Source organism: Cheilinus undulatus, linkage group 5 (genome assembly GCF_018320785.1).
Source record: "Cheilinus undulatus linkage group 5, ASM1832078v1, whole genome shotgun sequence".
NCBI lineage: Eukaryota > Metazoa > Chordata > Actinopteri > Labriformes > Labridae > Cheilinus > Cheilinus undulatus.
This window is the reverse complement of record NC_054869.1, coordinates 10,073,923-10,146,011: the sequence shown is the minus strand read 5'-3', so window position 1 is coordinate 10,146,011 and position 72,089 is coordinate 10,073,923.

The following is a 72,089-nucleotide window of genomic DNA, read 5'->3' as shown; positions in this document are numbered from 1 at the left end:
GTAGTAAGAGTAAATTTGGCACACAATTTGCCTCGCAGCCAGATGATGTCACTGTTTTAATGCATTGATGTTTCCTGTGATGACTACTCTCTCTAGCCTTTTTTATCTGTATATCAGTATGATCAAACTTGTACTACAAGAATGTGGTTTTTGTACTTTGTGATGTCTGCTAGTGTGATTTGTGGTAAAAAAAAAAAAAAAAAAAAAAAAAAATGACACCTCCTTTGTATAACAAATGATTCTTTTTGCATCAGAGTTCCTAGGAAATTTTAGTGCTGTCATTTCTACCATTGACTCTATTTTCAAATAATCTGGTGAGTCTTATGTTTTATTCTAGTCCTCTCACCCTGAAGAGCACTGGATCCTGGTTACTATAGCCTATTTAAAAAAAAAAAAAAACCTGACCCTGTGTAGGACTCATCCTCGTCTGTCTTCAACTATTACAACCTTGTTTGTAATTCACCTTAAAGACCCTGCAAAGTGAAATCCAAAATTTTTGTCTTAACACTTTAGGTATGTTTGAATATGGTTGCTGTACACATGTGAAAACACTGAGATCTACATGTGACTAAATTTTGGATTGAGACTGTTGGAGAGTTTTTCACCTCTTTCCTGGCCTGGTTTCATGTGGGCGGGGCCAATATGTGGGCTTTCAGCCTGGTACACACTGAAAGACTTTTAAAATCTTTGCTGATTTTTTTTTTTTAAATATTAGAGGCACTGCATGATGACACATAATGACAGATTTAACAACTATAGTGTGTGGCCTCATGTCACCTCCACTGTCTCATCCAGCTGTCCTCCTCTATGGATTAGGCATAAGAAGCCCAAAATAACTCTTAAAAGCAAACAAGAACAAGAACACGATATGTATTTGTATATGATCCAAACATATATACATGAAGTCATTGCCCAGACCCACTTCCCTAATAACAACTTTATCATACAGAACTAAAAACAAAAGCAGCATAGACACTGCTGGCTCCCATGTTATGATTATTTAGCCATGTTGAGCAACATACCAACAAGCAGCAGACTCTTATTTCCTTCTCAGCGTTTTTAAGCACGACACTGTCATTTAGCGGAAGGAAGAGGGAAGTTACGAGCTGAATTCCACCTCTGAGGATGGGTTAAAAATACCAAACACTCCTCCTCACACTGTACTGAACAACACGTGTGCCTCCCACCTGGACGACAAGCTCACTGTAATCAGCATAAGAGCACACACCGTGTTTCAGGGCTCAACCTCTTATTTGGACAGCTATCAGAGGAAGTGGGTTTCAGCTGTACATCTGAGGGATCCTCTGCCTGCTACCTGCTCCAAATGATGCTACCTGGGTGAACCAGATGGCCTCAGGCTACAAAGGCAGCTGCAGGGACGGAGGATGTGTGATGATGAGCGCTGCAGTTTCTGAAGCTGTGGCTCTGAGGAAGATGAGGCAGAGTATTTTTTACAAATGCAGGCAACAAATCTATAAAGTTCTAGGATTTTTTGTTAATCTTTTCAAAATAAATGTCATGAAAAAAACATCAGAAGAACAAATAGAGGGATTTAGCCAATGTGGTTAATATCCAATAATCACTGAAGAAACAAACAAACATAATTTATTTAACTTTGAAGTCATTTTGTAAATAAAGAATCCACACAGGCTAACTTTTGTCTTGTTGAGTGAAAGTGTTTGTGTCATAAAACAATCTTCATATCACATGAATGAAACAGAGGAAACTTGGCTCAGTCAGAGCTGTAAGATGATGCTTGTGGTGACAAAGAGGATGAACTATCTAAACCTTCAGGATTAACTTTGTCCTTGTCTGCTGTTTGTCTACGTGTTTCAGGTTTGACAAATTAACTGACAGGCAGATGGAGCTTTAGGACACACACGCTGATATTATAAGAGAAAGTGGTGCTATAAATAAAGAAAACATGCACAAAAAGCAGCCATAACTGTATTTCTTCTATTGAATATTTTTTTAGCGCTGCTCACTGCTTGATCTTTTACAGAACCTGATTTTTAAAACTGCAGAGAACAGACCTTTGTTATTTTGGTACCCTGGGGAGATTTCCTACCCAAAAGCTGCTACGATGCATTTTTGACTGGAAACAGCTGATCCGTTGCTCAAAGCATGCAAGTATGCAACACAGACCAAGTTAGTAGTGCCATCTTTTTAGAGCTTTTTTCTATCATCTTGTCACAATCATCCATCTTCATGTTATGTAATCGCTTTGCTTGTTAGTCTGAAAACTCCGTATTTTTCCTTTACTTGTATTTCCTTATGTGGCAAACTTGCCTATTCGTAGGAAACAATGAAGAAGGATATAAATCTAAAGGATATAAATCAGAAATCTGTTTTAATTTTTTTTTTGCATGAGGAGTTTTTCTTTTGTATTCAAATCAAAGCTATTTCACTCAAAAACATCTTTACAGATCAAGTGCCATACATAGGAGCTCTTCTTTGATATCACCTTAATGAGTCCCTCATTCATTGAACTTGTGAGTTCATGTTTAGTTTCTGCCTGAATATCCTCTGAGGATGCCAGCATTGCCCTCTTTGCTGCTGATGTTTTGAGGTAAACTGCTGTCCACCCTCATAGAGCTTCCCTTTAAGTATGCACCACAGGTTCTCAATAGGGTTGAGGTCAGGGGTGATAGCAGCCAAGGCCTCAGTTATATTTTTTGCAGCATGGGATGGTGAGTTGTCTTGCATGAAAATGATTTTACATAAGGCATGGTTCTTCTTTTTATACCATGGTAGGAAACAGGCAGTTAGGAACTCCACGTTTTGCTGAAGTCATTTTGACACCTTCAGGTACCTTAAACAAGTCTACTAACTCACTTCCCATGATTACAGCCCAAAACATCCCTCCACCCCCTCTTTGCTGATGTTGCAGCCTTGTTGGGACATGGTGGCCATCCACCAACCATCCAGAGCTCCATCCATCTGGACCATTCAGAGTAGCGTGGTATTCGCCCAGGAATAAAACTGTTTAAAAAAGAAGTTTTCATGTTTTTGTGAGCCCACTGCAATTGTTTCTTCTTGTGGGTATTGGTCAAGGGTGGCTGAAATACAGCTTTACGCACATCAGCGAGCCTCTGGAGCAGGGATGTCAAACTCGATCACAGCAGGGGCCGGATTCTGGATTCAGGTCTAACCTGAGGGCCTAACAGGGTCACTTTTTTAACCATAAACTGTCAACCACATTTCACCAGTAACAAAATATGACATATGACCAAAAAATAAAAAAAACGTAGCACTGGTGATAAACGATTTTGATATTTAAATAGTTAAAGATAAGTTTAAAGCCTCACAATCTGAGAAAAGTGAAATTATTAGTTCAAAAAGGTCAAAACATGAAATTGAAATTTAAAAATAATGTTTTTAAAGGTAAATATATTAGAAAGAAAGTCAAAGTCATGAGTTTAAAAGGTCAAAATATGAAATAAAATGTGTAAACATGAAATAAAAAGTCAAAATATGATTCAAATTTTTAAATTATTAGTCTAAAAGGTCAAACTATGGGAGTATGTAGTCAAAGTTTGTAGTTGAAAATAAGAGGTTAAATACAAAATAATTAGTTTAGAAGGTCAAAAAATCTCTTAGCATTAGAATTATGAATTTTAAAGCTCAAAATATTTTATATGAGAAATCAAAATTATGAGTTAAAATGGTCAAAGTATGGAATAAAGAGTCGAATTCCTAAGTTTGAGTCCTAATTGTGAGATTCAAAATTGAAAATGTGAAGTTTAAACATCCCACAGCCCTGATTTCTTGTCTAAATATTTTTACTCCTTACTTTTTCAGATTTTATAAATTAACAAGGATATTTTAAATCATCAAGGCTAAGTTAACATTTTTATACTTGAGGAAATCTTCAGACCTCGTACTGATGGGCCAGTTGAGATCATTTTGCAGGCCGGATTTAACTGTTCCACGGGCCGGATTTGACCCCAGGGCCTTGAGTTTGACACCTGTGCTCTGGAGGATCCTGCATCCAGAGGTTCTTGGGACTCCAGAGGCACCAGCAGCTTTAAATGAAACAAAACCCACGATTCAGTTCTGTCAATAATCTCAAGGGAAATGATTCACACCTGACATGCATCTTAATCAAATCACATGACGTCCTGCATTAGTGGGCTATTTAAGCTGCCGGTCTCTTCCTCTGCTGCAATCACCTGCTGCCTGGTTCAACACTGCTTGCTTTCAACCCACCTCCCCAGCATCCACCTGTTGGCTCCTACTGGGGGTTTAAGCTGTTATCACTCCTCAGATCCTGTATGTTAAATCTGTGAGGAGTGATTAAGTTGGAGCCTGACGCCAAGCATATTGTGTTGCATAATAAATGCTTAAACAAACTACAATGTGAGATTGTTGGCTGAAATACCTGTTAGCCACTCATCAGTGGATCTTTGACAGCTGCTCTCTTGATTTGATGAATTCACCAAACAGAAACATTTCTTATTACACCTTTATCTGAATGAACCCATCTGCACTCTGAATCACACACAAATCTTTTCACAGTAAGATGATCTCTTCATTTTTCCTGAAATATTCAGTGTGTTCATACCTTTATCAAGATATTGCACTACTTCACACTTTTTCTTTCTCCCCATATTGCATGAAACCTGTGTAACACCTCCTTTAGTAGTTTCCCTTTGATTAGACTCACCTGGCAAACGATCCAACCTGTCTGAGACTGTTAGTGATGAAACTGACAGGAGAAGCAGCACAATTAAAACCTTTACTTTGATAAAACTAAAAATCAAATGTTTGTTTCACTGGAATCATATTTGCGTAATAATTTGTAACGCAGTGTAGAGATGTTAATGGAGCTCCATCTCAATCCAGGTACTTCATTGCACACCATTTAACAGAAGTCTAATCTTTGGAAATGATGGCCAACTCATGCCTTCTGGCCATGACTTATTTGTCCATGTGGTTATAAGAACCTGACAAGCAACTTGAGGGTTAAAAATACCCTGTAAGTAGAGAAACAGCATCTTTTTGCTGCACTTGCATGCAAGTGTCAGCAGACCATAAATAGGGCAAAATCATCATTAATTGATTGCCAGTGGGTCAGGCTTTGTTGGGGACTAACACTACCGGAGATCGTGCAGTTTCTTTCCAAGCCTGTTCAGTCCCATTAACTTTCTTCCTTTTTTCCGCAGGACACTGTATTTACAAGCCAAGTTTAAGCCCAACAGTTTTTTGATAAATAGACCTTTAATGAATAAAGGTTCAAATATTTCTGAGGTGTTTTAATGGCAGAAATATATTCAGATGAGATCATAATGAGTGCAACAAGTACATATGTAAATTGAAAGAGGAAAGTGGAACACACTGGTCCCTTTAATGCAATGTAATCAGATGCAGAAGCACTGCATCTTCATCAGAGTTAATCATTTGACTCAGATGAAGATGCAGTGCACGTCTTTGGAGGGTTGTCAAACAAGGCAGATTCAATAACTTAGGGCAGCTTCATAAGGAGTGGTTGGAGGCTGGAGTCAGTAAATCAAGAGCCACCACACAAACTGGTCCAGGAAATGTTCTGTGGGTGAAGTCACTCCTGAACCACAGACAACATTTTAAGCTTCTCCCCTGGGCTAAGGACACAAAGAACTGGACCGTAAATCAAATGAAATGCTTTCAGATCCAAGTCAGTTTTGAACTGTATTTGGAAATCAAGGTCCCGGAGTCCGGAGACAGATTGAAGAAGCGCAGAATCCAAGATGCTTGAAGTCCAATGTGAATTTTTAAGTCAGTGATGTTTGGGTGAATGCTGTCAGCCGTCTACCGGGAGATTTTAGAAAACTTCATGCTTCCAGCTGAGAAGCTTTATGGAGAAACTGATTTCTTTTGTCAGCAGCACCTGCCCACAGTGAAGCCAAAACTACCAGAAACTGGTTTGCTGATTAAAGTATTACTGTGTTTATTAGCCAGCCAACTGGTCTGACCTGAACCCCATAGAGAATCTCTGGTGAAATGTCAAGAGGAAGATGAGAGACACCAGACTCAACAATACAGAGGAGCTGTATTGGAGGCTTTATAACACCCCAGCAGTGCCACAGACTGGTTGGCCCCATGCCACATCACATACATGCAGAAATTTGTGCTGAAGGAGCGCCAACCAATTACTGAGTGCATAAATGACTATAATTTTCCAGTTAACATTTCTGTATTGTTGTAAGTTATGCTGTAAGTTTATTTGTTTTTCTATCTCTCTGCAAACTGTTCAGCATGAGTCTGCTGTCCTCAAGTTTTCTGCCCATTGAAAGGAACTTTTTCCTCGTCCCTGCAGCTTTGCTAACTATCATTGGTGCCTTACATGATTAATTGATTTGAAGATATTTCCATACCACTTTTTTTATCTCCCCTACTTGCTTTAAGTTTCCATCTTCAAACTCTCAGCCACTGACGCTCCTCACATGTGTTATCAGAGCAGTAATGAGCTCATCATGAGATTACAAGCTGAGTAAGCGATTTGGATGGGCCCCAAAACTAACAAGCGACCCCTAAACCCTGACCCAGTTCATGGGCCCCTGTTGGCATGCCGGGGTGGGGTCCCCGGAGACAAAGTCTGTGTCATTGTTCACCGGCTCTGACGAATCAGGACAGGTGGAGACATTTCTCTGTCTTTGTCACCCCCCCTCGCCTCCACGCCGTCCTGAAACCAGATCTGGGAAGTCGAGTCATGCACCACCATTCTTCATAACTCAATACTACCGTTGCTTGAAGCTCTGTTGCCGGGCAACCAAATGTTTTGGCGCTTTGCTTTTATTTAGGCTTTTTTCAGTCTACCCCCCACACACACCCTGCACACAGACAGTCAAGTATCGAGGGAATTGCACCACTGAGGAGTATTCAGGATCTCATGTGGATCATCACAAGGCCCATAAGGCCTCAAATTTTCTCCCTTTTTTTCTCCTTCATCCATCTGCAGAGATTATCATGGATCCTAATGCACATTCTTGTTTCTTCATCTTATTTTTTTCCTCTGTTTTCCCATTCTTGATCTGCTCTTCAAATCACAGATCACGAGGCGTGCCCAAACCAGCCGTGCGTGTTGACTGACAGGTCTAAGAGCTGCGGCTAACCAATGGTTGTGATGGATCGGAGCGGCTCGGTAATAAATACAAGTTTGTGTGATAAAAAAGCAATTCCTCTGTCTGCATCACGGCAACTCTGAGATGAGTTAAGAGAAGATGAGAGGAGATGAGCTCACCATAAATAGTCTGAGGCCACCTCACAGACAGGGCTTCAAACGTGCGTGCCTGTACTAATGATAAAGACAAATATGAGGGGTAGACCGAGGCATCACTGCTTCGATCCATCACGCCTCGGGAGAAGCGGCGATGGGAGGGCGTGTTGATAGCTCGCCTTGCTTCAGAGAGGAAATCAGAGGAGCCGAGAGAACTTGAAATTCAATTCCAAAGAGCAAACCGCAGCAGCTTCTGTTTACTCGGCGGCAAACACAGGTGGAGAGCTCTGAAGAGAACACGACTCCTTTTTATTCTCCCGCCTTTTCTTTCCCAGCTTTCATAGACACAAGATAAATATGACACACTGATGCACACATCTTTCCAATCAGGCAAAAACCTTCACAGACGTGGATTTGATAGAAGGGAGATTTAAGACACAGTGTCTATAAAAGTTTTCATCCCCTTGGATGTTTGACCTTATTATTGATTTTGGATTTATGATCTGATGTCAAACAGATTTCTACAAAGTGATGTCAAATGAATAAAATATGCGATTTAAAACAAGTGACAGCATAAATTTTACCCCCCTCTTCAAGTCAATATTTAGTAGCTGCAGCTTTGAGCTGTGGATAGGTCTCTGCAATTTTACTCCACTCTTCTTTGCAAAACTGCTCAAGCTCTGCCAAGTTGCACAGGCATCAGGTGTGATCAGCCCTTTTTAAGTCCAGCCACAAACTCTCTTTTGAATTGAGGTCTGGGCTTTGACTCAGCCACTCCAGAACATTCACCTTGTTGTCTCCAAACCATTTCTGTGTAGCTTTCTCTGTGTGCTTTGGCTCATTGGCTTACTAGAAAATAAATCTTCTCCCAAGCTCTAGTTCTCTTGCAGACTGAATCATCCAGGACTTTCCTATATTTTGCTGCATTCATTTTACTCTTTACCTTTACAAGCCTTTCAGGGCTGTCCGCTGAGAAGCGTCCCCACAGCATGATGCTGCCACCACTGGTCTCACAGGATGTGTGATTGTTGTGATGTGGAGTGTTTGGTGTCTGCCAAACATAGCATCTTGTCTGATGACCAAAAATGATGCTCACTTTAAACAAGAACAAACAACTTGACACAAATAATTAAAACTGGTGTAATAATGAGTGACAGAAAAGAGAAAAATAAGATGATCAGATGAGTGTGTATTTCTCTTAATGCTTTTTTATGTCGATAATGTTGATAGTAGTGCAGTGGTAAATGCTGTTTCCTCAAAGCTACAAGGTTCCTTGTTCAAATCTCACTCAGACAGGGCATTTCTGGAGCTTGTATGTTCTCTTTGTTCATAAATGGACTCTGAATACTCTGGCCTCCTCCCACTGTCCAAAAACATGATTGTTGGGTATATACGTGGCTCTGAACTGTCATGAATGTACCTGGTCGTCTGTTTCTTCATTACAGTACCATGATTGACCACCTGTCCAGGGTTTATTGCACCTTTTGCCCAACAGTAGCTGATATCGGCCCACCCCATGATCCATGATAATAAATGACTTTAAAACAAATCAGATCTCTGTGTATATGTAACAAGTGACTTTGTTAGTTTAATTGGGTGATCTTAACAAACCAAACATCGTTTATTTAAGTTAATATGTATGTTTAATGTGAGACAATTAAGTAAACCATTTTGAAAACAATGCTGTGAGTTATAACCTTGAAATTACACTCTATGTTTTAAGCATAATCCTACATAACTCTAAACAGAGTTACAGTGGTAATATTGGAAGGTTTAAGGCAAAAATTTCCAATTATCATTTCTAAATTGCAGTTAAACCCTCAATGTCAGTGTTCATTGAGATTAATCAGAGTTTTAATCATGCTGTTGAAGAAAAAGAAACAATCTGAACTACTTCTGAGTTCCTAAAGTGGGGAACACAGTCAAGAAAGTTTAGAGACCCTGTAAAGTGAAATCCAAAATTTTTGTCTTAACACTCTAGAAATGTTGGAATATGGTTGCTGTAAACATGTGAAAACACTGAGATCTACATGTGCCTGAATTCTGGATTTGGACTGTTAGAAAGTTCTTCACCTCTTTTCTGGCTTGGTTTCATGTGGGCGGGGCCAATATGTGGGCTCATGATGTCACAACCCCACAGTAGGGAATGACCCCGCCCCTCTAACACTACAATATAAAATCACAGAGCAGTTCATCTCAGTACAGTCTGTTGTTAGCTGACAGTCAGTTAAATGCTGTTTTTTTGTTCATTGTGAGGTAAATTTGCCAAATCTATCAGCCACAGTGGTCTATGGATCATTTAAAGCACGGGTGTCAAACTCAAGGCCCAGGGGCAAAATGCGGCCCACGTTGCAGTTTTACCCGGCCCGCAAGATCATATCATATTTTAATTAGAAGTGGCTCACCCGAATGAGGTCTGCAGATTTCCTCCAGTTTAAAAATGTAGATTTAACCTTGAAGATAAAGAAAAAACCTTGTCAAGTCATAAAAATCTGAAAAAGTAGAGAGTAGAGAGAGTCAGGATTGAGGGAAAGAAATTAATTTGTGTTTTAATTTTATATTTTATAATTGGTTAACCTGCCGAGGAAATCCCATTTTTGTGAAGTGCAGGGATTATACTTAATGTATATAGACATTTTCTGATGATAATTGCAGGCTGCGGGTCTATAAAACTTTAATGAACTAACTTTACTCCATTCTCATTGATCCCTCACCGCTATCATTAACTTTCTGCCCCCCATCTGTCTTTCACGCGCAGGATACATTACCTACAGATTATGATCTTGACTTTTGGATTAATTATTCTTGCTGCACTGCTACATCAGTTTGGTCTGAAGACAGCTTTCTCTGTTAAACCCAGTGTTTATAAAGTAGTATGCAGGAGTGCATGTACAAAATGATTCACTGACATGATCAGAGCAGTAGTCTGTTGCACCGGCTATGATTAAGTTCTATCTGAGGTTACTTCCACACAAAAACCAGTGTTGAAACCAGTTGGTTCCACCACGTAGATGTTGTATGTACGTAGTGCATAAACTCCATTGTGAGCACATACATTCAATCTAGGCCATGTTGGAATTCAAAAATAGTTGGTGCAGCCCAGGACATAACTTAAGTTGTAGTGGTTATCACCTTTTTCTTATCAGATATCACTTCAGTTTAACAAATCATATGCCAACTAAAGAAAATAATGTACTTTTATAGAAGTCACTTGAAGACAGTGTAATGATTTATGAATGTGGGCTGTGATGTCCATAAAAAACCTTGATTCCCACTGTAGACCACTCAGTGCCTTAGCAGGACTAAAGAGGGTTATGATTGGATGAAGGGGTATCAGGTTGGAGCAATGCAGGGATGTAATCGTGGAGGGAGAATGAGGTCAGAGGGAAACAGATCCATCCATTAGGGGGTATAATGAGAGGGAGCAGCTGTCTGCTGCTTGGTCAGACAGCACACAGATGTGACGGAGCCTCAGGCCCCGACCGGAGCCCCTGTGCCATGACCTCATTCTCAGAGCCAGGGCTCCCACCAACACCAGCTCTGATCCCAGGCCCTCCACCTACTCAGGACACAGATGCCATCAGCTCACCTGAACACTCCCTAAGTGCTGAGCGTTCAGGGCCATTCTGCTCCTTTGTTGCTTGGTTAAACTCTGGCCGACCTGGAGGGTCACAGAGAGCCAAAGAGTGATCTCAGCATCACAACCACTGCCCGACACAGACTGCACAATCAGATATTCTTATGGCTGGATGGATTTTTTTGAGCTTCAGCAGTGTTAAATGAGGTGCAGAGTACATTAAATCCTCCATGTGAATTTTCTTTCATGTGGAGAGGTCAACAGATGTGATGTGATGGTGTCATTCCCACTTCTTGACATTGTCTCCTGAGGGGGAAAAAAAACTTTGCATGCAGTCTGATTTTAGATCATAACAGGCTTTTAAAATAGGTATCTGTTTGTCAGTGCAGCACTTATGATAGCTCACTGGAGCAGAGCACAGTCCTGTGGGTATTTACCTGTGTGTCTGCAGCCGTCTTGGCTGCTTTTGAACTCAATCTGACCCTTCAGGATCTGGAAGATGATGAGTAGAACATGAAACAAAGTAAATGTTTTCAGGCTCTAAACTCCTCCAGTTTTCTCTTTGGCTGCAGATAAACTTGCGGTTAGAGCTACAATATGTTACATTTTTGCTCTGAAATGTCTACATTAATTTAATAAAATGAATACACCTTTGTTATATGTCTTCTACTTTTGGCTCTCTTTATGGAGCCACCTGACAAAAACAAGTCTAACACCATAACGGGAATAGTGGATGTTATGGAAAAGACTGACATTTTGCAATAGGAATTTCCACCAGAAGCTGCTGTTCTGTTGCTGTATCATCCATGTTTTGTGCTGCTTACATGTACAGGACTATGATTACTCATCAGTTGTGAGTTAGAACATTAAACTCTGACTCTATCTCAGCTGATGTCTGTCCAGCCTCACTTGTTGTGACAGGAAATCGGTCTCTTTTCAGAGATGTGGATCATTTGGCACAGCTCAGTAGAGCTGGTTGTTTGGCTCCAAACTTTTCACAGCCCGTACCCCTTCAGACATTTGACCTCCAGTCATGAACCCCCTACTCTCACACACTTATAGCAGCTAGAAAAAGAAATGTGTCTGTAGGCCTGCCTCCACCCCCACCTCCCACAGTTAGCATGCATAACATACAAATATGTTATGAGGACTACAGATGGAAATTAGCGTTACGCTAAATCTGGTGCAGCCATCTTTTTATTATTATTTTTATTTTAAATAATTAATGACACTACACACTGTCCTGTTAAATAAACTAAACTAAAAATAACATTTTAAAAATCTCTTATAGTGAATTATTTCTCACAAAATATATTTATTTACCAGCATTTTCAGTGAGCAACACCAGTTCACTTTTGAAAAAAGAAATGTACATTTCTAGAACATATTCAGTTATGTACTTGAAACTGTTAAGAACAAACTCACCACAGCTTTAATGAGAGGCTCTAAGAACCTTGGACAATTCAGGATAGATTTCCCTCTCCAAGATGCCTCACAAATCCAGCCTACAGCCTCTCTGCCAAAACTTCAGCCCTTTATCAAAGCTCACAATACAAACATTCGCCAGTTTGAAATTTAACTACTGAAACAACTGGTTGAAACCTGACAGGTATTCAAGGGCCAGCATACATAATAAAAAAAATATACAAATTTAATTTGAAAAAAAATAAATAAAAGTGAATAATTTTTAAACAATTTTCCATTTTTTTTGTTTTCAAATCATGTTTTTATTTTTATTTTTCGGCTCCGTCACTTTGCGTACCCCTGGGGTCACAGTCCTTACTCCGTATGAAATGTTATTACATTAATAATTTGAAAGTTTTTGCAATTAACCCTGAGTTAGATGCATATAAAAGACGCTGTTCTTAGTTGTAATTGAGTCATCGTCTATGTGTCTTTCAGCAAAGCTTATTTTTATCTGAAAAAAGTCACAAAAATGATCATGTTTTTCATGATCACATTCCTCGTTGCAATAATAAAAATAATGTTGATTTCCATCCATCCTTTGTTTAAGGTTATCACTGTGGGTTAATTGTTTTCATCATAACATTAAGCCCACTTTATTAGCTATCTGTTTTATTGGAGTCTTCTCCTCAAAATTAAACTAACATAAATCAGAGGATCTCGCCCCCTCAAACACACCTGCACCCCCTCCTCTTCACTCACACACAGCAGCTCATCTGTTTTGTTTCTCTCTCTTCCTCACTGGTTTTCTTCTTCAGTGTTATCATCAGTAGCGTGTCTTTTATTAAATCACTGTAAAATATACATTGGCTTTATTTGTTTATACCCACAAGCTCATTTAAAAACAGCTGATCTGCACCAGGAAGTTCAACAATAAATTCCTGATCAGAACGAGCGCGGGGACTTCATGACGTTTTATCAAAAATCCCCCCCCCCCCGACGATTATTTCGACACAACGCCGATATGGCCAAGTGAAGGCACGGAGACCCAGTATGAAGAGGTCCCGTTTGAGCCGCGAGAAAATTAGGAAACTCCATTTGAAGAGGACCCATCTGGGTCGCATGAAAATGAGGAGACCCAGTCTGGAGAGGTCCAATTGGAGCCACAAAACAACAATAGCCCACCGGAAGTTGGGGAATGGAAGCCTGGCCAGCACAAGTACCCCTATGAGGACCGGCCCCATCCACAGTACCAGGGACGGCCCCGTCCACGGTACCAGGAGGGTTCACATCCAACGCACTCGGGAGGCCAACGGCCACCATACCAAGGGCCTCCCCCTGCACCATATCATGGACCTCCACGTCCATCATTTCATGGGCCGCATCGTCCACCTTACCATGGACCCAACCATCCACCATCTCATGGGCCCCCTCATCCTTCGCTTCATGGACCCCCTCCTCCTTCATTTCATGGACCCCCTCATCCTCACCACAGACCACCTCATTCATCGCACCAGAGACCCAATCCTCCCTGGGTGCAGAAGCAGCCAGATTTCGAACGCCAACTGAGAGATCTGTCGCTTCAGCTGAAAGAGGAGAAAAGATTAAGAATTGAGGCGGAGAACAAAAATGACATTTATGAAAAAAAGATCTTTGAGCTCCAGCAGAAGGTGAAGGCAAAGAATAAAGATAAGGACAAAGAAAAGGCCAAAAGAATTTCTACCCCTAGAGGACATGAAAGTGAGCCAAAACCTCAGCAAATGGAAGAGCTGTTGGCTATAGTTTCTGCCCAGAATACTCATCTGCAGGCAGAGATGTCCAGGTCTTACTCCCTGCAGGCAGAGGTGGAGGAAGTCAGGGAGACACTGACAGCCGAGATCACGTCCCTCAAGCAGGAGATGTGGAACCGGCAGAAAAAGGCCTCCAGTCAGCTGCAGGAACAGACGGACAGAAACCATGAGCTGGAGTCTCAATTGCAAGCTGAGAGAGAGACTATCAAGGCCCTCAAAATGGAAACCAAAGATGCATGGAACCACATTGCATCCCAGAACGACTATTTGAGGGCTGAAATTTTCAAGGCTGACACTTTCAGAGACGAGCTACAGGAAGTGAAACATCAGCTTTCAGAGGCTGCTGAAAAAAACCTGAGGGTGGAGCAGGAGATGGAGATCCTGCAAAGAGAGGCCTCCAGCAGAGAAATACTTCACCGTGAGCAGCTGGAGAGCCTCAGAAGTGAGCTGGAAGAGAAGACGGCCTGCTGCACGGCTCTGCAGAGTGAGGTGGACCAAGTAAGACAGCAGATGGAGGAAAACATCTCTGCGTGGAGGAAGAGCAAGAAGTTCTTCACTCCATCCTGCTGCCGCCAATATAAGCAGCAGAGGAGGCAGCAGGACCGGCAGAGAGCCTCCCTCCCGCCTCAGAACCCACCAGGGCTGTAGCAGCCTTGGCAGTGCAGTGGGTCGTGAGTCCTGAAAAACAGAAAGTAGTTGCTTTCTGTGTATCAGGATGACTCATGATCCACTGTCTGCATGGGGTTTTCACCGGGTGCTCCGGTTTCTCCCAACAATAAAAAAAAAAAAGGAAAAAAAATCTTTTGCAAAAAAATCCTTTGAGTAAAAATACTTTATAAATTGTATTTACCCCATTGTTTCTGAGTTACAACTCTATAAATTTCAATAAAACCACAGGTAAAATGTCTGCTTATTCTAAACTGGTCTATACTGGTTTGCCAAGTGTGGCTAATGTTAGCATTTTTACACCGCTAGCCTCTGCTACTCCTTACAGTTTAACGCCTGCGTGCCTCACATATTGCTATGGTTGACATGTCAGCTACTGATATGGCCTACTTACAACTTTATCTCCTTTGTCTAAGTCAACGATTAAAAGATATAAGCAGAGAGGTGTTTTCCAGTGAATTCAGTGCTTTGTATTGTAGCTTCTAACTGACTCTATGGGGTTTTATTTCATTTCTGCTGCATTGTATTTCATTGCCATTTCCTGATGTGGCTGTTTCTCAGCCTCCACTGTGCTAACTAGAGCCATACATACAGAGTTGCTCTATGGACGGGTTTTAGTTGGACTGACAGCCGTCTAGCTGCCTTCACTGCTGGAAATGTCTCAGATATAGCTTTAGCGTTGGTCCGTTTTACTACAACAGGACCACGTTTCTGTTTGGCATGAAGAATGAAGCAAACCCAGAAGCTTTTCAGGCTGGGAATGACGCTGACCTGCTTTGGCACAAGTGTGTGACAGTTAAGGGTTGCTTGTGTGAGTACAGAAAACATGTTGTTATCATTACGATCATTATGACGGGCATATCCAGCGCTTGCTAGCCCATTAGCGGTTAGCTCGGATGTCGCTGTAGGAACGCCTCCTCACTGTTCTGCTAACATTACCGCTGTGGTTGGCTAGATGTGTCTGTGTTTGGGCATGTGTTTCTGTGTCGCCAATCACATGCAATGAAAGACAATCAGGAGAGGAGGGGGAGGATGTTGCTCGAGGCTCTGTGTGCCATTCAGTGTCCACAAAGAGAGCGAGGGAGGGAGAGGAGAAAATGTAGCCATATACATTTAAGTAGCCACTAAAAATTACTTACATATTAATAAGGACGATACCTGGTTGTGTGACATAGCTGGTACACAAAACATGTAAAATGTAGTCATCAGTTCAGCTGTATGGCTTATTTATTGTCCCATGCTCCGTTCACAGTTTAATTTATTTGAAAATATTTACAGAGAAAAGGGTTATTTATTTTATTATTATTTTAATGGAAACCACAGAAGACTACTCACATTTTGTTTTATGTTTTTCTGTTAAAAAAAAGGGAAAAAAAGCGTAAGTATTCAACATATTAAAAGTGATGGAACGGTGCTTAGTTGTCTAAAAAATATAGTTTCATATCAAGCATTATGTAAAAATTTTTGCTATTCTGAGAATAAAATGCTGTAGTCCAACAGATATTAGAAGACATGCACTTATTTGATCACGGATGGCACCGACCTCCATAAATAGATATCTTTAGGGTGAATTTGCTAATGTGTGACAGCCAGGTAAAGTTTATGTTGTATAAACATCACCTGGATCATATGTATCATGGAAACACCAGAAAGATGCTCAGCGAGAAAGAGATAAGAAAAACACGCTCAAAATGAGCACACAAGTTGTGTGAGTGCACAAACTACATAAAACTTCAGCATCTGACAGGTTTTATCATGTGATAGAGACGGGAATGAAAGGGAAAACAGAATAAGTCAATGTCAGTATTATGACTATGTTTTCCATTGAAGTAGCGTCTATGATGCAATGCTAATGATTTATGTAGAAGTCTGCTAAAATTTGACTCATGGTGTAAATCAAGAATATGTGCATAAATGGTAAAGTAAGGACACATACAGGAAGCTCACACAAACATCTGTTTTACACACCGACACAGAATCAAGGATGATGACATACATACATGCACGCACACGTATCTCTACAAAAACATCCTGATTTATACCTGTCAGATCTGCTGCTAGAGCTGTATGCTCAGGTGACGACACTCGACTCACACACTCACCTTCAAAAAGGTACGGTGATTCTTGAAGGTGTTGACACACACAGATGTCTGTGAGGCTGACAGTCTACAGTGGGCTGAGTATCAGTGCAGGCCTTTGCAGTCATGATGACATCCAGCTTAGTCACTCAAGTGCTCCTGCTTTGTAACTCATGTCCACTTGTAGCTGCAGATCTCTCCAAACACAACTGGAAGCAGCTCTTTGAGGACTGTTATCAGGTTTACAATAAGGTCCTTCATTGAATTTAGCCACCAGCTAAATGCCATGTTTTTGTTCAGGTTGGGGTCTGTATACATTACGATGGCAGTAGATTAATAAAAGGAGCATAAAAGAGTGATTTGTGATGGAAAACAAAGTAAATTTGATCTCAGACCCAAACCTCTCCTGCTCTTACTCAGACAGGCAGCGTTCTGGCACTGTAATGTTTGTTAACACCAGAAAGGTGGAAGAGAGGTTGGAAGCAGGGCTTTCCTTAGGAAATCAACCATACAACTTCTGCGCACAGTTGGAGTGTCCTCGGCAAAGCTTGGTTGTGGTTACAGGGAAAGATGGTGTGTGGGGAGAAATCCCCATTAGGCCACTGCCCACCCACTAGGAGATGAACTGGGTATGGGGCAAAGCACCAGTGAGTGGTGGCTCCAGCTGACAACCCTGCAGCTGACCAGCGGAGGTGCAGCAAAGATGTAGAGCAGGAAGAACATCTCCTGTCCATCTTTCTAACTTTTAATTCAACAAAGTTAAATGTACAAGAAGCATCCCCACAGCATGATGCTGCCACCACCATGTTTCAAAGTGGGGATGGTGTGTTTGTGGTGATGAGCAGTGTTTGGTGTCCACCAAACCAAACGTTTTGTCTGATGATCAAAAAGGCACCATTTTGGTCTCATCAAGCCAAAGTACTTTCTCCCACTTGACTTTTGGCAAACTCTAACCCAGATTTAATGAGTTTTCTTCAACAGAAGCTTTCTCTGTGAGAGAAAGCTCTGACAGGTGAAGAACCCACACATCAGTTGTTGTATACAGAGTCTTCTCCATCTCAGCTGCTGAAGCTTGTATCTCCCTCAGAGTAGTCATAGGTGTCTTGGTGGCCTCTCTCACAAGTCTCCTGTTTGCACGGTTACTCAGTTTGTGAGGACAGCCTGATCTAAAGATTTATACTGTATGTGCCATATTCCTCCCATTTCTTTGGAGGATGTTCAGCGCCTTGGATTTTTTTGTATCCATCCCCTGACTTCAATAACATTGTCTCTGAGTTGCTTACTTTTGTCTTCATGGTGTAATGGTAGCTAGGAATACTGATTAACCAGTGACTGGACCTTACAGACACAGGCAATGCTATACTACAATCACTTAAGATGCATTCACTGATCCCATTTCACTAACTGTGAGACTACTAGCACCCATTGGCTGGACCTCTGTTGAATTAGGTCAGTCACTTTAAAGGGGGGTGAATATTTTTGCAATCATTTATTTTTAGGGGTGTGACGAGACACTTATCTCACGAGACGAGACAAGACGAGATGAGATGAGATTTTACACTTTTTTTTAATTTTGGAAAAAAAATACATGGGTGGATAATATGTCCTTATACAACTGAAAGTCATAATTGCAATCCATTCAGGTCTACTCAAAAATGTTTGAAATAAGTACTGAATAGGCTATTAATGCTTCCAAAGAGTATGTTCTGTCTAACTTTGACTCAAACTGTAAATTTTAATGCTCTTCAAATCAAACCTTTCATTTTAACAGTCTACAAAATCTTGAATTTACTACACTATGCACTCATCAAAATGTACTCAAACAAGATAGGTTAGGATGACTGCAACTATCTGGGATGCCTGTAGAAATGCCTGATGACTGAATTGTGTGTTCTGGCAGAGTGGTGTTTTTTGGGTGTGTAATAGTGTTGTCCCTTATGTCTGTGGGTTGAGAGTTGAAGGACCCTAAAAGTTTAAAACATAAAGCCCTGTTGGTATGAAAAAGCTAACCCAACAAGTCTCATATCCGTTGCATGAATATATTTGATATTCATTTGGGAAAGCTCCATTTCTTCCTTTTCAAAGTGAGATTATCATGAAGCCTGAGGTCTCCATTGAGCTCTGAGAGTCATTCTGACAGAGATTAACTAGAAGGTTAGCTTTTTCTAGCTTAGCCACAGTCAACCAAGGATGTAAAAGCATCTGATCCACTGGCTTTAATATCACCAGAAATGCACAGGTATGTTGTTACAGTGGGTGTTGCATATGTAGTTGCATGGCAACATTACAATTCAGAGAGACACAAGCAAGAAACACAAGCTGAGCTAAAAAGAAAGCCAGAGAGCTGTGTTTGGGTCACTGAATACCTCTGTGTTTACACTGAGCCTAGAGTGGGATTGACGCTTCGATCCCTGCCTCCTCCTGGGAGTTTTTCCACCGTGACATGTGCGATGGGGAAACTTAAGCCTCAGCAGATCTCCCAAACAGGAATTTTCACTTCTTCTCTTTGTAATCCCATAACCCCCGCTGTCTTAAAACCGTGTGTGTGAGAGTGCATGTGTGTGTGACAGGTCTAAATCTTCTCCAAACAGCAAATCAGTACAGCCTACCGCTCAGCATAAGCGCTCAACAATGAAGAGCAGGCAGCCGGCCAATCAGCACGGGGCTGAGCAATGATGGGACATGCTGCTGTGCGGCCTTTCAGGTGAATCACACAAAGACCGAGGAATATTTGCTGAATAGCGATGGAAAGCACCTCCGCCACCGCTTTTGGCTGGCATGTATGAAATGCTAACACAAAATAAACACTTTGCAGATGCCATGATTTAATGTGAAAACTTTATTATAGTCTTCCTGTGAAGAGCCCGCACACAGGGATCATTCATCTGGGATCATTTGAGTCAGTCTATACTAACAAAGTGGGCATGCTAAAACAAACTACAGCAAAAAATCCATTTTATCACTCATATGTTTGGTGTCAATTTCAAGTCAACGCTATGTTTACCAGAAGAAACTTTTTTTTTTTAAAAACTGCCCATATCAGGTGGCATTTAGAAACGACAAAAGATGATCTCTTACCCTCTAAAAAGCTTTTTGAAAAGCCGATGATTGCACATCTTTGCAGTGCACACGTTAGTTTGCACTCAGTCTTCCCCCATGCTTGTTTATTTGCAGAGTGCAAATAGTAACATAGCACTGTAATCAAATCTAAAGGAGTAACATTTGCTGCACACAGCCATAAATCTCAGGTCAGGAACCTGGAAAAGAAAACTGTGATTTGGCAACAGCGCAAGCAAATCCATCCTGCACATCTGCCCGGACTGGCAAGAGCTTACACACCAGCTTAAAAAAGCACAAACACTCAGTGAGACCACAGAGGATGCCAGAGGTACGCTCAGCTTTCCCTCCAGAAAAACATTATGAGGCGTGGAAAAGAGCAGCTCAGTGATGCCTAGTTGGCCGCACTTATACTTACAGTTTAACCCTGTGTTTGTGGTTGCCTGTGCTGTGCACAGAGTTCATGTAACTGGAGAGAGCTCAGGCTGTGTGTGTGGGACGTAAACTACAAACATGGACACACTTGAGGAGGTTACCATAATGTTAATTGTTGTACCAAAACTGATATGATATTAAATAGTAACGTCAGATCTGCTCAGACTGGTGCTCAGAGCACATCCTCTGCACTCTTTTTCCTCAGCAGTTTCCACTGATCTAACCTGGTGTTTTGGTTTAATGAGTGACCGTGTTAACTGGTGACTCTGTCGACTGCATCTGGAGATGAGGCCTTTTGCATCAGTGCCACTCATTGAACTAATACACTGATCTAATTTCCAGTATTTTAAAACTTTGACTTCTGAGGAATTATTTATTCATCATAGCTATAACCATAGGTGTCACTCTGCAGCATCTATGATGCATCATCTAAAGTTTGATAAGTATCAGCCACAGTCATCGCTGCTGTTGTTTACTCTGTCACCTTCCCTTACTCTTTCTACTGCTGGTGGACTCAGAGGAGGAGCAGGGGTAATGATCCCCCTAATTTTTGAAAAAGTTGCATCATAAGTACCCTCTTGGATGCCCCTTTGGAGGATTACCATAATAAGGTGCCTTGGTAGTGGAAAAATTTTGAGAAAGTGCCCATAAGGGTGCCCTGTGAGAGGGCAAAATCTAGCAGAGTATTCTCTAGGGCAGGGGTTCTTAATGTTGGGTTTTTTAAAATTACACTCTTGCCACCTTACATCATTTTTGCCAAATTTTGACCCGTTATATCACTTTTTCCCACCAATTTTGCCACTTAAAACCCATTTTTGTCAATTTTAAACCCTTTTCACTACTTTTTTCTGCCTGTTTTGTCGCCTCTAACCAATCATTGCCATGTTCCACCTAATGTTGCCTCTGTTGACACTACTGTCACTATTGTCAGCTTTCCACACCCATTTTTGCCCATTTCTCAATCTGATGTGCCCATTTTTGTCAGTTTAACTTTTATTCTGCTAATTTCTGCCTATTTTTCTGACTCAGATCACCCTTTATGCCAATTCATATATATTTTTCATCCCATTTCACCAAATTTTCACCCATTTTTGCCAATTTAAAGCCTTTTTCAGCGGCTTTTTAATACCCTTTTACTGCTACTCATGCCCATTTTTGCCACTTTAACCCACTTTTTGTCATTTTTGGTTAGCTTTGCCCATTTATTCTCATTTTTGCCACTTTTTACCCATTTCTGATATCTTAAGATCCAATTTCACCACCTTTTCCACCATTTTTGCCCTTATTAATCCATTTTAGCCATTTTAGCCTATTTCAATTCCTAAATATTTGTTGCTTGATAAGAGGGTTTTTTTCAGGTCAGATATACAATATGGATATCACAGCTTAACTTTACAATGGACCATGATTTTGCTAACCTCCATGGGCCCCCAGCTTGGCTGGGCCCCAGAAAGCTCTCCCCATTATCCCCCCTAATGGATGGCCTTGTCTGCACATGACTGTTCCTGATTGTGCATGGCTGTGTTCAAGCACCTTCAGGTACAGTGGGGGTCCCCGGTCTCTGGCACCTTTATTTTAGGAGTCGCGGGGTGAAAAGAACCACTGCTCTAGGACATTCATTCCCAAAGTCTGAGTCAGGACCCACAGTCTCCAGTGGGTCACCAGTAAGTTTTCAGAATCTGTTTGCTACAGTATTTAACAGGACATTTATGTTTGTAGTGCATATTAAAGCCGTATGGGGGAACTCCACCCTACAACACTCTCCCTCTCCACCATGATAAAACACAAAACAAAGTTCTACCAGCTACTGGATGGTAAAAGAGCTAAAGTCAAAGCTACACAGCAAAATTGCCAGTGTTAGAATAACACTGAGTGTTAAATCTAACACTGGAAAAGTGTTTATTTGTGTTCACTCTTTTGAGTGTTAATTTAACACTTTTTATAGTGTTACTTTTTTACACTGAACCAGTGTTACTCCAACACTGTATGGTGTTAAAAAAATTTACACTGGTGAGCACTGGGTAGTGTTGATAGTACTCTACACTGGTGTCAGTCTTAAACAATTAACTCTACCAGACTACACTTGACTGGTGTGTTAACACTAAGGAGTGTATTACAGTTAAGTTCAATGGGTGTAAAATACTGTGACCATCCACTGTCCCTCTTCCATAAACTTAATAATAAAAGAAACAGGACGTGTAAGTTTCACAGACTGTGTGTTGAAGAGCAGGTACATCTGACTTCAGTGATTGCCTCCTCACATTGTGAGGTATTTAATAGCAATCAAGGACAAACAAGGCAGATACAGACTCAGCACTTACTCTGAGTTGACAGACACTATCTCTAAGGTTTAAACTGAACTGTTACCACAGCCAAGACTTGACCAACCTGGAACACAACTACACTCATGGTGCAAAAGTGTTTAACATCAAAAACTTAAGAACTCAAGATAATTCAAGAAACATGTGCAACTGAATCCCAGCAGTGATTCCTGTACAACAGGCAACATCTAAACACAGTTAAACATCTAAATGCATCTAAAATATCTGAAACACAGCTAAACACCCTGCACAAAAGCATGATGGGAAAACTCTGGCCCCCAGCTTTGAAATTGCAGTAGGCAGGGCTTGGATCAACTGACTCTCCAGTGTTGGACTAACACTGGTGGATCAACACTGTCAAATAACTCCGACACTGAAGACCATTTACTCTGAATGGAATTAAAAATAACACTTTGAGTGTTAAAATCAACACTGAAATGTTTAACACTGAGAATTCAACACTCCAGTTTTTGCTGTGTATGGATGTTTGGCTAATAAAAAAGAAACACCAGACCAGACAACTACTGAAGGCTCGGGGGGCTTTCAGGCTCATAAAAGTCAAGTGCAATCAGGACCAGAGTCCAGAATTAATGTTATCCAAGCAGGCAGTGGTCAGCCGACCAGCTGAGGACTGTGCAGAAGGCAGACTTGATAAGTAATAACATATGGAAAATGAAGATTGTTGCATCTCGATGGCTTTTACCCTCTAAAAAGTTTGGGAATCACTGCTCCAGGGCAATTCTTCAAATCAATTCTTTTTGTTTTCATTTAAAAAATCTCAACATAATAGCCCGACATAGACTTGTTCTTGACAAAAGATCTATGTATAAACTATCCATTATTACGTGTATTAGAGCCACTTTCCAATAAAGTAATAAAGGATCCATTAATTTTCAAGAAAAAACACAAAATTCTCAAGTTTAAATAGACATTGGTTTAGGAGGAAAAAAAAAAAAAAAATATATATATATATATATATATATATATATATATATATATATATATATATATATACATATATGTACTCTTAAAGCTGTAAATGTACGTAACTCATAATGTAAAATTTTTAAGAGTATAGAGTTGAAAATTCAACCTCTGTCTTCAGCTTGGTGTTTTGTAAATTTTGAGGTCCTGGTGTCAAAATTTAAGACTTTTTGAACTTGGAAATTTAAATTTTTTTCTCGTACATTTCCAACTTTTTAAACTCTGCAATTCTGGTTTGACGTATTACCTAAAAAAAACTTTATAATCTCAAAATTTGTGTTTTTTCTCAAAAAAATATACGTACTGTTTTGCACAAAAATGAACAGATCCTCTTCCTTTATCGTTCTTTAGGTTGGCCCTTATACATTATCGTTGTAGTCATGGTTTTATTATTAATAAATATACAGTATTAATAGATACAAGTATGTACATCTAATTTTGACATCATCAGAGCAGACAGGGTCCTGCACCCCTGCTGAGGTCCTTGTTGCCCCCCTTAGGGGTGCAGGGACCCCAGGTTGGGAACCAGTGCTCTAGGGTCCCTTACACGTGGTCAAGATTTGACAAAGAACCCTCTTGAGTCCCTTTTAAGTTGACAAAATTCAACTAAATGCCTTCTTTGGTGCCTTCTCAGTGAGCATAATTTAGGATGTGCTATCTAAGTTCCAATGCCAATAGTGAAAGTTTCCATCAGGTTTATTATACAAACCAAGAGAGAGGACAGAATCTCTCCATGTGCAGCAGGTTGAATTAGCCGTGCTGCTGTTTTTATTTCCTTTCATATCGACGCTGAGGAAACAGCCGACGTTACGGTGAAAGACAGCTGACAGATCAGACTGCGAGATGGCAGAGTGGAAATGAGCTGGAAAGCAGTCTGTTAACTTGACAAATACACACATTTTTACAGGCTAGCTACCTCCTGCCATCATCATAAAGCCTCTATACCTCAGAACTGCCAAACACAACAGAGGGGTGATCATTACAGTCTTTCTAGCAATATGCTATTTAGATCAAATCACTACATGTGACTTAAAAACATGTCACCCACCTGTTCCAGGAAGTGGAAATTACACAGCAGGCTGTGAAAACAGGTCATTTGTTGTTTCAGTGGAACGGCTGCTGACAGGAGACCCTCTGAACTTAATGTCACGTTGTTAAAGGAGCAACATGTAGTTTTTTCAAACACTATCATTGTGAAATAAACTGTTATAAGACTAATACTCAGATTTGCTCTTGTTGAGGAACGACACCGGCTTTACACATTATCACAAACAAGTCTGTTGACAGGGAGGTGGTGTAAGTGTAGAAAATGACTTTTGGCACCAGAGAGAGAGAAAGAAACTTGATGCAGTAATCAGGTAGAGCTGAAGAGATCAGGCAAGAGCTGCAAAAAAATGAAAAATGTACATATTTTGTTTTCCTTGCTTATTTTGGATTTTTTAAAAGATGTTCTGAAGTATTAAAGGGGTGGCAAGTGAAGTTCTTCGATCTGCAATATTCTTAGGAAGAAAAAACTTGCGCTTTTATATTCATCTCCAGCCCAACCTCCTGTTTGTTTGTTTGTTTTTACAGTGCATCTCTTTGACAACACATCCCTCTTTTCTTTCAGGTTAATGATAGGATTTTGCTTTTTTGTTCCAGCTGGCTTTACATTTTTGTAATATTTGTGTGATTGGAGATTGCACAAATGAAACAGTCATATAACTGTGCAGACATCAGCTCATTTAGTTTGCTCTCTGTTGGAATAGTCCTTTATTTCAGAGCACATCAGTTAACAGCTAACCTTTCAGGACACATAGCAGTTAGCATTAATGACACCCAGCTTGGACTTTCATTCTCACACCTTGGATTTGTTTGCAGTCTGATCAGCAGTTTTAGAAGCAAGCATGAAATTTAGTTCCAGAACAAACGTCTTACAGAAGATTTTAACTTCACTTGCACATAGACAACCATGCCACTGTCCCTGCCTGCATGCCCAGGCATGTTAATCAGTTATTTCTGAAAAAAGTTATTTAAAGTTAATGCTGACATCTATCAGTATCATTAAGAATGAGACAAAAATATTTTTTCATAAACTCACTGGATTTAAGATGACTTAGAAAACTCAAAATCGACTGCATATCCACATGAAACCAAATATAAAGAAACTTCCTATAACCACAGTCTGCACTGTTGAACTGCCTATTAAAGATCCTGTAAAGTGAAATCTGATTTGTGTCTTAACACTCTCGATATGTTGGAATATGGTTGCTGTACACATGTGAGAACTCTGAGATCTATATGTGACTGAACTGACCTATGATTAAGTCCCGCCCTCAAACACGATGAGCCAATCACAGTGCGTATACCACTCCAATACACTCGGACATCGGCTGCCTGGATGTCCATTGAAATGAATGGGAGAAAGTTAGTTTTCATCCGGTTTTATGAGTTTTTTTTGAGATTTTAAGTTTAGAGGTGGTCAAACGGTGTTCATGGGGTACACGCGACTCCAACACAAGGTATCCTGAGAGGCTGGGCGACAGAGTGTATTTTTGACCCTTTCCTAATGTAACAGAAGCAAAATGCACATCTGTAGTTCCCTGTTTTTTTTTGTTATAATTACACAAAATTACCTGGTAGTTATCCACAAGCCTGAGAGAAACTCTGAAATCCATGATGCACTATGTTGTTTGTGGCCCCTCCTTCCTTTGTTTTCTTCTTCGTTGGTTGTTTGTATATATTCTTTTCGCCCCCTCCCCTCTCCCCTCTGAAATGACTCCCAGTGGGAGAGGTGGGTGTCCATTGTTTTGTTCAAGTTTCTGTTTCTGTTTCCATCTTTATGTTAAACGTTATATCTTGTACATATTTTAGTTCTTATAATGTCTTTAGTTATTTTTCCACTTGTTAACACGTTTATTTGCTTTAAGTTTCCTTAGTTTTGTTGATGTTTGTTTGCTGCGCACGGTAAGCTAGCTCACGTGCGCAGCGTACACAGTTAGCTTGTGTTCACTTATGTCAAACTTTGTCATGTACTGTATTTCTGTTATGTGTAGGATATGGAGCGGGCTGTGGCTCATGAGAGTTTCTGTCTTTTTATATCGTTTGCCAGGTACGCATTGTTCGTTTTGTAAATATATTTTATCCATGACGCCCTCTGAAATGACTCCCAGTGGGAGAGGATATGGAGCGGGCTGTGGCTCATGAGAGTTTCTGTCTTTTTGCCAGCCAATAAAAGTGGTCCGAGAGAGAGATCCAGTGTCGCAGTCTCTTTCCATCCACCATAAACACAACGCAGAGATATTGCCACCGGTTACACTAAGCCACATCTGAACTGAGGAAAGTGTCTTCTTTGGATAAAAGTTTTGCAGTAGTCAACTCAACATGGATAAAATGAACAACATCTGCTCTAAGGCAAGTCAACATATTGTGACTTTGCTGGAAAGAAATATAAAGATATCTTTAACATCTCTAATGTTAGCTAAAGTTAGCCTAACGTTAGCTCCTAGCTGCGTTGTTCGTTGTGTCGCGTTGTTTGTTGGGAGTTCGTTGGCATTTTTTGTTCTAGTTTTTGTTCTCTGGTGATCGTACATCATTGTTAGCTGTTGTCCAAAGCGCTCTAGTTAAACTAACGTTAACTTCTGGAGCTTCGTTAACTTATCTGTAACAGCAGAGATAACAAAGGTTGGCAAACATTATGCTGAATGATTCAGTGTAAATACTGTAGCACCAAACTAACAGAGGCACTCTTGGTAAAGATGGTAAAAAGGCCGTTATATTTTTCTCATATTCTGAGCCTAAAACCATAACTTCAGTGGCACTTTGATGCTGATCCTCTATCTTGTGGTCTGAGATTGTGATGGCAACGAGATGCGGTTTATCATGTTTGCACTGGGACCTGTAAATTTTGGCTTGTATCTGAAGCTTTTTATCAACCTTCTCGACAATAAAATGATCAATATATCCCTCCAATGCGTAGTTTAGACCCTTTTGGTGACTTCTGGATGAAATGTGATCTTTCTGTCTCCAAAAATCATCAATGGCCTCCAGTGAAACGTCTCCTACTGTGACAACTGCAGTAGCGTCTGTCAGTGAGTGTTCATTGTTTGTCCGAGTGAGTGGAGGAGACGTGGCTTAGCCATAGGTCAATTCTGGATTTAGAGTGTTAGAAAGTTCTTCACCTCTTTTCTGGCTTGGTTTCATGTGGGCGGGGCCAATATGTGGGCTCACGATGTCACGAGTCCACAGTATGGAATGACCCCGCCCCTCTAACACTACAATATAAAATCACAGAGCAGTTCATCTCAGTCCAGTCTGTTGTTAGCTGATGTCTCTGCCTTTACTGAAAGTTAACAGTCAGTTAAATGCTGTTTTTTGTTCATTGTGAGGTAAATTTGCCAAATCTATCAGCCACAGTGGTCTATGGATCATTAAAAGCATCACAACAGAGATTTGAGCCAGAAAACGGACTTTGTCTGCTTCCTGGCATAGAACCAGGCAGCTGCATCCTGCTCATAAGGTCAACATTCAGATTGTAACATTTTTTTAAATTTTGTGAGGATCGTATTTCTCCTGAGTGGGCGATACTTCAGTTAATTCAACAGACATGCCCACACCATCCCAGAGCAGATTTTACTGCCTCATTTTTCATGATTAAAAGCTCAATTTCATAAACCTAGAAGTTTTGGTTGACTGAAATTTGCTTTAGAGGTTCATAACAAAGTGACTTGTCATACAACAAACCTAAATACTGATCCATTTTTACTTTACAGGGTCTTTAAGCATGTAATTCCATGTAGATTAAGCAGCATTTCAAAATAAAAGCAGTCAAGGAAAAAATTATTGCCCCCCCCCCCCCGAAGCTCTCTCAAGCAGCATCGTAAGACAATCAGAGGGGGGGCACCAGTTGCCTTTCAAAAACAAAATATTTCAAAATATTCTCAATTATATTTTACCAATTTTTATGAAAATATATGCATAAAGTTAGTTAAATGTAAAAAAATATATATGGTGAGATTTAAGATGAAATCAATGTAAAGTTGAAAAAATCCTTCAAATGTAAGTCTGTACACAACTTTCCTTTAATTTGCACGACTTTGTTCAACTATACTGCAACCACCTTCAGGTAAAGTGAGGGTCCACAGGCTCTGGTGCCTTTTTTCAGAAAAGTTTAAGAACCCAGAGGAGATATGACCTTACTCGGGTTGTCTGTGGTCCATCTTGCTCAGCAGGTAGAGTCAGTCATCTTGCAACCTGAAGGTCTTGGGTTCGGGTTTGATCCTCTACTGCAGGGGTAATCAACTAAAATTCAAAGAGGTCCAGTCAGAGAAAATGTATTAAACCAAAGACATCATAATGTCCAACTTGACTGAGTGTGATACGTGGATCTGGGTGTGATTTCAGAGACTTATTGAGCTGATAAAACATGAAAATTCTCTGTCTACAGCTCACCTATTCCTCTGTCTGTGAATCTCTCCTTTAGGGCCCTATAAAATCCACTTTATGTTTTGACAGATTCTGTTTTAATTTTTTGGAACCCCATTTTTTTAACCTTTTCACTAATTTTACCATAAAAAGAGTGTCCTGTTTATGTAAATAAATAAAATGTTCACTAATTAAATAGAAAAAAAACCTTAAATTTATTGAAAAAGGGCCACGGTTGGCCCAGGAGCCACAGTTTGGATAACCCCGATACAAAATAATTATAACCAGTGTAACAGTCAGATATTTCCAACATTTTAAGACACATCCACGTGTATAATCCTAACCAATGTTTGTAATGTAAATGAAAAAAAAATCCTCCTGTTCTCTCAGACAGAGTGAGAGTGACTTAAGAAGGTCACATTAAAGTTAAATGGTTAAAAGTAAACCTGTTACCTAAACTTTTCTTTACTCTCTCAGTCTGTAACAGTCCATGCAGTTTGATGCTGCATTGTTCTACTCTGGACTGTAACTTTTCGCTCCTCATCTCCCTCCCTCTGCCTGCCTCATATCAGACAGGTATGATAACGCACACACATATTGGCTCCTTAAGCAACCAACAGGAGGAATTAGCTAATTGATACTCGAATGTAACATCTTTAGACTATGGGACTTCATAAAATCTCGAGTCCGTCCAACTTGAGTTTGTAGCCTCCAAGAGGTAAGCAGGTCCTCAAGTTGTGACTTCATCTGTCTGTGCTGAAGACACACCACCTGTGCGCACAGATACACCTCTCTCTCTCCGTGACTCTCTGGTAAGGTAAAATAACTCGTAGCACAGATGAGTTTTCTTAAAGGTGCAACATTATGTCGCACTGTACTGCCCTGTGTTGAGTTACATTTGCCGGTGTTTCGTGAAGCTTCTTTGACATGCTTTGTGTTGTTTAGGAGGGGGTGGGGTGAGTGTTTGTAAGTGAGGGACAAGTCGTGCCCCGCTTTAGTGTTCCCCCGGAACAGATATACGTTACGATATACGTAAGAGTCACTGATTGCTCTCTTTAGTGGAGATGGTGCTAGCCCATGCATGACATTTTATACCAGACAGCCATTTTGGGCCAGGCTGTGGAACTTATCTGTCGTCTAACTTTATTCTGGACTGTGTAAAGTGATGCTAGGACCTGAAGAAAAGTTGTAATACTAGAAAAGAATGGAGACTAAAAGGAGGTGCAAGTGGCCAATGAGGAGACCAATGGTAGCCCTGAGACTAGCACTAACATTACTGATCCACAGATTAATATTATATCAGACCTGAGGAGTTTGCCATTAAAACTACAATAACCAAGATCCTTATGGCTTCTGTACTTGTCTTCAAGTTGATGCACATCTGTTCAAACATCTGCAAACACACATCTATCTTTACATTCAAACCCACGGATGACGCCGAACAACGTAAACCTTTTCACTTCATCTCTTTGTGTCAGTCAGTCTTTTCTGCATTGATCAGTGAAACAATTGATATGTTTAGGAAGGATTACAAGGCTTTTAGGGCAAAAACAACATCTCCCACAGTGCCTCAGTGCCTGTTGGAGTGGAATGCCAACCTGCCATTAGCAGGAGATTACCTGTAATCTCTTATTACTTAAAACAGGGTGGAGAGGCATTCATGCGAGTCATCTTCAGAAATCAAACCGCGCTGTCAGCCGGGCTTAAGACTTACTGCGACACAGACTCGTATTTGTACAGAAACATGCCTGCATTTGTACCCCAGCCTGCTTAGTACACAGAGCCTAAAAACAACCACACAGACACGGTTTTCAGCTCAGACTTTAGTGTCAACACAACTCCGAATGAACTCCTGTTGTCTTTCAGGATAATAGCAGTCTCTCAGTGAGGGATCAGCCCATAAAGACTTCATGATCATCAAAGTGTTAAGACAGTATTTATGCAAACATGGCGAACTGCATGGCAAAGTTTACAGCACAAATCCTCGCACATTTATCAGCGGGAGCAAACCGCCAACTGTGCCACAAAAACAGGCGAAGGAGACATGTAAAGACAGAGCAGCGGTGTGCAGGCCCCTCTCTCTCTCTCTCTCTCTCTCTCCCTCTCTCTCTCTCTCCTGGATAATTGCTGTTTTGTCTTGACTGCATACGCTGTTATTTATTTGCACAGGAACTGAGACAGTTTCCCTCGGGGCTGGAGATGTTTTGCATCTAGGAGTGTTCCTGGTGTTGTAAAAATGGAGCACACGACAAAAACACATATTAAAATAGCTTCATCAAAATAGATTTGTACCAAAATATCCAAAGTTGTACCTGAAGGTTACTTGATGTCTGCTAAACTGCTAGTAGCTGCAATGGGAAGCAGGTACTTCAGTGTCTTGCCAAGCCAGAGTCTGCTTTTCAGCCTGGAGTTTGGTATTTTGCATGCACACACAAAGTGGCACCTACAAGTATAAGCAGCAACAGTAGCATTAACTAGATGTGCTTATTGTGGTCTATGTGCTCAATTTCCATGAAATAAGGGGACTGAACTGAGAGGAGGGTGGAGACAAGGAGGAAGAAAGAGAACGAGAAGGAGTTGTTTGAGAAAAGTCTGCCATAAATTAGAGAATCCATACAAACATTGCAGGTACATATGACAACCTTGACAACAGAGAAAACATGCAGAGCCACCAAAGGGACCATGAGATCATGCCTGCACCCTCAGGTATCTTCTATCTTGATTTTTGTGAAAATTGATCATTTCATTACATCAAAAATCCTCCTTTTCTAAACCCTTGAAGACCTACAGTAACCATGCTGCAGTACGTGCTAGCTGAGAAATGAACCACATTACCAGCATGGATCAGCGTTTGACCTTCCTCTCTGTGGCCCACATGTCAGCTTTAGCTCCTACAAAGTGAGTGCACAATTGGGTGGTGTCCATAAGGCCGGCAAAGGGCTGCACGGGGAGGCGGGTGTCTCTGACATGCAGGGCAGGAATCTGTGACAGGCATCCCCCCAAAGTAAAGTCAGGGCGAGTGAGGATGAACAGGATCACAGATGAAAGGACCGATGCGGCTGCATGCATAGTTCAATGTCCTCCCATCGGTCCCCAAATGTTTCCGCCATTCACAGGCCCGAAGATTGAAGCATACCTCTGTGACGCATGCAGAGTGTGTTTGTAGGAGAATGCAGAAGTTTTTTTTAGGGGCATCTGTATAATATTTTAGAAAAAGTTTGCATTTGTCTGTACACAACTGAGAACACATGGATCTACTTTTTGTGGACTAGCTATATGTGTGCATTTGCAAGGAAAAATATAACAATAAGAGACAACCCAGGTTAAATTCAGCCATACGTGGCATAACACGGCATTTGAAAATGTGATGACCCATAAATATAACCATAAGGGGTGTACCAGTTAACAGAGGTCATGGTTCTGGTCATACCTCTGTTTTGGGGTCAACTGGGTAGTTAGATACATCAGGATAAGACATCATAAAGCCCCTGATTTATATTTCTAGATTTTCCTTATATATTAGTTTTAACTTACATTAGTGCAGCTTAAAGTCTCTTACACTCTTGTGCATTGCAATTTCCCCTCCAACAACGCCCCTCTTCATGTTGGTAGGGATGATGCCTGTTCATACAGATGAGAGCATGCAACCAGACAGGGTTCCTGCTGCAGGTACTTGAAAAGTCTAAAAAAATCTTATTTTTATCCAGAGAGGTTTTGAAATTTCAAATGCACTTTGACGTAGACATATCTTTATCAAACTTTGTTTTCTGGTGAAATTCATTGTTCATAAACATTCCTTCTTGCAGCTTAGCAAGCCTGCTAAACTGATAAATATCACTGCACGGTCTATTGGTTGAAAAAAGGCATTAAATGTGTCAAAAACCATCAGATATGGGCAATTATGACCAAAACATTTTTGTCCAATGCCATTTGTCATTTTATAATGAGTGAGTTGAATCAGCCCTGGTTTTTATGTACTGAAAAATTGTGCATTCCTAACCACTTCAGCTTAAGCTGCAAAAAGTTTTATTGGTTTTTCAGAGCAGATGTTGTGGTGTGTAAACAAAACCTCCACTGTCACCCATAAGTACATCATCTTGTCATTCTTCATGACACTGTCATTAGAATACTAAGTCTTGTGTTTGCAGACCAGGTCTCAGGAACCACGATCCTCAAGCTCTGACTGTCGGCAAAGTCCAAAAACAATGAGGAGTTTGTCCTGGTTGTTCAGATCGTTGTCCTCTCAGTGATAGTGGTAGCACTGAGGTCACCAAGGATTGACCAAGGTATCACCTAGACTGGCAGGTTGCCTTTTTTCACCATTCTCCATTTGTGGTGTCACAACTTTCACTGAACTATGACCCCTGCACCGTCAAAGACTTCAAATACTGTTACAGCCCTGGTAAACGGTAATGAAATGATTAACCTTTCAAACTATAAACTGGGAAGTCTTGAAGTTTTGTTATGGTCATGTCTGGACTGTTTGTCACATGGTTATGTTGCTGTTTATGACTACAAAACATTTTATGACTTTTTTTATGTATTTGTAAGTAGAGTATAGATGTGGTTTGTTTGAGCGTTGAGTTGCCTTATGCACCTCTGATTAACCCTTTTTAGGCACTTATTGAAATACTTGAAAATTCAAAATTTTAAGGCTATAATATTGTTTTTTGAACATTTTATTACTTTTTTAAAACTTTTGTCACATATTCATTCTTTAATATGGTGAAAATCAATGACAACAAAGTGAACATATATGGTTTATTGCCCATGTATGGTAAGAAAAAACAAAAACAAAAACAAAAAAAACAAGAAATCCTTGAAGAGTATGAATATCAAAATGTTAATAATGGGGAAATAAACATGTCTAAAGTCAAATTAGTATTTATTAAATGTATTTAGCAATGGTGGTAGCACCAGCTTTATGTTATAATTCCAACAGGACACCTAAAAGACAAAAAAAAAACATAGATACTGAATAGCTAAGTGAATTTTATCTGGGATTAGAATCCCTTTAGGAAATGTTTCATGCCATTAAGTTTAATAAAACTGCTGTACTGTTGTAAAGCTTACTAAAATAACATGAATTTCACTGTTGATACCACTTATTTTGCCTTTAAAATATATATATATATATATATATATATATATATATATATATAGTGCTTAATACATTTATTAGACCACCCTAACCCTAACCAAAGTAAGGTTTATGCAACAGCTGCCCTAAATTAACAGCATGAGTAATTACGAAAATCATTTTTTATGATTCTGCAATGGTTAATACACCAATATGTAGAAGCTCTTTAACCCAAATGATATTTTTAATGCTAAAATATAATTATTATCGTTATCCATGAATTTTCAAATTTGCTGATTTACAAAAAAACTGAAAAAAATAGTAAAGCCCTTTATTATTTCTCAATTAATATGTAAAATTATAGTTATTTATTTGCATTCCTGAAGAGAAAAATTAGTATTAGTAGTTGAATGTTATGCTTGATTAATTTCTGACTTCTCAGAGAAGCCCAGTGAGCCGGCTCATATTTGGGTGAATTCAGTTTGAAATTCCTCATTCCTGTTCAAAATGGGAAAACGTGGAGATCTGACTGAAAATGAAAGAGTCAGCATTAAAGCACTTCATGATGCTGGATGGTCTCTGAGGCAAATATGACAGGTGGTCTAATACATTTGTTTAGCTGTGTGTGTATATATATAATTTCTGAATTAATTTAAGCAGACATAAGGCTCACAGTAAAAATTAAAACTGATATAGCCCACATTTTACAGAATGTAAAAACTACCCAAAAAAAAAAAAACCTGTTTAATTATTTATAACTTGAAAAATTCTATAAATTATGAAAATTTACCACTGAATCACACTTTATTTTTTTTCCTTCAAAACTTCCTACAGTAAAATGGCTAAACTGTAAAGAAAATACCCCCATGTCCAAAAAACAGCAACATTTTGCTAGTCTAAACGGGCGTATGCCCAAATATGGTGCCTCTATTTTTTTATGCTAAAATTTTAGTAATTTTAAGAAATCCTTTGCAAGCAAAACCTACCTGTTTAGTCCTACAAATCATCTCTATGATGTGTAAGTTTCATCCACGTATCACGGTTAGTTAGGATATAAGGGCCATTTATGTGGATCAAAGAGATGTAAACCCACATTTTACAAGTTCAGAAGGAAACAGGAAGTTTGAGATGCTCTGAGCAACTGCTGATTGGTTGGATGGTGTGATGTCACTTTCTGTGACGTTAGCTGATCCCCACTGATTGGCTGAGAGAAAGAGATCATACAGGTTCTGCTGTATCATAGAGAGCTGGGGGAGGCCATGAAGGGAGTCGACTGAAGAGACCATCAATGGTTCCTCGCCTCATAAAGGGTTAAGGCACTCTGAGCTCTAAGGGAGATGTAATAATTCACTCACAGCTTTCCTTACACTGACTGTGTCCCACACTATTTAGTAAATTAGCTACAAATTGTTAAAGTCAGCTAATTTTCCCAGCAGTGACCTTGTTTTCTATAGTGTTAATGACTCACTGATTAAATGTTACATGTAGAACTTTTAACCTGAAGTGTATACACTGAGAAACCTGATGCATGTTTCACAGGAGTAGCAGTTCTCACGATTATACCAAACAATTGCCATCATAAATCACAAAGGTTAAAATTGGGTAATATTCATTAATAGAGCATGTTTCTGCTGGGCTTGTTTAGGTTTCCTGCATGATTCATCAAAATAACAGCTGCTTTAGTAAATGCTTTCAACTGAATAATCACTTCTATCACTTTGCCACGCCTCTGTAAAGTCTCAGCGGAGCCATTTTTCAATTATGTGATGAATTTTATCAAGGAGACAAATTAGTACCTCCCGTGGAGAACTTTCTCAAATTTGTAAAGTTGATTTAAAACGACTGCACTTCATTTCACAACCAGTCTGATCTTGATGAATACACACCTCTTACCATTAGTTATCCGGGCAGAGAGAGAGAGAGAACGGGACAGGTTCCACAGTAAATATGGACTGTAGCTCTTATTTTTCATAATCGTGGTTAAGTTTGGAGTTTGAGAGAGACCACCTGGACCAGAGGTTTGTAATCAGAGAAAAGGTTCCCGACTCTGCATACAGCTAATGGTTCAAATCTCCTAACTCTCATAAGCACTGTGCCAAGATATCAAAGAGGCAATAACTCATATGTAGAAAGGGAGGTGAGAACTTCCACATGGCCACGGGGCTCTAAGTAGAGGGGTTGCCTTTCCTCAAATGTCAACAAACTCTGTGTGTGTGTGTGGGGGGGGGGGGGTGTAGGTGGGTGTGTGTGTGGGTGTGTGTGTTCAAGTGTATTTGTGAGAGACAGAGTGAAAAAGATGAGAAATTAAAACAGATAGGAAATGCTTATTTATGTCTTGATTCACTCCTTTGGATTGCATAATTTCAGATGATTTTATTGGTTACGCTTTTATATGACGTATGCATGAAAGCCCTGAAGCTGGGATAAGAAATGATATCAGATCATGTTGTAATTTTAATTACACTGGCTCAAAAACAAAACATTATTGCTACTGGCACATAAAAGAGTGAGCACAACGTTCAAGTTCTAGCAAATTGGTTTTGAGCAACAAGCAGCTCAAAACAAACAAAAAAAGGCTGAATTTGAAATAGTAATTTGCCGACTAAAATGGCTGTAACCACTGGGGAAGTGCCTGGGATGGGGGGGGGGTCAATGGGGAAAAATATCTGCCCTGGTGCCCTAATGTTTGAAAAAACTGCAGAGGTGCCCTTTTGGAAACCCCCATGTCAGATATAAATGATAAAGCGCCCTCTAAGTGAACAAATGTGAAAAAGTTCCCTCTGGTGTGCCAAGTTAGTTAAAAACAAAGCGTGATGAAGTGCCCTCTATGGTGCCCAGTAAGTGAAAAGAAAACGTAATAAAATGCCCTCAAAGTGAAAAACATGATAAAGTGACCTCTAGGGTGCCCTCTAAGGGCAAAACACGATAATGTGCCCTCTAGGTAAACAAAGATGAAGGGCACTCTAGGGTGGCCTGTAAGGGAACAAACATGATAAAGTGCCCTGTATGGTGGCTTAAATGGGAATGATAAAGTGACATCTAGGGGGCCCTCTAAGTGAGTAAACATGTCAAAGTGTCCTTCAAGGTGCTGTTTAAGCAAAACATGATAAAGTGCCCTCTATGGTGCCCTATAAGAAAACAAATATGCTAAAGTGCCATCCAGGGTGCTCTCAAAGTAGGCAAACATGATAAAGTGTCCTCTAGGGTGGTCTGTAAGGGAACAAAAATGTTAAGCCCCTTCTAGGGGGCCGTGTAAGGCAGCAAACATGATAAAGTGCCCTCCAGAGAGTTCTGTAAGTGAACAAACATGATAAAGTGCCCTCTATGGTGCCCTCTAGGGAAGCAAAAATGATAAAGTGCCCTGTAGGGTGCCCTCTAAGTTCAAACCAGCGTGCTTAAGTGCCCTCTTTGGAGCTCTCTAAGTGGATAACATTTGAAGCAGTGCCCTCTATGGTGCGGTTCCAGTGAAAATACCTGATAAAGTGCACTCTACGCTTATCACAATGTGGAATAAACATAATGAGCTGTCCTTTAAGTGAACAAAACTTGACAAAGTGCCCACTTCGGTGCCCTTCCGGTGGAAAACAGGTAATTGAGTGCCCTTAAGGGTGACCTCTAGTTCTAGGGTGACCTCTTGTCGAAAAGAATGCCTTCCTATTGGACAAAATCTGAAGTTTGCTGGCATGAAAAGCTCTTTAATCTGTTTGCCTCAAACTTGGCAAACAGCTTAAAGACTTTCATGCTCTCTAGGGCACCTACAGGTGGTTGTGGGATGTTTTCCAAAATAACAAAGAGAAACTTAAAATCATTCAAAGTGGTATATTTTATCCACCACTGAAAAAAAAATCCTTTGTTGAGTTCAGTTTGAAATAAAACCACAGCTATTGAGGGAGATTTGTGCAAAAAGGAAGGTAATGTGTACAGACATTGTACCTTTTGACATGATGCTTTGAGCAACATTGTATGCTTTAAATACCACAAGGGGCTGAGGGGGTCCCCTATCCCTGGTACTGTTATTTTGGGAGTCATGGGCTGAAAGTTTAGGAACCTCTGCTCTAGACGGCATGTGAGAGAAAATGCAATCTGCAGTGTATTCAGGAAGTATTCAGACCCTATCACTCTTGTCAAGTTTGTATCTACACCCCATCACAATAAAGTGAAAACAGAATTTTAGAAACCTGCAGATTTATCAAAAATAAAAAACTGAGATATGAGATTGACATAAGTACTATAAAAAGCCCCCCACCTCCCAACTCATCAAAGTGAAGCTTCACACAGAGTGGATGTGCTGATAATTTCTTTCCAATTTTAGATAAAAACTAAGAGCAGGACAATGTTTGGACAAGCTGCATTATAATTAGTGCTTTGCTTTGTGAATCATACCATGAGACAGAGCAGAAGTCAGGAGCAAATGATGCCTAGCTTTTGGAGCTCTTAGCACAAGGCTGTATGGCCTTTTTCCCTCAGCCATGTAGTGAGTATGATAGTCCATCACACAGACAAGTGAAAACATGGAGTAGGTTGTGTTTCCTCCCAATGCCTGAAGCTTTAAGTTTGACCTTCTCTCCCTCTATCTCCTTCTCACCCTCTCCCTCTCTCCTCTGCCCCGGGGCACCGATGGGTGGGCCTATAGGAGGAGCAGGCGAGGGGTGCCGATGGCATCATCCATATCTCGCCTTGAAAAAAGAAACAAAAAACTGAAAGGATGATGGCTAGCCTTGACGTGGTTAAGACAGTGCTCAGGCTAGGAGAAATGAGGTAAATATCAATGGCGGTGGTCTCACATAGCCCATTAGTCAATGTCTGCAGCTCGCTGTCTGAGCATCAGCACAGAGCAGCCTCAGGGTTCACACCACCACCACTGTCCTCCCTGAGAGTCATATCCAGGCGAAAATAAAGCAACCCGAGCTGGGCATAAATCATTAGGAACATTTGTTACCTCGGGTAATTGTGCTTCATTCATCTTCAGGCCCTTTTTCCATTTGTCATCTCCCAGAGGCTGCTGGGTGTCAGCTGTGCAGGTCTGTGCTGCAGGGTAGCATGACTGTGCCGAACCAGAGCTGCAGGAGGGGAGGCCTGCAGGAAGCCTGATACACAAAACAGAAGAGGGATACTACACAAGGCACCTATTCAGAGCCTTTTGGTACATCAGACATCTTTGGTGCACACTCAGCTTGCAAAATATTATGATTGCAAATAGATAGCTGTACTCTCATGCTCTCACATTTACACAAAACTCTTTAAAATTGTCCTGCAATGAAGACAAATGGGCCGCATTTCATCCAAATGTATCCTTGAATTTTTCCTGCCAGCTCAAAGAAGGAAAAAGTCGGGAAAATTCATCACAGAGAGGACACAGGTAACGACTTAAATTCTGAGACTGGTGATTTTTTTTGTTCTCTGTGCATGCAATTAAACTGCTTCATTCTGTTTCCTGATCACTAGTATGTTCTTTTATACCAATGCATTCACAGGGCTTTGTGTCCGACTTGGGCATCAGATACCATGTGGGAATCCTTTATGCTTTGTCTGGACACACCTTAGAGCATACTGAAAATGAAATGATGTCTAACAGCTCAGACTGCATATGGAGGTGGTCTAAGATGTCTTCATCCAGGCTGGTTTAGTTGTGTAGGCACATCATATACTGGAACATATTAAAGACCACCTAATCAACTGATGTGATCATCTGTATTCCACTGCTAAACAGAGAGGATGGCTTTAGTTATGTCTAGCCTCACTCAGAGTGATGGGAATTCCAGATCTGAACTTTTTGGCTCAGCTTAGTTAATAGATCTGGTCTCCTAGCTCTTAAATGGCTCTTTATGTGGAACCACTTTGCCTTTTTTATCCTAAAAACAACAACAAAGATTGAAAAAAAGTTAAGGTGTCTTTAAAACAGATTTGCAAAAAGAGACGGCTCTCAGAACCAACTCGTCCACAAACAACATGTCATGACTCATTCAAAGCTCGTTGTCTTGAATTAAGTTGTCGTTTCAGTATTTGTTTTTTACTGGGTCCTCTCAAAGCATGTTTATGACAAAATGAGGGAGAAAAGCTGTTAAAGATGTGCCACTAGCCTCTGCTCATGGCTAATTCACCCCCATTCATTTGCATCAACACCAGCCTCACTGCATGGTATGAAGGGAAACCAAGCCAAGGTAAGAGAGCCACAGAAATGATGTATGGGCTGTTTTTGCATAAAAAGTCAGGTCGTCACTGAAGACGTTTTGTTAATGCATGTGGACATACGTGCAAAAATGCAACTCCAAAAAGTCAATATGTGAAACTACACATAGCAGTGATTTAAAGGGAAGAAAATTGTCATCATACCTTCAGAAACTGTTGCTTTATTCACCACTTTTGCATCTTCCTGTATTAAAAGCCAATAAGGCCCCTACTAAAGTGAGGTGCATGTGTGAACAGGCAAGTCAGATAAATTTTAGGGAGCAACCTGTCCAGAAATTTTATTCAAATTTTACAGGAGGGAATATGTTACAACTGCTGTTGAGAAGCAAGCAAGGGGACAATTATGATAAGGCAAAATAGCAATTAAAATATATGCCTACTTCTCATTGCTCTCCAGGTTTGATTTCAAATTTCCAGAAACAATGATATCACATCTCGTTTCATGTTGTCTAACAGCTGAGTGCTATTTCATAATGCATCAACATAAAAACAACCTTCATTTTGATTTCGAAAAAAGTCCGCTTAATGTAAACATTTAACCTTGCAGAGCAGATGGATCGGCCAGCTCCCAGTTCAGATTGTTCATCATCGGGCAAATCCATCTTGCAAAGATCCAATCTGAAATAATGATTGTGCCAGATCTGACCAATCAGCATCATTTGAGGAGATTGAGATGCTAGCTACAGGTGAAGTTTAGTGGTACTGGAAGCCGATAGCCATGGCTGCTGCTGCTGTGGCGTTTAACTAAGATGTAGCTATAGCATAGGAGCATTTTTTTTTACAAGTGGGCCCCATTTCTTTATCAAATAAAGAGCAAATACCACAAAGCTTCTTTTTTATAGAGAATGTTTTTTTTTCTTCTGACCTGCAGCAGCATGAGCTGCAATAGTTATGGGCAGGGTTTAGATGGACTATAAGCTGGTACACACAATGGCTGCTGCAGGTCGCAATCAGTACAGATGTAGTTACAGTATAGAGGCAGTTTAATCAGAACTGGGACACATTTCTTTATCAAAACCAAAACAAAGAGCCACACTGGACGCTTTTCTAGGTAGAAATGTTTTTGCACTTCTCCTGACCAAGTTCAGCAGGAGTTTTATCCACCAGCAAGCTCAACCTTTCATAAACAATAGCAGCACCTGTCTGTCGAGCTGCAGGTTACTAATGCTGTGCATGGATCCCACCCCATTTCATCTTGCCACTCTGATTGGTCTGTAATGAAGGTTTGTCCAATCACCTTCCAAGAATTTTTTTGAAAAGTCTTGCCCTTCCCAAATATTTTGCACAGGAGATTTCCCAGATGAATGTGAAATATATCCATGCAATGGAAGTATGAAACAGTTTGTCTGGTGTGTCAGGTTAGTAAACAATAACTACTAAATTTCAGAAAGGAATACCTAAGGGTCCTTTTAATCACCTCACCTGCAAATGATTTAAAAGTATGCTGAAGTTTCTGTTTGGATGTAAACATCCTAAATAGAGCCTTTAGGGTTCAGAGAAAGAGCTGAGCAAGCACAGGCAGTGGGTGTGTTTTAATGTGTATTGTCATCCACTCTTAAGGAAAGCATCTATTAACACCAATTGTAACCTCACTGCCTTGGAACCTGTCTTCAGCTGTTAACACTCCGCCACTTCCATTCACCTTAGTGACACACACGTCATTAACACATTGCCCTGTGGAGCACACACTCACACACACGTGCGCAAGCACTTAGATTTACAAAACTCTCCAAACAACAGTCTCCTGAACAAAAGGGATCATCTTAGAGCTCTAATTTTTCTTTTTCTCTTCTTAAAGCTTCACTGCATCTTATTTTAAAATGATGCAGGGCAGTAGGTACTTTTTCCAAGAAAAAATACAGTGTTTTATTGCAGCCAGGGTGCAACAATTGCAGTGTGGGCAGTGATTGTCAAGTATTTTATGCTTAGGGCTTAAAAGAAAGTGGTTGCGAGCAGATAACAATACAACAGCTTTACTGACGTTTGATTCATTTTCAACCTTTCAGACTTTCACAGCTCAGACCCCTGCAGTTCACAATCTTTTTCTGAAGATGTATTTATGTGGATTTTGTATATTTAATGTAATACTTTTATAAGAATATTAAAACCTAAAATGTCAGTTTCTTGGAACTGATTCAATCAGGTGCAGTCATTCACACACTGGGATAACAGCTTACCTTCACCTTGTGTGGTACTGACAGCAACGGTTTTACTGGACGTGCAGCTGAGCCCTGTTACTGCTAATGCTATTTAAACAGCACCAAATTATTGCTGTTTTTTTTTTTTTTTTCAAAGCAATTTTCAAATAGAGCAGGTAAAGAGTGTGCTTTTTATGAATATATACACCTAGTATATTCCAGCTGTCCACTCTCATGGTGTGTGCTGGTAGTGGGGATGACTCTTTCTCTCTTACAGATGCTGCTGAAGGGCTACTTGGCAGTTTTTCTCACCAGAGTTCTTAGTGCAACATAGCCCAGCTACTATTTGCATATAACTTATTAATATTGTATACATTATGCTAGATTACACCACTTACCTCATTGAATTCATTCAGAAATGTTGATTCGGCCACTCAAGAGCATTCACCCAATTGTCTTAAAACCTGTGTAGTTTTCATTGTATGCTTCGAGTCATTGTCTTGCTGGAAAATAAATCTTCTCCCAAGCCGTAGTTCTCTTTCAGACAATATAAGATTGTTCTTTCGGATTTTCCTGTGTTTTGCTGAATTATTTCACCCTCTACCTTTACAAGCCTTCCAGGGCTGGCTGCTGATAAGCACCCCCACAGCATCATGCTGCCACCACTATGCTTCACAGTGGGGGTGTGCAGTGTTTGGTGTCCGCTAAGCAAACCATCTTCTCTGCTGACCAAAAAGCACCATTTTGGTCTTATAAGACCAAAGAATTCTCCTCCTCTTGACTCTGGAGTCTGCCGCATGCCTTTTAACAAACTCTAGCCCAGATTTGATATGAGTTTTACTCAACAGTGTCTCTTTCTTTGCCACTCTCCCATAAATACTCCTTTCAGAGTAGTCATAGGTGTCTTGGTGGCATCTCTCACTCAGTTTGTGAGGCCTGATATTGGCAGATTTACATACGTGCCATATTGCATCCATTTCTTGGTGATGGATTTATCTGAACTCCAGAGGACCTTCAGTGCCTTGGAATTTAGTTTGTATCCATCTCTTGGCTTATACTCTTCAATAAGCTTTTCTCTGAGTTGCTTGGAGTGTTTTTTTGTCTTCATGGTGTAATGATAGCCATGAATACTGATTAACCTGTGACTGTACGCAGAGACATAAAGACCTTTATTCCCTAAGAGCATCACATTCCAAAAAAGATGGTTTATACATAAAACAGTTAATAAAATTACTTAACGACAAGAGAACTAAACTTACTCACAGAGGCTAAGAAGTCTTAACAGAGAGAGGGATACCCATACATATAGAGTGTTTTTGGCTCTTCTAAGATCTGAACGAATGGCTGGGTGGCTGCTGCTGACAGGTGAGGATGTCTTTTATCAACAGCTGTTAGGAAGCATTGAAGATATGAGGACAGATAACACAGGCAGGCAGCACAAACGACCCAGGGAGAAAGAGACAGAGAGAGAGAGACGAAGAAAAACCACAGACAAGGTGTGTGAGCAACCACAGCCACATTCTCAGCCTGCAAACACCCTTTCACCACTTCCAGTCTCACCTCCTCCCACACACACACACACACAAACTTATCTCCCCCAAATCTAAAGGAGGCGGATGCTCAGAGGATCTACACATTGCTCGCTCCGGCATAATTAGTGGAAGACGTGCAGCCAGCCGTTGCCTGAGCTCAGTAACACACATTCGCTCCCAAAACAAACAAGCAGCGATCTAGAACAAACAGCAGGAATGCCCCGGAGCCTTTTATCAGGAACTTGTCACACACTCCCCAAGCTCTATGCATGGAATTTTATTAGAAAGTTACATCAGATAGATACAAAGAAACACGCAAACAAAGAGGGAGATGTAAGCAAGCTTGCTGACACGATTGCATTTTTAAAGATTGCATGGAACAGCTTTGTTTGTGTCACCTCATTGTTTGGGATTCAGAAAAGGTGCCAAATTCATGGCGAGAATGGACATTCATCATGTATGAATGGACTTGAATAAAGCAGTATCTATGACGGAGATGATCCATGGAGGTGCTTTTGAAAGTTGCACATGATAGATGAAAAAACAAACTATATTCATACCATGAAAGGTACAGGACCCATGGGTCAGGGTTAGAGAACAAAGCTGCCTGATGTCCCGCCATATGGGCACCGTTGCTTGTGTGAGACCTTCAAGCTGGCTGTAGTCCAGACAACAGGCGAGACAGCAATATCTGTGCTCAGGAGAGGAACAAAAGCCCAAAAAATACTTTAATTTATGAGATATCCCCGGGTTATAACAAGGCAGAATGTAAATTTTTCATAAAGTCAACATCATAGTTGTAAAATGGATGATACCAAAAACAAAAATAGTGAGCAACAAGGCCTCTCCTAAGGGAAAGCATCTGCCTGATTGCATATTCTTCTGTAAATCAGGCTCCAAATGACGATTATTTTATCCAGTCACAGACTAGGCCCTGGCGTTTGCATCAGAGTGGTCCTATTTTAAAAGTGCTGACATATAAAGCTTGAGCTAAGAAATTGACTGAAGTAAATAAATGCCCAACACAGAACACATATGACATACAATATAATCAGTGCACCAGCTAATGTCTACTGATAATGACTGAACACAATCCAAGAATGTCTTGGAGCAACAACATAAGCTCCACTACAGAGGAACATTTACACTAACAGGGAGAGGACAGTAGTGTTTCACCCAAAGCATGTACTTTATTCTGGTAGTAATACTACAGACATTTTATTAAAACACATGAAAAAGCCCTGCAGCCACAGAGCATAAGAAGCTTTCTTATTGCTCTAGCAACAACTATTGTTAATATTCATGCAAATCTTGAACATGAAAAAGCACTGCTGAATCACAGTGCCATACTCAGACAGAGTTCACAGAATAAAATATCATTACAGCAAGAAAATGTATCTGTTACCATTCTAATCCATCAAGTACTGCTAAAATAGCATGGTGGTCACAATGGTGGTATACTTTGAAATTACATCTGTTATTTCTGCACATTTCTGACCCCCAGAAAACATAGCATTCTTCTTTTTTTGTCTTCTATTTTGTCTCTGTTTGCCCTTTGGTATCCAGGTTAACTGTCTTTTTGCCATGATGCTGTGTAAACAAGAGATCTGAGCTCTGCTTATGGGTTACTAGTTGTTGGACTACTTCCTTTTCATTCTTGCAGAACAAGTGTTTGATGGGAGAAAATTTTCCCTTAAATGATAACATGTTTATAGCTTCATAAACAACATTTTCTAAGTTAAAACCTTGATGAAGGGGCAGAGACAGTCAGGCTGTGGGTTCAAATCTAGCCTGTGGCTCCTCAACTCCCAATCATAAATCATCCCAATATCATCATCCTGCAGCACAAGCTAAAGGTCATCAGCAGGAAAAGTTAACCTTTGAGGTGGAAAACCACAGAATTCTACGTGAAACTACACATCTTTGTAGCAACCATACATCTTTAAACTTCCTAATGTACTCACCTATGATAGAAGCAATAAAATCATAGAATCATGTCAAAATAAACTGCAAATCAACCCCAAAACAGGCAAAATAAATATCTGCCATTTACATGTTATTGCCGTGTGAACTTTCAGTACTCCCATGATCCTTTGCCATCTCATCTCATGCTACTCAGAGCTGCGTTCTAGACACGCTTCCAGTGTGCAAGGTGCTCGCCACTGGTCAGAGCAAAACCGTGGTTCTTCGGCTTTGTGTCACAGCTGGTGTACGTGGAAATTGGAGGTGAGAGACCCAAATGGCCCATGGTTGGGTGCCCCTTCTGGCAACATTTAAGTTGTTTTTCAAAACCATTGACAGTTTTTAAAATTATACATTCAGACATGTATTATAGGGGGAATCTGAAAATGGAACAAAAATTCAAAAGTTGTGTATCTTAAAGTCTTTATTTCTAAAGTGCGGACCCCAATTTTCCATGATGTCACGCATATCATCTAGAGACTGTTATCTTTTAATAAACGTAGGCTATTTGACGTTTCACTTTGCCCTCTGCTGTCACAAAACCCCTCAGAACAGGAAACAAGTAAATCAAGCATTTTTAAACTAGTGGGCCAATGTCAGAGTCTATGTGTATGAAAAGAAAAACCCAAACAACAAATTAGGACAAAAACAAGATAAAATATTACCACACATCAATGCAGGCATAAAGTATAAACACTAATTTGTCATGTTAATATGCTTTGTCCCATATGTTTTTAGGATGTTAGGATGGTTACATTTTAAAATATAGTCAAATACAAAAGTTTTATTTCTCTGTGAATTAGAAAATAAAAAGAAAATCTAGTGTGAAATCTTAGAATTGTCATTGTTTGGGTTATAAATTAAGCCGATGGCCAATTGTTGAATATTGGAAACAGGGAAACAGAGCTATCTCTTGGTGTTCAGATTGAGGAACGAGAAGGACGTTGAGGATCCACATCCTGCTTCTAAACCTGGAAGAGGAAACTAATCCGAGGTCAAAGAGGGCCAGAGTGTTGAGTGAAACTTCACATGAGGACAGGATATTCAAAGTGTATTCCCCTCTTTCTAACTCCACCAGCCTCATTAAAACTCCACACCTGGGCCTAACACTGATCCACAGGGAACTCCTTCACGGCCAGCACCAGTCAGGCCCCTAAATCTGTCCCCAGCCCCTTATTCACTTCCCACTTATCCCTCCTTCCTCTCAAACGCTCCCATTTCTGCCACGTTGGGTCAAGCTCTGAGCAACAAACCTGAGCCGGAGTGGACAGGAAAAGGATGAGATAGGATTAAGGAGATAACCGAGGGTCGAAAATGGGTTCAACACTGACAGAAAAGCTCAGAAAAATGATAGCTCTGCTCCCTGTTTGTTGCCCTCACAATCAATAATGGGATGTAATCAGGGACATTTTCAACACGTCTCCTGGGTTTCAGGAGCACAGTTGCCAGTTGTCATCCAGTGTTGACAGGGCGACATGGACTCAGACTCAGTCTGACAACAAGCTTCTGTTGGTGGTCATCACACAGAAACACAGACATTACAATAAAGAATGTTAATCTTATTAAAAGAAAAGATCTTATTTCTACCTCATTACAGTCAATAGGAGCAATATTCCATATCTATAACCATATCTATAATCTGTAAAGTAAAACTACCATGTTTCAGAGCAGAGGTCAACAGGTTTAATCTTTAAGTTTGTATCTTAGGTAATGGGGTGGTAACATATTTTATTTATTTCATTTTTTTGTTTTTGTCAGTGCAACTTTTTCTGCACCATATTCTAACTGAAAAGATGAAAAATGCTCATCTCTCTCTCTTCCTCTCCATCTAAGCGGCTGCAGATGACAGACTTTACCTCGAGACAATAAATTTACCTTCTGACAACAGACAGACGGTAATTCAGAAATGATGAGAGTTCCCCAGGTTACTAATCCCGTGCGTATAGTGCTTTATTTGTTACAACCTGAAGGCTGCCCTGTAGACTTTTCTTGTAAACAAACAGAGTTGATGTTTGCATGTAGTGTTTCTCACCAAAATACACTGTATGTATGCTTAACAAATGTGTGTAAAACATTTCCTTTGGCATAAAACATTTGCAAAGATTACCTTAAAAAAAGAAAAACACGATGATGATGTAGCTGTTTGTCAGGGGAGTTAACGCTCTTTGTGTGTTTCCTCTTTGATTCAAAGTAAGGCTGAAAAGGCAGTTAAAATATGGCAACAATATTATTACACCTTCACTGGAGTCCATCGTTGCTAAGCTAGGCAAGGCACAGATCTGGGGAAGGCAACAGAAAAGGCTGTTGCTCTAAAGGTACCTAAGAGCACAGTGGTCTCAACTTTAAAAAAAACACAATGCATGGACTCTCAACTGTAAATCAGTAGTGCAAAAGGTCAACAGGAGGTCAGTGGATCACTGAGCTACAATGACACCATTGGCGAGGAGCCTTTCACATACATAATGCACTCACCCATGGTAAAAGCAATAAAGGCATGGAATCATGTTGAAATAATTGACAAATCAACCCCAACAGGATAACATAATCCACTACTGGCATACTATACCTAAGCATGCAAAGCAGATGGATACACCCGTTTCCATGTTTCTCACTGGTGAATCCATCTTGCAAAACTCCTGTCTTAACAGTTTGGGCATGGTTAGAAGGTGACAGGACCAATCAGTAACGGGGGCAGTACTTTCTGGCATGGCGGAGTCATGACATAAGCAAGCTGCAGAAACAGCCAGGTGCAATTCTGGCGGAAGACATTAGCGTGGATGCTGCTAATGCTATATCTTTGTCAAAAGAAGAACAAAGAACAGCAGTGAGTTGTGTTCTTTTCAAAAACCACAAAAGTCGTGTACTGACATGTCTACAGTCGCCAAGGTTCGGGTTATGCAGCTCTGTATGGAGTTAATCCTTTAGTAGGGGCGCAGCTTGGTAACGGCTACGTCACATGTTTTGTTGCTCTGATTGGCCCATGAAGATGTGACAGACAGAACGTTCATCCAATCACCCTCCGAGTTTTTTTTTTTTTTTTCCAAGGCTCTGCCCTTCCCCAATCACTGTCTATGAGTGGTTTTCCAGATGGATGTGTGAAACACATCCATCTGGCGTGCCAGGGTTGTACTATTCCTGCATGAACTCGCAGTTTTCCTGTGATCTGTGATCTTGTCTCAACCTGATCAGGGCTGCGCTGTCTAAAGCACTTGCAGTGCTATAGATATGATTTCAATGTGCAAGCTCACTCATCTTTGTTTGGAGCAATACCCTGGTGCCGTGAAATGCACCACAGATAGTGTACTGCATGTGGAAATTACTGGTTATAGTCAGTTATATTCAGATTGCAAGCTTGCTTGGTTCTAGTACAAAAGGAACAATTTTGTTAAGTTTCAGTGGAGGATTTGAATGGGGAAATTTACCTCCGCAACTAGAGACATTTGATTGAGCGCCCTCTGGTGGAGGAATTTTAATATTGCTTGTTTAAAGGGGCCGCACCAACCAGCATTTCCTGTGACTAATAAACTTACCTTTGGCATTTAGCTACCTCATAAGATCCCAGTAAAAAAAAATACTGACCTATTCCATTAAGGTCATTAATTTGAAGGCATTCAGCATCTTTGCTAGAAAAATGTAAAACATTATGTTTACATTATGAAGTGTATATCTGACAGCAGCTTTATTCTTTTAAAGCATGCAGCTAGCTGAACTTCAGCTTATAAATAATAATGTGTAATGTGTTGGTGTATAGCAGTAGATACTTGAGTGTCACATCTCATGTTAAAGTATGAGGTGTGAATTTATTAGGAAGCATCATAGCTTGAGGCTGTTTGTGCTATGGTTGCATATAAGTATCATCATTATGCCGTTCTATCTGATGTCTGCAGGCCCATGCCATACGTCCCTCCACAGTGTTTACACCATAGTTTATTCCCACTGAGTCGCACTCTCCAGCCAGCCAGGCCAGCAGTGGCGTCACACAGCTGCTGCAGTCTCAGCCTGGTCTGGATCTGTGTTATTGTTACTGGTAGCATTACCACGCTTAAGTGCGACAACATAATTTGTAACAATAAGAACAAATTTGCCCCATGCCATCTGTGCACAATATGTACCTATGGCTCTGTGGGAGGAGAGAGAGTGACACACAGACTCACACATTCACAGAGGAACAAGCCTGCACCTAAACTACACACCAGCACGGCGTCTCCCTACAGTTTGTCTCCTAAACACATGCAGGCTCACATTTCAGGTCTTGTGGTCTCCAAAATATATATCGAAGTACACATCAGGCTGCGTGTCACCGCTGTTTACAGGAAAGTGATTTATGAGGCTTTTTCGGGAGAGGAGAGAAGGCCGATAGGGGCTGAATGTGTTTCACAGTGGAGCTGAGAGGAGGTCAAGCTACCGAGGCCATTAAATAACCAACAAAAAGTCATTAATGATGATTATTTATCCAAGAGAAAAACTCCAGATAGCTACTTTCTTATGCCCGTAAAGATATACAATCACATCACAGAACCATTAGTGAATTAAGCTCCACAGTTATGCTTTGTGTTGTGTTTTGTCAGATGTGGAACCTTGCTTTATGTGTAAATGCCAGGCATAACTGCATGGGAGTAAGATAAACATAGTTTGCGTCTTGTCAAATAGAGCGACTCTACCAGCCTGTGGAAGATCTATGTTCCTCTGTGCTGTCTTTATATGACAGGCTCTTTGTCTTGGACTTCACACACGCCAACTCGTCCAACTGGTACGGTTCCATTTTATTTAGACTGAATGCATGAATCCATGCGTGTGCAGGGCAGGTTTGAGTCCTTGCACATGCAGTTCATGGGCAGCCATAGCAAATGTGTTCACTTCACAGGCCCCCAAAACAGACTGATTTGGCATATACAGCTCTAATGGAGGCATGGTGGTGTATTGTCAGGAAAGCTAGAGAGAGAGAGAGATAAAATCTCTTTTACAGGAAATAGAAAAGAACTCCACTCGGAGCTTAAATATGAGGGCTTTCACATACAGAGATAAAATTAAAGCCTGAGCCCTCTAAAAGAGATCCTAAAACAGAATGAAAGAAAGGGTGATTATCAAATATGTCTGCATTTATGGCATAATAATTGGTACCTGCAGGGGGCTGCAAGGTTCTTGGTATTAATATTGAATGGCAGAATAAAACAATGACCAGTCAGCTGTAGCATTTGATTAATGCATAAGATGAACAGACATGGTCTTCAGCTTTTTCTGCACTCTTTTCAAACAGGATCTTACATTTGACATGCTGTATTGGTTTGAAAACAGCTTGACTGTAATGCTGCTAAACATATTACAGTCTGGAATAAATGATTGTATATTGTTTAACTGCATTAATTGCATGCTTTGTTTTCTTGAGCCCCATTCAGACCAGAGATCTGTGATGCAAGAAGTCTGTTTTAGAACTTCACTGGCCACAGTCGCAGCTTTCTGAGCTGAGCCATTGCAGTTCAATCCAGGCTGTCTGATGAAGTTGCCTGCACTGCAGTTCATCAAAAAGCTGCTTTATGGGCGCTGGTAGTCGAGTGGTTAAGGCGCGGGCGACCCGGGCTCGAATCCGGCCCGTGGCACTATTTCCTGCATGTTTCTCCCAGCTCTCTTCCCTGTTTCCAACTCAGTCCACTGTCCCAGGCCAAAAATAAATCTGAAAAAAAAAAAAAAAAAAAGCTGCTTTGTGTACATTGCATGCTAATACATGTGAAATCAGAAATAAAAATCTTGTTTATTAAGACTGTTAGAGTTGTCTCTTCCAGTCACAGCGGTGTGAACTGACAGGCTTCCAGAATGTTGCAGAGCAGCCAGTTGCATGCTTTAATTCATCTCGTCATGAATCTTTGGCCTGAACCGGGCTTTGGGCACGCCGTAGAAGAGCTACTGTAGGGGGCGGCAGCTGGACACCGTTCCCCTCAGCATCTTCCTGCTCTCACAGTGATGGAAAATATTATGGTCCTGTCCCACTGTTTTCATTCAATCTTACAATGTCATTAAGCAGAACTGTGTACACGTGGGACAGGTGTATGAGACCTTGCCCAAGGGCCCTCACTGGGTATTCAATGTGCCCTGATCAGGATTCAATTCCCAAGTTTTTTTTAATTTTCTTACAAACAAAAAGAAGTGATTCTTTTTAACATGTAGTAGTGTACCCATGCTTAAATGGACTTGGTAAATGGCCTTGAGCCTGTTTAGTGCTTTTCTAGTCATGTAACTACAAAAAGCCCTTTGCACTGCGGGCCATTCACCCCATTTGCTCCACATTCACAGACTGAGAAGGGTTTACGTCAAAGGGCTTCCTGTATTAAAGACCCTGTAGAGTGAAATCCAAATTTTTTTTCTTAACACACTAGATATGTTGGAATATGGTTGCAGTAAACATGTGAAAACACTAAGATCTACATGTGACTGAATTCTGGATTTGGACTGTTAGAAAGTTCATCACCTCTTTCCTGGCTTGGTTTCATGTGGGCGGGGCCAATATGTGGGCTTATGATGTCATGAGCCCTCAGTTGGGAATGACCCCGCCCCTCTAATGCTACAATATAAAATCACAGCGGTTTATGGCATTACAGTCCGTTAGCTGATGTCACTGCCTTTACTGAAAGTTAATAGTCAGTTAAATGTTGTTTTTTTGTTCATTGTGAGGTAAATTTGCCAAATCTATCAGCCACAGTGGTCTATGGATCATTTAAAGCATCACAACAGAGATTTGAGCCAGAAAACGAACTTTATTTCTTCTTTTGAGGTCAGCAGAAGGTCAAGAGGCTGGATAATGCTGTGATAGCTGTCCTCCATTCAGACTTTAATATTTTTAAAACCTGAGAAGATAATATTTCTTCTAAGGGGGCGTGGCTCCAGGTCAGTCAACAGACATGCCCACACCATCCTGAAGCAGATTTTACTGCCACATTTTTCATGATTTTGAAGCTTAATTTTACAAACTGAGAGATGTTTCAGTTGACTGACATTTGATTTAGGGATTCAGAACTGACGCCACTGACACAACTGTGGGTGCAATTTGAGATTAAGTTTCTTGCCAATGGACACATCAACATGTGACTGTAGAGCCAGGGACTGAACCCACAACCTTCCAGCTTTGAGGTGAATGACTCTAAACCACTGAGCCAAAGTTGCTGCACAATATAATATTCATTGCAGCCTGCATGGCCCTCTTTTAGCAAGATGTATTTCTGGGCTTTTCATGACTTTGTTTACAGAGGAAGTGACAGTTGATGGAGTCAAATGTAGAGATCAGAGAGTGGAGAAGAGACATGCTGGAAAGAAGCTTAAACCCCTTCCGCCTGCATACATGTGGGTGACCTTTCCATTTGGCTGGCTGTGCCCTGCACGGTCCTCTTTCACAGTTATCTCAGCAAAGATCCATCAAGGCTAATTCGGCACAAATCACTAAGTAAAAGCATAACAGAACTTTTTCTTGAGAAAATCTATCATTTAAGGTTGCATCTTTGACTTGGAAAAAATCTAAACTGGGACTTCTAAAGAGTGCAAATGCTTTCACATTAGCCAGGAGTCATTTTGTACATGCACTCCTGCCAATGTCTGAATGTATAACAGTGTAACACTGTTTATGACAGAATAAGCCCTTCCAAGTTGTCTCCTACCTCCAAGTCTTCCAGACTGCACTGTAAGTCCATTACCCATTGACTGCACTGGTTATCCCATTTGGGGTTGTTGGGGGCTGGAGCCAGTCCCAACTGTCACTGGGGGAATCGGTTATACCCTGGACTGGTTACAAGTCAACCACAGGGCTGACCTAAAGAGACAAACAAACAGTCATACTCAGACTTATTTAAGCCAGAGTGCACACACAGAACATGCAAACTCCACACAGAAAGGTCCTGTTTGACCATTATTTAAACCCAGGACCTTCTTACTATGAGGCAACAGTGCCAAACAATGTGCCATCCAGCTTCTGATCTAAAAATAAGTGACTGAAGTGTCACTGGTTAAAATCTGAAATAAATAAAAAGCCATGTCAGTTGAGATTTCTTGCAAGTCATACATATTTAGTTTAGTATGCACTATATAAACTTGCAAATACTGGCTAACACTTGGTAAATCTGGACTCTGCCTTTGCTCAAACTCACACCATGTGTCAGAATGTTACTTGGTAGCATGTTGGCATGTCATCAATACCATTTCACTCAATTTATTGTTCTTGGCCATTAGAGAAATTTGGATTCTGATAATGAGTTTGATGGGGGTCAAACTGTGAGCAGAACAATATGAGCCACATGTGCTTCACTCCAGTTACAAACCACATGAAACAAAAGGAGATGGGGGTGAGAGGAGGAGCAGGGAACCAATTCAATCCAGATATGTCCAGATTCAAACATTCAGCGGAAGGTGGCCCGGGCTCAAACACCAAACGACCACCCCAAAGTCACCCTGTGGTCTCACCAAGACAAATGGACCGATCAGGCTCGGTGGCATCAAATAGATCCAGTTACAGAAAAGCTCAGTCTTTCTCTGCTTTGTGTTTGAGATTCAAATGAGAAGTCATGCACTGCCTTCTTTCAAGTATGCGAGGAATTTCAACAAAGAAGAAAAAGAACAGGAGGGAAAATAATTCAAATCAATCCATACTTTCTTGTGTGCCTTGGCAGAACTAGAATGGTCCTTTTTCCGTAGAGTGAGATGGAGAGGGAGGTATAAGGGTGGGAGCGTGGTGTTTATTGGTTTCTGCCAAGCCAGTCAGGGAAGCAAACACAAGCAGAGTGAAACCTGATCGACTGGCACGCTGCCTGGACCAGCGGCGGCGCGGTGCAGCGTCAAGGGAAAAACACTGACAAACATACATAAGCATAGGACCCAGGTCTCACAAGATAAGCAGGCCAGATAAAAAAAAAAACCAAACACATCAGTGAATTTAAGGCAGAACTTTAAAATGTCCCGGCATGTTTTATGGCACAGCCGGCGCATGGAGGATCTTTGTGAAAATCTGACTCAGGATGACTTTTAAGCGTCTCCTCGGATGAAGGGAAGTTTTCCGATTGAAGTCTACTAATTCCATCTCCTTGATCCCGTCCCACTTCGCTTTTCTAACCCCCTTCCACACACACACACACACACACAGACAAATACACACACTCTGTCCCAGCAGGAAAATCCCTCTGTGGCCAGGCTTTTCTTTTTAACTTGATATGCTTGTGAATCACCCCCAGTGCTGCAGTGCTGCTCCACTAATGAACACAGGGCCCACAGACGGAGATGTCCATGCCCTGCTATGCTCCTCCATCACACTGGAAAACAGGATCCAGCTGCCCAGCGCCCTGTCATTACTGAAAAAAACACCCTCTGCTTGCCCCTAGACCCGTCTCATCCTCTGACCACATCTTATAGTCGACGGACTTAACCTCTGTAACCAACCTCCACCTTCAACCCTGCTCCAGCTGTAGCAATAACCTGCATCTCACATTATTAATTTATCCTCTTGATCACTTGTTTTTAATCGCAACACCACAGTCAGGCAGTCCCACTTCCTTCAGTGCAACCACTTCAGATGATAGAGCAACTGGAAACCCTGATTAACAATAGTCTTTTAAGTATGCAATAAAAACATTTATGTCCATAAAAGTACAATTTCAATTCCCTTAAACTTTCCCAACATTAGTCTGAATAATGCCTTTTAACTGTGTTGTCCCAAATGCTTATTCTGCGGTATTTATCGTGCAGAAATGCAGGACTGCATGTGCAAAATGACTCAGTAAAGTCCAGTAATCTTCAGTTAATGAGGCAGGACTTTCCAGGAGTTCCAGTTTAGTTACTTTCTCTGCGTAAGTACATTTTTAATACTTTAAGGTAAGTGTACTTTGCCTCTAGTTACGATAAAGGAACTTCTGGCAGGTCAGAGGTCAGAGATCAGCTTAACCACCAAAAAAAGAAACAAGCAAATAGTAAAAATGAGACTGAACTGTCTGCAAGTTTTCTTAAATGGCACACTCAAAGGTGCAGTGCAGTGTTAATTTTGACTTCAGTCTTCAGCCAAAAAAAATATCTTTTAGTTTTAGTCATAATTTAGTCATCTAAATTGTTTTAGTTTTAGTCTAGTTTTAGTTGACGAAACTGCCCGACATTTTAGTGGACGAGATTTACAGTAAATTTAGTCGACTGATTGGATCTCTCCCTAACTTACCCCGCCACCAGGCAGCAAAAGCAGTTGTGATTGGATCTCCCTCATATCTCATCCCACCCCCTCACACAGCCAAAGTAGCTGTGATTGGATATATGTCTAACTTGCCCCTACTTTCTACATGACGAAATTAGGTCTGATTGGATAAAGTCTCAGTCAAACATTTTTGTCTCGTTTTAATTTGTTGACTAAAATATCAATTAATTTCATTTTAGTTTTTGTCTATGTACACTTGTTTTATTAGTTACTGTCTAGTTTTCATCAGGGGAAAAAAGGCTATTAACGAAAACTATAAATGAAAATAATTAGTCAACAAAACTAACACTGGTGCAGTGATGTTCAAGTTACATCACTGTGGAAGCAGGGAGATGTTAAGGGGTCTTAAATCCAATTTCTGTCTTGCTATGTTAGCTTGAAGCTACATTATGTCGAATACTGCACTTAAAAAAGACTTCTTTTGTGTTCTATATATTTAAGTTGAGTTCTTGCATAAACCCAAATATTTCCAACAGTTTCCAAAACCAGATCACTTCTTAATCTTTATATTGCCATATTTGTAACAGGATGTAACTTCTTTGGGGGCTGCAAGTTCAATCGCACCAGGCCCCACGAGGCATTTCCAGAGTGAGAAGGGACCAGGCCTGCTGCCCAGAGTTCCAGCGTTTACTTACCTGCTGGCTTACTTTTTAAAGAGGGATCTATTCATTGAAATCTGAATGTCATAAGGTGTTAGTACACCTACATTTCGTAGGTCATCCTATCCCTAAAATGACCCACCTGGCATTTCCAGGTTGAGGGAGACCAGGTGTACTGCTCAGTGTGCCAGCCTCCACAACTTAATTTTATTTTGAATTGAGGAATCTGTTCATTAACATCTACTATATGCAAGGTGTATTTGTCTCTACATTTTGGAGGTCAAAGGCAAAAGGTCAAGATGATGGGACTCATCCCTTGCTTGTGGATGCAGTATCTTAAAAATGCTATCACGGATTTTCTTCAAGTTTTGCACAGCATGTTTACTTTCATTCAAGGATGAGCTGATTGGATTTTGGAGGTTGAAGCTAAAGTTATGAGGACTCCTGGTCAGCCCTTTCTTATAACATCTGCACCACAGAAAACATCCCAGCCCTTTTTTTTCTTGACCCACCATTGTGTTGTGGAGGCCAGAGCTCTCAGTAGCCCTGGAACCTTCTAAAAGCCAAAAGCCTGGTTAAAGAACGGTCAAAATAGTTTCCCCATCGCCTCTGTTGCTGACAAATCTGATATCAGAAGTTCTTCCCCTTTTAGTTTTATACTGGCTGGTGTGGGAGAAGTGACACGGACTGATGGTGAGCATTTTGAGTGCAACAACAAAAAAAGTTGATGCTAAGGACGCTGTGCACTAAAACAAGAAGGTACGGAGCCCCAGACATGACATGGTCAAAAAAAATTTAAATTGTGGCCACAATGTAGCTATAATGTGCCCATGAAATACCAATTTGTGGCCACAGAATACTAAATTGTGGCCACGAAGTAGATATAATGTGTGCACGAAATACTAATTATTGATATTGATATCATTCCTGGACAGCTGGGTAAGCAAATCGAGTGCACCTTCTCTAAGGTCTAAGGGAAAGGCAGTAGAGGGGCTAAAGCTACAGGATGGACAAGGATAGTATGATTGAATTTTTTTTTAGGCTGGGAATGAGCTCCAAAGTCATTCTGAAAAGCCTGGCATTGCAAGGAACCATTATTACCGAGAGGCATTTGAACAGAATATTGAGAGCCAGGTTGCTTTTCTGGTGGAGGTACGATGATAGGAAGGTGTGCTCGATTTGCTTACCCAGCTGTCCAGGAATGATATTAATATTATTAATTAGTATTTTGTGCGCACATTATTCCTACTTCATGGCCACAAATTAGTATTACGTGAATGCGTTATACTTATTTCGTTGCCACGAATTAGTATTTTGTAACCATGTATTAGTATTTCTTGCGCATGTTATAGCACGATTTGATATTTTTTTGACCATGTCATGTCTGGGGCTCCGTAAGAAGGGCATTAATTTTGCATTGAAAATGAGCAATGCTAGCACAAAAGCAGCATCAGTGTACCAAGCCTTAGGTTTAGGTAAAGTAGATGTGACTGAGGGGAGACAGTTAGGGTTCAATAGTGCTTTTGAAACATACATTGTATTGGTCAGTGTTCCAGTTGGGTCACTCAAGTCTGGGCACGACCATGCTTAGCATGGCGTTGCATAAGCTAACAGCTAACCATAACATTAATATCAAAGTAATTTCCTAGGTGTATTTTCATTTAAATCTTTGAGGATGGTACTCAGGATTTTCTTTGATATTAAGAACTTATTCTAATGGATCATGTTACTGTTCTCTGATAGTGGCAGTCTAGGAATTCATTCTCAATATTCTGTTGTTCCTAAAATGCATTTTGTTTACATACAGAGAGAGTGAATGGCTTCATCTCAAAGCCTATCTCTGCTCTCACACACCCTGCTGATTGTTGTCTTTATTTTTGTTTATGAGTTTTGACTGCATACTATAGTGAAAGCGATAAATCTCAGCGGCAGTCTTGGATCTGTATCAGCGCCAGACACCAATATAAATACGAACACGATGTTGACAGTATGTGAGGGAGATGGATGAGGAGGTGGAGGAGAAGCGACTCACAGGGTTGGCATGAAAATTCCCATCTGATAAATTCATCAAAGCGCAGTACTGTGTGGTGTGAGTGCTGGCAGAGGGATGGCATGGGGAAGCAGCGCAGAAATACACACGTACAGATTTCTGTGCATGTGCACGCTCAGGCGCAGACAAAGGCAGACACACAAACGTCCAGCTGATACCAGCATCAGGGTAGAGTGAAGCCATGTCTAATATGCTGAGTGAAAAGTAAACACGTCTCTGTGGCATCAGGGCTTCCCGCTCACAGACGAACCATCTGACTCAAAACAAGGCAGAGAAGTCCAGGGCGGGGCTGGGAGGGTGAGCCATAAAACTCACATGCTTACAGTCACACTTGTAAATTTTCATATTCACACAACACAGGAACAAGAGTCAGCTAGACATAATTGCTCTGTTGTTGTTCTGTCAACAGCAATTATAGGAGACTTATGGCAACAAGATTTACAGGGGGAAACTGAAGAACAGTGAGTCAAAAATACCTCCACTTGTGAGCTGGTGTATGATGTTGTTACATCCAACAACTTAATAACTTTAAGTTATTAACTCTTACAGAGCCGTTTGCCACCTTGTATCTAGCCAAGAACTCCTCATGATGATAAGGGTCTGGCTGCAGACTGTACATCCCTGACAACCACTCTCATAGACCTTTTCATCTGAGACACCTTAATAGCCGATCCCAGGAAGAAAGTGCAGTAATTTGTAGTTACAACGTAATTCCAGTTTTAGACTTTAAAAAAAAAAACCATTTTTAAAACTTTATTCAAAAACCGAGGCTGGCTGTACATTTATGAACTAACTACACTGCAAACATTACAGAATAATAAACATTTATTAAATAAATTCTAAAAAGAGAAAAAAAGGTCAGAGGTGTAATCCTGGATTATATTATGTACAGACCCATTTTAGAAGCAGTTAAGTGAACCGTGGTTTGCTTTAGCTTCATTAGCCTTAGCTAAAGCTAATATAGCTACTCTAGCTATGTAGTTAAGATTACAACATAAGCCCTTATAATTTACTCGGCTTTAGCAATGTGAGCTTTAGCAAACATGGTAAAAGCCAACATAGCTACGTATAGTGCGTATCCACGTAGCTTTCATAGCTACGCTGTGAGCTTAGCTTTAGCTACATTAACTATGTTAGCTACAAAGCAAAAGTTAACATAGCTACACATATAATGCATCTATGTAGCTTGCATAGCTACCCTGGGAGCTTAGCTTTTAGCTACATTAGCTGTGTAGCTGTGAAGCTCTGTTATCTTTAGCTAAGTTAGCTCTAGCAGCATGAGCATTAGCATTTGTAGCGAAAGCTAACTTAACTACGTAGATATGTATCTTGCATAGCTGCTTTTTTAGCTTAGTTTTAGCTACGCTAACTACACTGCTCCATTAGCTATGTCACTAACAATTACCCTAACCTTAACCCAACCCTAACCTTAACCCACAGACAATATACAGCCCAAATTCCAAAAAAGTTGGGGCACTGTGTAAAATGTAAATAAAAACAAGGATCATAAGTAATAAATCAGATGCTGTAGTTGAGATATTTTACCATTTCTTGAAAAATGTTTGCTCATTTTGAATTTGATGGCAGCAACATACCTCAAAAAAGTAAGGACAGTGCACAAAAGACTGGAAAAGTAAGTGTTACTTATGAAAAACAGCTGGAGGAGCATTTTGCAAAGAATTAGGTTAGGCAACAGGTCAGTAACATGGCTGGGTATGAAAGGAGCATTTTAGAGAAGCAGAGTCTTTTTGAAGTTAGGATGGGCAAAGGTTCACCAATCTGCAGAAACTTTGTCTAAAAATTGTGGAACAATTTAAGAACCATCTATAATATATACTCAAAAGATTCAGAAAACCTGGAGAAATCTCTGTGGGTGGCAAGGGACAAGGCTGAAAGTCAATACTGGATGCTCAGGATCTTCAGGTCCTCAGGCAACACTGCATTAAAAATAGTCATGATTCTGTACTGGAAATCACTGCACGGGCTCGGGAACACTTCCAGAAATCACTGTCTGTCTACACAGTCCACATGTCATCCACAAATACAAGTTAAAGCTGTATCATGAAAAGCAGAAGCCATATGTGAATGTGATCCAGAAACAGCAGTCTTGGGATAAAATGGACTGAGCTAAAATGGAAGACTGTTCTGTGATCAGATTAATCCACAGAGGCGTGTCCTGCAGACTAAAGAGGAGATGGACCATCCAGCTTGTTATCAGTGCACAGTTCTAAAGCCTGCATCTCTGATGGTATAGGGTGGCATTAGTGCCTATGGCATGGGCAGCTTACACATGTAGAGAGGCACTATCAATGCTGAAAAGAATATAGAGGTTTTAGAGCAACATGTGCTCCCATCCAGACAACATCTCTTTCAGGGAAGGTCTTGCTTATTTCAGCAATACAATCCTAAACACATCCATGACAACAGCATGATGCAATGATGTGGATCACCTTGCTAGAAAATGCATGCTCAGTTGAGTTCAAACTGACATCAGTGGTTTTTACCTGGATAGTCATATCTTGAACCTTTGTTTCACATACCAAGCTGGCATATTTGGCCAGATGAGAGGGAAATGTGTTGTATCTATTGTGTGCTTCCATCTTTTGTGGCATGTGACCTTTAACATGAAGCAACATTTGCTTCAGGTTGCATAAGTGGATGAGTTGTGAGTCCAGTTGAGTTACTTTTATCAGGTTGAAATCACAAGACACTTCAAAGTGCAGAAAACACCCCCTATTCATACAGTGTGACAACACAGCACAGCCGTGTCTTTGCAGAGATCACAGACACGCAACAGTGATGCTGAATAGAGACAAACATTACTATTAGTTCAAAAGACTACAAACATACCAGATAATACAGTGAGACTGTCTCAAAGTGTTTAGTTTGAATAGTTTCCACACAGAAATTACGCTTTTATGGAACGTTTGATCATGGCGCATGTTTCTTATTGAGCTCCCACGTCATTTTAGAGGCTGACATGCTCTCTGTTGATTGATCTGTGGGCGTGTATCTGAGCAGTAGCTGTTCTGTGTTCAGTCAGAGCACTGATCATAAGACTCATCATCTTTGGAAGTAATGTACAACCATTTTTCACTCATTATAGTTTCCAGAATTTAAAAAAAAAATGCTTTTAAACCGTTAGGCCGTCCACACACTAGACGATTTGTTAATCTGAAATGATTTTAAAACTGTGGGAGACCACAGACTTCAGGACAATTTCCAAAGACTTTTCATCTTTGATCCTCTGAACGCACACACTAGATGACTCAGCCAGATTGTCCAATCACTGGAGACCACACACCTGCCGACCTGCCTACGACCTCGCATGATCATGTGACTTCAGGAAAAAAAAAACATGGATGTCTGTCGATATCGTCCTGCTGTCTCTCCTCAACAGGCTGTCCTGGCATGCATTACAGGTGCAGCAAAAATCATAAAACATGGGAAAGATTCAGGACGAAATCCTGGCTGGAATTAAGGTACAGTTGTGTTCATGGTTGTGAGTGGTGAAAGTACGTATGATCCGTCTTGTGACGTTATCCTGTGTGCTCGCTCTCATTGGTTGTTGTGGGTATTCCGTCAGCTGCACTACGACCTAGAATCACAAATATCCAACATGTTTGATATTCACATTGCAGGGTCTGGGAGGCTATGATGCAATTTGGAGCAGTAAATTAATCGTTTTGACACCACACTCATGCAGACTACTCAGACAAATAATCGTCTGCGACGAGGCTCCAGTCCGTACACGCCCCCACAATCGTCGGGGGGGAGTCAAATCTTGGCTAAAATTGGGCTTAAAATCCTGTAGTGTGTGGTCAGCCTTAGGGAGAGGGGAAAAATGCATGTAATAGAGTATGAAGTAGCTTTGCAATGTGCTTCAAACAAACCAAATCAAACCAATCAATTAGAGCATGGGGCTGGCTGGAAAAAATCTGGATGAAGTCTTGGTTGGAAATTCAGCAACTAAAGCTTCCCCCATTTTTTAGATACATTTCAGGAACTGTGTTCATGTGTGAAAAGGCTAATGTGGCTTGTATGGCATGGATGAAAGCACCAAAGACATACTAAGTACGTTTACATTGACATACGTAATCAGAATTAAAGCCTGATCAAAAGATTCTGACCCCAAATGGTGAGAGGGGTCATTTATGCTGATCATTATTCTGAACATCTTCTGAAAATATGTTCCTGTCAGGGTTAAACCGCTCATACTAGCTGCCTCTCTCTACTTTTCTGCTTGTCTGAAGGTCCTCCAGCAGAGCTGCATAGTCCCTGTGTTTACTGATTGCAGGAAAAGTTTGTGCCAGGCACAGCCAAACTGGTAATTGAGAAGTGAATCAGCACAGCTTGGTTTGGATCGTGGTTAAAAGTCAAAGTAAAAAAGCCCCAATTAAACTTTGCCAAAAAAGTGTGTTCACCACATTGTAACAGATTTACCTGGCTTGGAGGCAATCAATATCACAAATTAGTCCTGCAGACCTTCCAGTGTCTGGCATCATCCAGCCAACTGAAGAGAGTCAAAAGTCTAGAGCAAAGCTTATTAACACCGGAGTGGAGCATTGTCTGCTGCTACTGTGTTGAGAACACAGATCAACTCTAGCTCTTAAAATTATCTTGCCAGAGTTACAAAATGCAGATTGTGCACAAGTCCTAAATATAGTGTCCACGTTTAGTGTCAAGTCTTTGAGGGGCGGGTCAAAGTCAAGTCTCCAGTCACATTTGTGTGTGACTGAAGTGTCACTCATGTCCAAGCCTGAAACTCAAGTCATCATCTCTGACTGGTTTTTGCATCACTATCATGTCATGTTTGTGGATGTTTAAAGAGCAAACACCTCGCCTCTCTGTGCTATTTTGACATTGAGCCAGTTTGTGTATGTGTGTGCGTGTTTGTGTGTGGAAGGGCTGACTGGCATTTAACAGACTCTCCTGCAGGCTGTGTTGTAGACAAAATAAAGGAACCATCAAACTGTGGCACAGGAGGGATCTGCCCTCTTCTCCACCCACACACAGCGCAGCACGCCGCTGCAGTCTCTGCTGCGGTCTGAAAAGTTTCACAAATCATGTTAACAAATATCCCGGGCTGAGCATCCTGCGGTTTCTCACAACGAGTACAAGGACTCCTGCGCTTTTGTTGTGGCCGCAGAAATTCAAGATGATCTCCCAGGATGCCACGAGCATGTGAAAAATATTTGTGGCCATAAAGAAGGGCAGATTGGTATTAATGGTGTGGCATGCAGCAGAGGAAGTGTGTGAGTGAGAAGGAGAGGGAGAGAGAGCATGTTTGGTCTGGGTCAGGCAGACACACTTGTTTCCCAGTAGGATGGATCAGATAGAGGCCACAGGGCAAGGAGCAGACAGATTCATCAGAGGCGTCATCTCAGGGTGTCCGGTATCCCAGAGGGCAATGCTGCAGCTGCCAGGCCTGCAGTGGCAACCATGATGGACTCCAGGTGGACGGACGGACAGCCTCACAGATGCAAGAGCCTCAGTGAGAGGGCTCCGCTGTGAAATATTGCTGAAGTAAATTCTATCGTTTATCACCTCAAAGCCACTGCCACAAGATGGATAGCATCCTATTCTTACAGCACGCCAGCTATCGCTGTTTCATGGGAAAATTTAATGTAAAGTTAAGACAATTTCTTAGTTTACTTTGAAATCCAATCACAAAACCACTTAAAATTCCCCACAGATGAATACACAGATATTATAGATCTGCACCTGTATACTGAAGATCTGGACTGAAGATCTGAACTCAAACAATGAGGATCTGGACCTGTACAAGTCCAGATCAATAGAGTCTGGGTGCAGATATCCAGTATTTAGGTCCAGTACATCAGTGCCCTGGTCAAGATCTTCAACCTAGATCTTTAGTGTCCAGTTCAAATCTTCAGCATCAAGGTTCAGGTAATTAATGTCAGCGCCTGGGTCCAGACCTTCAGTATCTAGAGCCAAATTTTCAGTTTCCAGATCCAGATCTTGAATGTTCTGGTCCAGATCTTCAGTGTTCAAGCCCAGCACCTCAGTCCAGATCTTTAAGGTCTGACTCCAGATCCTCAGTGTCTGAGTGCAGATCTTTGATGTCTCTTCATTAACAGCTCCACATTATCAGTGTCCAGGTCCAGATCTTCTGTCTAGATCTTTAGTTAATGGGTCCAGCTCTCAAGTATCCTGGTCCAGATTGTCCTTTTAGATCCAAATAGATTCAGTGCAGGTCTTAACTGTATTGTCAACATCTTCAGTGGCCAAGTCGAGATCTTCATTTTCAGGGTCCAGAGCCTCAGTTCAGATCCCTAGTGTCCTGGTCTAGGTCATCTATCCCTGGTTCCAAATCTTGAGTCACATGGTCCAGATCTACAGTGTTCATGTCCAAATCCTTAGTGCCTGGATCCTGATCTTCAGTGTACAGGTCCACTTCTTCAGTCCAGATTTTTGGTGCACATGTCCAGATGTTCATTGTCCAAGTCCAGATCTTCAGCGTGCAGGTCCAGAACTTCATTGACTCAATCCAGATCTTCAGCATCCAGGTCCAAATCCTCAGGGTCCAGATCTACAGTGTTCAGGTCCTGATCTTCAGTGTACAGGTCAACTTCCTCAGTCCAGATTTTGTGTCCATATCCAGACGTTCATTGTTGAGGTCCATATCTTCAGCATCTAGGTCCAGAACTTTAATGTCTGGGTCCAGATCTTCAGTGTAAAGGTCCAGATCTCTGTTGTCTGGGTCCAGATCTTAAGTCCAGATCTTCAGTTTCCAGGTCCAGATCCTCAGTTTAGGTCCTTAGTGGTCTGTTGTAGTTATTTTCTGTCTGGTTCCAGATCTTTAGGTTCTAGGCCCAGATCATTGGTGCCCTGATCTTCAGTGTTAAGTTCAGATTTTAAGTTTCCAGGTCCAGATTCTTAGTTCAGATCCTTTGTGTCCCAGTCCATGTCTTTACTGTCTGGTTTCAGATCTTCAGTCCAGATTTTTTAGTTTTCAGGTCCAGTTTTTCAGTTTGGATCCTTAGTGTCCTGTTGTAGTTCTCTACTGTCTGGTCCCAGATCTTTAGAGTTCAGGTCCAGATCTTAAGTGTCCAAGCCCAGATCATTGGTGCCCAGATTTTTAGTCCAGATCATCAATGTCCAGATTCAGATTATCAGTGACCATGTCCGGATCCTTGTTTTTATGGGTCAAGAGTTTCAGAGTCCAGGTCTAGATCTTGAGTGTCTGGATCCAGATCTTCAATGTACAGGTACAGATCTAAATTTTTTGGGTTCAGATCCTTAATCCAGATCCCTTCTGTCCTGTTGTAATTCTTTACCATCTGGGTCAAGTTCTTAAATGTTCAGGCCCATATCATTGGTGCCCAGATCTTCAGTCCACATCTTTAGTGTCCAGGCCCAGATTTTCAGTGTCCAGGTCCAGATTCCTTGTTCAGATCCCTAGTGTCCCAGTCCAGGTCTTTACTGTCTGGTTTCAGATTATCATTGTCCAGATCCAGATTATCAGTGACCATGTCCAGATCTTACACACTGCACCATGCCCTGCATCCCTCATCTCCACCAGTGTGCAGACTGTTGGCCTTGAATTAGAGAGGACAACATGATGAGGTCTAATCAGCGAAGATGATAGACAAGATCAATAAAGGCAGAGGTTTTTTCATTTTGAGTACATAAATCTAAAGCTCTTTGTGTACTTGCCAATAAAGATTATGATAGATGAACCTAACGACAGATGTTTTCCTCTCCATCTTCGATCCTCTGGAGGATCCTTGACTTGACCCCTGAGAACCTTTGACAGAAAAGAAAATATTCATCTCTAACCAGTGGTGTCCATTTTACTCCCTGCTGGTTTTCTAACAAATATAATAAGACAGCAGAGCACATTAGTGGATCAAACTGTTAACTGTAAATGTACTACATTTAGATTTTTAAAATCTGGGTAAGTTTAGATGTGTTCATCAGAGTAACAAATGATTTCATTGATTTTCAGTCCTCCCAGGGCTTCTCTTCACAGCAGTAAAACGTATCCATAAATACACAAGCTACATGTTAGTTTGCCTGCAGTGCGAGAATTTGTCTTCGATCTTTATCGCAGATTTGAAAAAATAACCCTCAGCAGAGCTTAGAATAGATTTTTGTCTCTCCTCTCCGTCCGTGTGGGATGCCTTGTTAAATCCGGAAATTTGTGACAAGTCTGATTTAAGGCTGTTTGGACTGCAACAGCAGAAGCTCCTCTCAGCAATCAATCACATCCACCTGAAAGCAGTTATTTTTCTAACCTGACATGCATCACCAAGGTATGAAGGCAAACCTATAAATAAACTTACACCTACTCATGGAACAAGGCACAAACATGGCTGTATTTCTGCCTCACACTTTCTCTGGTTAGGTACAGGACTGAAAAACTCTGACTGAAGTATTAGAGTGGATGATTTGCACATTTGGAATCTGATTGGCTGACAGGAAATAAGTTTGATCTTTAAAGTTGCTGTTTACTCAGTCAAACCCAAGAAAACTGTCAGGAAAGCCAGGCATCAGGTTTTGGTTGGCAAAAATGTTAAGTAATTAAGTCACAATGTAGTAAGTGAGCCTATTAATGAAAATGTCACATAAAACAATGCTCAAAAGCTTTATCTCAGTTTTTGTTTTTACTGACAGTGTAATCAGTTTACACGTCCATCATCAGCTCCTGGCTTATGAAAATCCAGTAGTGCACTTGTCATAGATCCTTTAAACAGCCTGCAGCAAGTCACGGGTTGCTTATTCATCCACACGCATATTTCTTTCACTATTGCTAACCAGTAATGCAACTATTGATAATTATAAAGTGCAGGGGTGTCATGCAAGGAAAAATTATGGTAGGGCTAAGTTAGAGAGGGGGTTGAGAGGCTCATTCTTAGAAAAAAAGGGAAGAATGATGGAATTTTCTGCATTTTGAAATGTATATACTCAGCAGCATGAGGGGTATTATTTCTAAAAGATACTGTATTTCTTTTTCTCTCTGATATTTGTGTGTCTCAACAGAGGTTTTAAGAAAACCGGAGTTAATAAATCCCCTCTACTTATTTCTACTTTTTAGAAAGCTTTGACTAATCTTACAACTATAATTTGCGGGTTGTGTGTGTGTCTGTCTCAATTTGCACACCACAGTGTTGCACCAATTGTCCTAAAGACTTCTCAGAAGACTTTGTGGATGTACTGGTTTGAAACTGGTGCCATAAAAATATCATAAATATGTGCAGATTTTCAATAAAAACTGAAACTATTGCACCTTTCACTGCAGTATGCCGCTGTCCCCCATTACTCCACCACAATCCCGAAGAGGAGAAAGCATTTGTTTCCAACAGAGGCAGACTTTATCATTAGGCAAAAATAGGGGATTACTACTTGGGGCCCATAAAGACATAATTTACTTAACCCTCTCCACTGCACTACCCATATTCTGGCTATTTGGAATTTAATTTGATTAACACAAAACACAAGATATAGAGTAAGCTTGTCATGTTAGAAAGTGGAGAATCTCAAGATTTTTATAAAGTCCAGCAGTAACTGCTCACAGGTACACAGAAACAGAAACTAACCCTTTACCGTAGGGAAAACACAGGAAAAAAATCAAACGGCATGTGCTGCCTGTCTCCTCTGTCAAATAGTAGTCTGAAAATCAGAACCAGTCCAGGTATCAGATGAAGGTAAGGGTTCTACTAAAGAAACTAGCAGCTCTTGACCTCATTTACTCCCAAAAGCATGCTTGCTCACAAGATCATCAATAGAAACACCATGATTATCTCTGACTCACCATAGTGTGTGTTAGGTTTTGTTTTTCCTACATCTGAAAGGAGCGGGTTATTCAAGAAAATTTACCCTCTCTGTGTCTGGTAGACTCTAAGAAGCAAAACAAGCACGCCCATTTGATCCGACAGTCTGTTTTGGCTGGGTGTTTTATCTTTAAAACAATGAAGGGCTTCATTCATTTACCAAATCAGACTGACTCTGACACAGCAGCAAGACAAGTTAGAGTTAAAGCAGCTGTTATTTGTTAGCATCGCCATGTTGTCATCATTATAAGGCCTCCATGTTTACCTGCCCCCCTCAGATCTCCACCTTTCACTCCCTGATGACATCACCGACACATCCACCTCCGATTGGTCCACAATAGTTAAATGACAAAGGAAACAAAGATTGTAAATAGAGATTGTTGCAAGTAAATGTGTGCAGTGGCTCTGACTTTTCAATGTCAGATTAATAATACAAAATATAATGACAAGTAATTCAAAACATTTTATTCTAATATGAGACAACTTGCAAGACAAATTTTCCTCTTCTATGGAGATTATTTTGGTCCGACCATGCAGACATTTTATCATTAAATGTAAAATGCTGGGCTTTTACTGGAAGTAGAATATTTTGGTCCTTCTCCGACATTTAAAATATATTTCTGAAAATTGGTATATAAGGAGTAAGGGGTATTTTTCCCACTGAAAATGACCTACCTGAAGGGTTTTCATCCTTTACACTTTATGCCTGTTGATGCTTTTACAGATGAAGATATTTCACTGATCCTGACCTGAAACTATCTCATAGTACCATTTTCCTCTGATTTAGTGTTGATAAATTACCTGCTAGTCCTCTGACTGTTAGGATTCATTCAACACTGAACTCACATTCTCATTGTGAAACAGGAAGCTGGTTTTAAACAAGTTGCCAACTGGCAAGCCAGAGGAATAAACCAACCTGATTGATTTAGGATGATAAATGTCTTTAGTGGGTGAATAATGATGCATAACTCATAATGCTTCATAGTTACACATTTAAAAACAAATCTTTATGTTCTACAGCAGGGGTTATAGATTAAAATTCTCCAATGTCCAGTTTGACAAAATTTCCTTCAGCAAAGGTCCAGAATATAATTTCATCTAACCTGTGATACAATTCAGTGCAGCTTATAAAAACACTGAAAACAACAATATCCCCAGCTCAGCACCTTGCATAGAAGCCTTGCTAATCACTGTGTAAATGTGTCTTTTGTACTCCATACAATATGGAGTACAAAGAGTTTTTAGTGGTCAGAGGACTCAAAAAAAAAACATTTGAAAGTCTGTTCACCATGTCTATCAGAAGCATCATTAAAGTTGAAAAAATCATGGAAAATTAATGTGGAAATATTTGGTGTCATTGGATTTCTGTTGCTCAACGGTTGCCAATAGTAAGTCAGACTTTTAGTAAGAACTGACTGGTGGTATGCAAGCTCTATGAGCGTTCAGACAACTATAAAAGCTCTCAACAAGCTCAAGTCCATTTACTATTTGCCATATGAATCATGGATAAAGAATTTTCTCTTCAAAGCACCTGTCAATAAGAAGCAATTTTTAAATTATAAATAGGTTCACGATCATTTTAAGTTTCAGGTCATCTCAGCCAGAAACACTCAAGTAAACTCTCACATCAAATATCCATTCAGCACTGAATAACTGATTTTAAAAGAACAGCCATGGTGTGACGTAAAAATATCAACAGTGCCACGACTGACAGCCTCAACACTTTGACATGATATCCAAAGAAAAGGCCCCGGCTTAAACCAACAACTGTGACATTTACAGAGTGGAATCTCAAGGATATCCTGAAGACTGACTTGGCTGGATTAGGGATGTGACCTTTTTTTTTTCTAGTGTAGTTTTAGCAGCCTTCAGGTACAAGCTTAATGTGGCAGTAGAGTAGGAAAACAGTCAGTATAGCATGGCACAAAGCCAAGAGCAGTGGGTGCATATCACTCTGTACAGGATGCTCGGCTTCCTGCCCCTCCTGGGACAGGTGCTGAGAGATGGAGAGGAGGTGTAAATGTGATGATTGTACTCTTTTTCTGTGCTAATAGAAAGGCTTTGGCTTTAGAGAATGACAGAGTAAAATGTAGTCTTAGTCCTTTATGTGTAGTCGGTTTAGGAAGAAGCTACTTTTAAATCTTGTAACATTATGGGCCATATTTCGAAGGCGTAGTGAGTTGTCCACGCTGCATTGCACACAGTGATTTTAGGCATGTCTGACAATATCTTGCTATCTTTAGAATTCACACTACCAATGCAAAGCCAGGCACAGAGTCCAAAGACATTGGATTAAGCAGTTTGATTGAAGGTGCATCTCAAATAATTAGTTAGCATGAAAAAGTTCATGTAGATGAAACTTTAATATTTTCTACATTCATCACATAGAAAGTGAAGTATCAAAAATCCCTGTCTCAAAATATGAGACTATTACAAAACACCAACCAAGAAAAAAAGATTTATAATATGGAAATGTTGACATCTGCAAAATTGTTTTTTATTTATGCACTCAGTACTTAGTTAGAGCTGCTTTTTCACAAATTACTACAACTATATGACGTGGCATGGAGCCAGTCAGTCTATTGCACTGCTGGGGTGTTGCTCTGATTGCAGCTTTCTCCAATCTCCGAAGTTTGTTTTTGGGGTTTAGTTCAGGCTGGTTGGATGCCCAGCACAGTAACACCAGGGTCAGCCAACCAGTTTCTGGTAGTTTTGGTTTCACTGTGGGCACCAAGTCAAGGAAATCAGTATCTCCATAAAGCTTCTCAGCAGATGGAAGCATGAAGGTCTCTAAAATCTTCTGGTAAATGCCTGACTCTGCGCTTGATAAAGACTAGTGGACCAACAGTAGCAGATGACATGCCATCTTAAACTATCACTGGCTGTGATAACTGGAAGCACTGGACTGAAAGCCCCTTGGATTCTGTATCGCTCAGATCTTCCTCCAGACTCTGGGACCTTGATTTTCCAATTAAATTCAAAATTTACTTTCATCTGACAACTTTGACTAATTAGCAAGAGTGCAATTCTTTCGATAATTAGCGGAGCGGCGTGAATCCCCTCTGAGCAGACGAGCGGGCGCAAGGAACAGCACTGTGAGCGAGGAGCGGGAAATCTCATCGCTCCACTCCGCTTACATGCTCTGACTGAAGGAGGGTAGAAATAGCAGCTGGTGTGGCGACTATCTTGGATGTAGATCCAGTATAGCAAGTTTTATCACAGCTGGATCACACTTCTTTATCAAAACGAGAGCAAAAAGCCACACTGAAAGATGACAAGCCTTGGCTTGAGTTTTATCCACCAAGCTCCACTACCCTGCTGACCTCAGGTTACAACCAGAGCTGTGCATGCCTACAACCTAATTTTGGGATTGGCCCACGATGTGACAGACAGAACGTTTGTCCAATCACCTTCCAGGATTTTTTTTATAAAGTCCTGCCCTTCCCAAATGCTTTGTATGGGAGGTTTCTCAGATAAATGTGAAATATGTCCCTTGCAATGGATATATGAAGATATACCATAGCTTGACTTAACAATATATGCAGATGTAATGACTGTACATGGACCTACATCCAGGAAAAAATGAACTTTCATGAAGACAAATTGACTCATAAACTCTGTA